Raw genomic sequence first — 71,577 nt, 5'->3', positions numbered from 1 at the left:
AACAAAGTACAGACAAACATTTTTAAAAACCATCTGTATTCCTACCACTGGGAAATATCATAACTAACATCTTAAAGTGTAACCTTCCAGATCTTTTCCTGATAGCATTAACTTTTCATGAGCATTTCCTAAGAAAGGAATCCAGGACCTAGTACCAATCACTAGAGATACTAATTTATTTAGGAGTCTGAATTTCCTGGACATGTCTTTCACTTACCCAGAAAGCCCTGACACAACTAGATTTAATTTGACCACTTTTAGAAAAGCATGGTACAATTAAAGGCAAATAAATGGAATTAAAATCAAATTGAATACAGCCTTTCAATGATATGACTTAGAATTTGATTTTAAGTACAGTAATGAATATAAAATTAAAGCTCGGCTTGTAAGCTAAAAAGGGCTTGAGCCTCTTGGGGCCCGGAGCGCCACCTACTGGTCATGGTCTGAAATGTCATTCCACCGCCTCATCGAAGAGCACGGCTTTCCTGCATAAGGCGCAAATATACTTCCTTTTATTATGAGTTTATATCTTTGTCTCAAGAACTTCCCAGGCATTTTTGCTTTGGGTGGGTAAATGGACAAAAGGATGGAAGGGCATTCTTATGTGTCATTGTGAAATGAAGGAATAATCTCTGCCCAATCCATCTCTTTTTTTCGTTTTGTTTTTAATAAAAAGGATGATTTGATACACATATAGTGAAATGATTACTGGTCAAGCTAACTAATATATCATCTCCTCACATAGTTAGTTACCCTTCTGTGATGAGAGCACCTGAATTCTACTCTTAGCATATTTCCAGTATTCAATACAGTGTTATTAACAATAACTGTCATGCTGTGCATTAGATCTCTAAACTACTCATCCTACATAATTGCAACTTTGTAACCTTTGACCAACATCTCCCCATTTCCCCCACCTCCCTGCCCCTGGCAACCACTTATGTATTCAACTTTTTTAGACTCCACATATGAGATCATGCAGTTTTTTCCTTCCTTCATAGGCTTTTTTTTTTTTTTTTTTTTGGAAAAGTGGATAAGATTACCATTGTGGGAGACCAGATGCATGTGAGGGATTTTTATGACAACCCAACGCCAGGGAGTAGAGGAGTCAAATGGTGACCAGGTTGAGCAGGGAGGCTGCAGAGACAGGCACTGTGTTAAGAAGAGGAAACTCAAATAAATGTGAAATGTCTTAAGCCAGACACTTAATAGGCACCTGACAGATGTTAGCTCTTTTCCCTTCCCTCTTCCCTCTTTACAGCTCACCTCACAAGTCCTTTCCATAGGATCTCAGGAGCTGAGCATGGAGATCTGTCCTTTCCTGGGCTCACTCAGAGGTGAGGTGATGTTTGATATATTTCTGTTGTCACTTTTGAAAGAGATCTGGGTCATTGTGCTTACGGGTGTGAGCTGGCCTGTCAAGCCCTCCTGAGTTAGGAAAAGTGGTTTCTGAGGCATCATGTCAGGCTGCCTGATGGTGAGGTGCCCATCTGAGCGTGTCCATGGTTGACAGCACCTGACAAGAGTCGTGCTGGCCTTGCTTTTAGATGCTGCACAGTGGGGGCCCTGGTCCACAAAAAGGCGACATGATGCGGCAGAAAAAATACAGGCAAGGGGTCAGAAGGCTGGGCTCTGCCTCTCGCCAGCTAGGTAACCTTAAGCAAGTCAGCTTGCCCTTGCCAGTATATAAACCATCTTATTAGGGCAGTGTAACAAGATAATGCCTGGGAAAACACTTTGTAAACTAAAGCACTGGGCCCAAGTGAAGGTGTGGCTATTAATAGAACCCCCAATGAACAGCATGCCCTAGTTACGACCTGAGCAAGCTCAAAAAACACAGGGAGCGTCACCTGAATTGATCTGGACCTGGCTTCTACTTGCGAAATCCAACTTCATTTTAGCAGCAGCATCACAGTCTTACTTCACACTGAGCTTATAGCCCACAGACACCTAACCCCTCCTGGCTCTTTTAAAAATATGGACTCTACCCCTTCAAGTATCACCCACTCTTTGGGCAATCGATTTTTTGAAACTAAATGTAGACTTTGTGTTGCATTTGCACTAGGTAAATTTAATCTTATTACTCTGGTCCATCTATACAGGCAATTAAAATATCTTAATACTACTTTGGCCATTCCATTTGCTCTCTCCCTGCTGACTTGATGACAGCCACACATTTCAACAGTGTACAATCCATCCATTCATTCACTTGATATACACGTACTGAGCACCTACTAGTCCCTAAACAGTGTCAGGAGCCAGGAGATACGGAGGGCGTATCTGACAGAGGGTGGCCAGTGCCATTGTAGAAGTCTGCCCTGGCTGCGACAGGCGGAGACAGCAGGGCACTCCTAACGCGGTCAGCAGCAGTGGGGTTTCCCAGCTCCGCAGAGGTGGCCAAGGCCAACAGCCATTCTCTTCTTTCTGAGCATTCCCCTGGCCTGTATTTTCCAGCCCCGATGATTCTTAGAGCTTCCACATTGATGACCAAGTGTTTCTTCCAGGGCAGATGAGATGAAGTCCACTGTGACAAGTCTCTCATGACTTCCTCTGTCTTCCAAGAAAAGAAACTGCAGGTGGCAATAGCTGGCCTGCTCTTACCTGTCTAATCTCATCTCCCCACCCTTATCCCCTTGCCACGCATGCATTCATTCTGCAAATGCCAGTGGAGTTCCTGCTGTGGGCCAGTACTGTGATAGGCCTCACTGCCTTCTCTTAAATCCTCTCTGAGTTCAAAATCTCCACAATGGGGATCAGGCACTTTCTTCATGTGGGTGGATCCCCTTCCCTGGCCCTTTCATTCCAGCCAAGATCCAGGTCTACATCCCTCCACCCCTGGTTTAGTGCTCTCGGGAGCTTGCCAAGGGAGGGAGGAATGCGAGGAGTCAACACACCTTGTCCTCTTGGTCTCTTCATTAGCAGAGCACTACAGTGAGAAGAACCTGGACTGCGAGTAATGACAGACTCAAGCCCCAGGATCTGCAACCTGACAGCTTCATGACCTTAGATATGGCCTCTGGGGCTTCATTCTAAAACCAGCTGAGTAGAGCAGATCTTTGAGTTCCCACTCAGCTCTTAATATTCTGATTTTTTCTCTGCTAATCCCTAAGTCTTGGATGAACCTTCCACGCTCTTCTAATCTCACTTTATAGAGGAATAAGGAATTTTACAAAAAAGAGGCAGAAGGGAAGAGTTTCGCCAGCCTGCCTTATAACAAAACATCTGCTGGTAATAAGCAGCCCGACAAAGCTGGTAAACAATTGCTAAGGGTTATAACTTCAGAACATTCTAAGATTCTTCCTTGCCTGGAACCTGATTTCTTTTAGGCCCAGCCTAATCTTGAGTCCAGACTCAAGCTCCGTACTAATTGTCAAGACTGGCTTTAATGTGTCATGGAATTCCTACACAGGAATGGCTTGGGACATACTCTTTCCAGGTGTATTCATCCTTTCACGCCTTCAGGAACTCTTAATAAGGAGCCACTGGGATAGCTTAGTCCCTTCACTTTCTCTGGCCTTCATTTCTTGACCTGATGATAAGGAAGGCAGTCCCTCCAGGTCTAGAATGTCTGGTTCTGTGACTACAGGTGCCTCTGCCTGGTATTCCACATGCAGCTCACAACCAGCAAATCACGCAGTGCCCCCCCAAAAAATGAAGGACGTTATCTGACGATTAAATGCAGGAGAATTACGCAATTAGCAAAGGATACTGATCATACAACATGTGAGTCTAATTGCTACACATGCAAATATTTGCTAAATTGGATAAATGTGGGTCTGCAGTCACTCTGGTACACAGATTGAGTTGCAAAGTTAAGGAAAATATAAAAGTTAATTATGAGATGGGTTTGTGCACTAGGCTGATTAGGATTATTAACCGAGTAATCATCTCATGCTTAAAGTGGAATGTTATAGGAATCCCAGGCCCATAGTCTGACTACTATGCAACGAAGTTACCACGTTTTACAGGACATGGAAAACATGCTTTATGTTCACATAGCACCCACCCTTCACCTGGGGAACGTCAGCGCTTGGGGCTGGCTATTTGGCTCGCCGATGTGCCCAATGCACATTGACAAAGTGGGCAAGGCTCTGTGTTCTGCCTTGAAGACACTGGGTCCTAACCATTCTCAGGCTCTCCTGAACCTGCCGCAAAAGACATATCTATAAGCCCATGAGGTCACCTATTAGCCTTCCATGAAAAGGTAAAAAGAGTCCTGGAGAGGTAGCCACAGTGAAACCTAGGCTCTGGAAGCAGACTGTTTGGATTTTAATCCTGGGCCACTGCTAATTCTTTGACAAGTTAGTTCAGCTCAAGGTGCCCTGGTTTCCTCATCTCTGTCATGGGGGCAATAATATCACCTACCTCTAGGAGTGGTGCAAGGATTAAAGAAATTATTACCTACGAAAGCACAAAGAACACTGTCCGGCACATAGCAAACACTCAATAAGACTTATTTATTGGTATCTGGTTTTCCCAGTTTACTAGTTCATTCATCCATCAAGTAGGAGTCCACAATGCGCATGGTACTAGGTAATAAGAATGACCATAGTGGGACACACACACACACACACACACACGTTCATCCTCATATTAGGATTAGGGGGGAAATACTGACACATGTGAGATGTTCAGTGCTACAAAATGCTACAGAGCAACTAGAGAAAGCTTCATTGAAGACAGGCCACCTCAGCTAGACCAGGATGGAATTTTAACAAAGGGGAGGCTGGGTGGAAAGATGTGTGACATTCTAGGCAGAGGATACCTCATGGGCAAAGATGCTAAAGTAAGAAAATCCAAGGCAATATCAAGTGATTGCGGGAAGTGATGGGTAAGGCTGGAAAGCAGCTTTGAGGTCAATCATGGCTACTGTGGGGAAGGGTGGGGAGTGGAGGGACATCTTGATGTCATGCCCTGGGTACTGATTTTATCCTGTGAGCCAGAGAGAGTCCATTTTAAATGAAACCTTTTAGGACAAAGCTAAAGGAAGATGAATCTGGCAGGGTAAGCAGAAAGGATCAAAAAGGAAAAAGACTGGTGACAATGTGAGCAGGAAGCTCCTGCAATGGTCCAAGCATTCAGTAACAAGGGTAAGAATGAAAAGAAATGCAAGGGACATTGGAGGGAAAAACTGACAGGACTCAGTGACCAAGAGGATGTGCAGAGGCTTGCTGGTCAACCAGAGATCCTGATTCCTAGTTACCCAGCACATTATCCGACAAAGCTCCACCACAGGCAGCACAGAAGAGAAGTTCTGAGCATGAGCTTGAGCATCAGACAGCAAGGGCTCCCAGCTATGCTATTTGCCAGTCACGTTACCCTCGGCCAATTTTAACCTTCCAGAGCTTTCCTCATTTGCAAAACAGGAATAAAAACACACTTCTCAGGAATGTGGTGAAGAGCAAACGAGAACAGTGACAATAATGTAAAGCACCTTGCATCTTGCAGAACCACCAGCATACAGTCACTGTGTTTAGCCCACTGAAGCACTGCTTGGCACCTATTTGGGTCCGATTAAAGACACACCAGCTCACTGTACTGATTTGAGCCAGAAGGAGAGAGAGCCATGAGGAGCAATCCCAGATCCTACTGATGGAACTAGACCATGAATTTGGGTACATTTCTCCCATATCTTCATCAAGGACTCCACCAGTTTCCTCCTCACCTCTCAGGCAATGCCAGCTTTCCACACCCCTTTCCTGGTTTCCTGTGACAAAGGTGGTGGAGAGGATCTCGGGGCTGCTGACCAGTCAGCTGGTGTGTGTGAACTTCAAAGGCCTGTTGACACAGCTGCACCGCCTAGGGCCGGGGCGGGGGCAGGGAGGCAGGCCTGTCTGAAATGCTTGAGCCACACTTGAAAGCAGCAGAACCACCATCCGGGACACCAATAAACCATCCCAGCTTTTGGAAGCACTGTTGTTTAGGCAACAGAAATGCTACCTGCAGAAGCAAATCAAATGGGCCACTGGAGTTTGGAAACTATAGCCCTGTGTCTTAGCCGGATCCATTTGCCATCACTGCAGAATTCTGCTCACCGCTAATGTCTTATTGCAGGAAAAGTAACCCTTCAGCCAAACTGCTGTTAATTTTCAAACATACCCAAACCCGCTGAGACAAATCTTTGCGGGTCCAGAAAGACAAAAAGACACTATGCTGGGAAGTGGGGGATTGACCGCAGTCTGTCTGACTTCAGAACCTGTGCTTTTTTCCAGTTTCCAAGGGAAGCTTAGCATCAGCATAAAATTACATAATGCTGGGAGATTCAAGTAATCAAGTCTGCTCCCCCATCACAGGGGAGAAAGCTGCAGCTCAGAGGAGTTGAATGACTTGTCTAAGATCACACAGCACATGACAGTTTCTACTGCGGAAATCAATAAGCTGGCAAGAGATTTGATCATATTCATAAAGCTATTTCCTTATAATCAAAAAGCAATTAATGTTTTCAAACACTGTTTTTGCATCCACTGCCTCAGCTGGTCCAGACATTAGCAGCCCCTCTCACAGAAGACAAAACTGAGGCTCAAAGAGGTAAGTGGCTTACCTTAGGTTGCAGAGCTAACAGGTGCTACAGCCAGGGCTAAAGCCGGAGTCCTCGGATTCTAAGCCAGTTGGCAAGTATTAACCGAATCCAATTCTACGCCCAGGCCTGTGCTTAGAGCAATTAAGATGTTTGTGTGCTGGGCGCAGAGACAGAAGAACAAAGAGCAGGAGAGGCAATGTGTCCTAACAGAGCCAATAAGCTAGACAGGGACACCTTAGAGTACGAGGCTGCTGCTAATTCTACCAAGGGATAAAAGTATGTTATCTTCAAGTGTTTTTCCTCTTCAATACATCTTTCTCCAGCATTTCTATAAATTAAGTCCTAAAAAACACAATAAAGCAGACCTCTAGTTGTAAGGTTTCCTAAAGCACTCGACATCGCTCACAGCTGAGCGCTGAGCCCAGCACACCTGGGGGCGGGGGGGCAGGTGAGAATGAAGGCTCAGCTGGTCGGAAGGAACGATTTCCCGGCCAAACAATCTGGCTACTGGGAATTGCTTTCTCCAGAGTGCTTAAAACCAGAAAAAAGAAAAAGAACAATGAACATTGATTCGTCTGGATTATAAAATATACAATAATTATTCCTGAGAACTTACCATAATGTGCTAACATTACACTAAGCACTTTATGTCTGTTTATCTCATCTCATCTTCACAACAACGCTTCAAGGTGGGTATTTTGATTGATTGCCATTTTAGTGAGGAAAAAGTGAAACTCAGAGAGGTTAAGTAATTTGCCCAAGATCACAGAGCTGTAATGATGAGGTGAGCTTTGGCCCAAGGTCTATTTCACTGCAAAGTCCTAACTTTTACCCACATCCTATCCTCTCTCAAGAAAGATAATTGACTAGAAGGTGCCTCTCCGTCTCTAGACCCCAAGTTTCTCTAAGAAGCAAACAGCTTGTGATATGACACAGACATGGCATCCTTCTCACAATGATGCCAAGATAACCAATATCTAAAAATTTTGGTTAACAAATATCTTTCCCTTTTTAACAAAAAAGTAGCATCATTTCATATTATTCAAGCTAACTTGAAAACAATTCTAGATTTTTACTTCAAAGATTGAATTTGTAACAAATCTTAGCACTTTTTAAAAAGCTGCCCATTTTGTGGGCAGATTCAAATGCAGTTACTCCAACCAATTTCCATACTGAAAAACACTGAGAGCCTTTAGAGAGCATTTGCAATAAAGCTGAGAGCTATCTACTTCTTTAGGAAGATTCTAATTATTTCATCAACAAAATTAATTATGTACACCCTATTCAAACTCTGTACTATATGGTGAAGCAGGACAGGGAGCAATTAAACTCGACCACAAAATATCTGGATATCAGGAGGTATATTAGGTGGAACCAGATCCTGGAAACCATGACTTTAAGGGGAATTCACAAGTGCCAAGGAGTTAGAAGAAACCTGTTTGAAGAAGTGGGTTGATAGAGGGCTTGGTAACTGTCTGCACCCTGTAGGGAGATGCCTGCCCCCCACCCCCGCCCCACCCCAGCCTGGCTTGGCTGATCAGGAGCCTGTTCTGTCTTCCTGGCTCCCGACTCCAACTGAGAGCTGGCTGAGGTTTAGCTAACCCACGTAAGCTGACTTCAGTGATGATTCCAGGAGAAACGGGCTGCCCCCAGTAACTCTGAGGCAGCAGTTTGAAAAACCCAGAAAAGTAGACAACTTGTCCAAATGAAGTCTATGTCCCTGGAAAAGAAACAGAGAGAAAGAAGGGTGGTAAGTGAAAGGTTGGCTTTGTCGCTGTGATCCGAGGGCAGCCACCGTGTCCTGTAGCTGGTGTCCAGCACAGTCCTAGGCTCAAGGCAAGTGACCCGTACACATGGGCTGAAAGAAAGGGCAAAAGTTGGGTTCCAGGGGAAGAAAAATATGTACAAAAAACTAGAAAAACAAACAAACAAACAACAATAGAGGTAGGGCACAGAAAAAATGCTTTTGCTAAAAGACTTTTGAGTGGTAAAGAAGTCTCACATTTATAGAAAAAAAAAAATGATAACAGTAATAAAAGCAATTAACACTTTGTGCCAGACACTGTTCTACGGCTTGACTGTAAATTCCAAAGGGCGAGGACCTTGCCTCTTTCACTCACCTGTATATACCAAGCATCTAATTCAGTGCTTGGGGGCATAGTGGGCATTCAGGCTACTATGTTACAGTGAGTGAACAGATAAACAGTCATGAGTAAAGGGGGTTGGAAATAGTACTTAGCTAAAGTAAAAACATTTTTATAGGGACAGTAATTATGAGATCATTTTTTCTGACATTATAGAGCACCAAGTATGTGACAGGCATTGAACTCGGTCCTGAAGAGAGAGGTTAAAAGACAAGGTATCTTCTGGGCTTGGTGATATTTAATCAAGTAACATTTATCAGGCCCCTGGTCTGGGCCAGGCACTCAGTTGAGCACTGGGGTGGGAGGTAGGTGTTGGGGGAAAGAAATAAGGAAGTTGCTCTCCCTGCCCTCCAGGAGCTCGCAGTGGTGTGGGAGGGTGTCTGTAACAGAGATGAGATGCACATACAGGGTTACAGGACAGGACCTGAGGAATCTGCCTGAAGGGGGTCAGCACAGCTTCAGCACCAGATTTCAACCGAAGAATAGCACTCACTGATCAGGAAGGTTATAGGACTCCAGCATTGACTGGGACTTTCTCGTGTAATAAATTCCTGCCCCCACTCCCTGTACTTATACTTTTTTAATGTTCTGGAACCTGGAAAACTAGGTTCTTCCAATCCACTGCTAAGTGCTAAGCCTACATGATCCTCAGCTCTATGACAATTTTAAGATCAGACGGTGCAGTAAGACAATGAGGACAGAACTCAGACTCCAGTTCTATAAAAAGGTCCTCAGTATTTCGTGTTCTATTATCTCCAGAGCATTTTCAAAATTTAGATACAGTAATAACTCAATAAACGGCAGCAACTGTTACTGCTGCAGCTGAGTTCAGGGCTGCAAATACCCATCCAGGGCTCATCAGCTGAGCGGAGCTCCCCACAGGACGTCGCAGGAGAGGTGGAGGGGACTTGACACACAGCCCAGCTGCAGCCACGGGCAGGCTCTGACCAAGCCAGCTCCCAGGCGCTTCCATCCCCAGCATCTCATGCCGTATTCGTGCAACTCTGCCAGGATTGGACCTGGCACACAATTCATTTTTGAGCAGAGTAACCAACTAGGTAAAAGGACTGTGGAGGGCTGAGACACGGCCGTGAGCAGCTGTGATCCAACCCAGCACATAGGGATTTGTGAAATTTAAAGCTCTAGACAGCTGTTTTGTGGTGACTGCGCCTCCATGTGCTGCAGAAACAGCACAACCCCGCATTGCCCCACTGGGTCAGGAAATAGAGCTGACGATAGAAGCACTTGGGGGGGGGGGTGGCAAGAGTGCGAGAAGTTAAGGTCCAGGAGCCCCCTAGCTAGAGTAACTTCCTCCTTAGGCTCTCGGCCACCCCGTCAGTGGGAGAAGGACCTGATCTTTTCACACAGTGTGGGAGGCTCTGGTGATGAGGAAAACAAGCGGGATTTCGAAATCCTGAAAGTTATTTAGAATCTAGACTCCTTGGGTGACGCCCCTTTACCTCTGATACCCTTTTGCACCGCTCAGTGCGGAGCGTGTTACGTAACGCCTCAGCCCTCCGAGGGCGAAAGCACAGTCGGAAAACTGGTCTAACTTCAGGGACACACGCATTACACAGCATGATGAACAAAAGACCAGAAACAAATGCATGACTGTTCCCTTGGATTATATAACTAATAACTGAAAAACACGCTTGATGGGGAAATAAGAAAGATTTCAACCTGTCCCCTCATCCTTTCTTGGTTGGGCAGTAAACATAAAAGTTTTTAACCGATTTATAGCTTTCTCTCACAATCATGCTGAATTTCAAGTCAACACACTATATAGTGTTGAGTGGAATTGTTTCAGCTTGCCTGCTGTTTTCATTACCTTTCCCTGAAAGAGTTAAGACTTCTAAACTACATCATTTCACTCTTTGTTTTTTGGGATTTTTATCAATCCTCACTTGAGGATATTTTTCCCATTGATTTTTTGGGGGGGCAGGGTGGCTGAGAGTGGAAGGGAGGGAGAGAGAGAGAAAAAAAACACACACCTGGATGTGCGAGACACACAGTTGCCTCCCACATGCGCCCCGCCGGGGTGGAAATCGAACCTGAAACTGAGGTATGTGCCCTTGACAGGGAATCGAACCTGCAACCCTTCCGTGCATGGGGCCCTCGCTCTAACCACTGGGCCATACTGGCCAGGGCCATTTCATTCTCAATAGAGCCACTTTTCATCACAGTGAGTTGGACTATAATTTCACATGCTTCAATAAGATATAACAATTGTCATTAAAACAAGAATTACATACTCCAGTTTTTCTATGTTTTGTTATGTTAGGGGGGAGGGGTTAAGTGGTTAAGGACTGGTCTAAGATGTTACCAACGCTGCTTTTATAGGAACTCTCAGAGGCTGTGGAACGGGATATGTGAACTGGAAGCAGGTAGACCTGGATTATAATGACCCTGACTCTATAGCTGACTTGCCCATCACTGAAATCTTTTTGTGTCTGTTTCCTTCTCCATAAAATGGGCACAACTATCCTGCAAAGGAAGTAAGGACCAGCACAGTGAAGAACATGGCTTTCAGTAAAAAGTGTTTAGGAATGAACACTTAGCTTCAAATCCCAGCCCTGCCACTTGCCCTGAGACCTTGGGGTTTGTTACTTAAAAATGCTCCGCTTCTCTTTCTGGATCCTAATCCATGGTTAACACCTGTGCCGCGTATTCAATGAGATGCCATCTGTGCAGTGTCACCAGAGATGGCTGCTCCCTGCATTATCTGCCCTGCAAGGATTTGGCACTCAGACACCTGGGGCACGAGTGGCTCAGCAGACCACAGATGTGAGCGCATTAGTCACCGCCTCTGAACAGATGGGCCGCTTCTGAAAAGAGACCCTTTAAAGAGGACTCCTGGGCTGTAAAAACTTAAGGTAGGGGGGCAGAGCTGAACAGGAGCGTTCCTCCTGTAGGTGCCGGGAGGGAGGAGGGGCAACACGACAACTTGTGAAACACAGTGGCTAAAGCAGGGGGCACCGACTGCCCACCTTTTGTTGATGCGTTTATAACTGCGCCTTGCGCCAGAAAAGGTGTGCGGGCGCTCCCTAAGAACCACTGCTCGGTGCTGTCGGCGGGGGGACCCTGCCCTGTGACCCTCCCTTTATTTTAAATCCGAGAGCTACGGGCATCCCACAGAGAGCCGGCTTTCAGGTCCAAGCGCTCTCCTGAGCAGCAACACTTGCCAGAAGCTAGGCCGGCCCGCGCCAGGCTGGCAGCCGGTCACCCTGCGCGCTCCGCGGTCGTTCCGCGGGGGAAGGACCGCTGCTTGTCACACGGACGCCTGGGCCTTCGGCCGGTGGCTGCAGCACGGCGACCGCAAGCCTCCGTATCACAGAATCCCGGCCCTTAGGTCGCATCCGGGAATATAAACAGGTCCCGCGCAGCAGGTCGGCGCTGGGCGCTGACACGTAAGTAGGAGACGAGACCCGGGACCTTAGCCCGGCTCGCTGCAGCTCAGAGACACGAGATTACAAAAGAGGAGGAAGCGCTCGAGCCAAACAGTCGGTAGATGGGCGCCCTGATCTAGGTGTGGTTGGGCAAGTCCTGCGGTCCCGGAACTCCCAACAGAGATCCCCAGAAAAGGGGAAGCGCTTTCAGCCGAATAAGAGCAAGGCTACGAGGGCGCAAACCATCCAGGCGGGGGCAGGCGGCGCGGCCGTGCGGGCTTCGGTTTCCCCGTCGGAAGAACGAAGCGCGTCGGGCTGCAGCGCCTCCCATCCTGCTGTCAATCTAGAAAACTATGTAATATTTCATGCTGACGCTGCCCGGGGCTGGGAAACGGGAAAAGAGGGAAAGCGGGGGAGGACGACGGGGAGGGGAACGGGAGGAGCGCGTGGGAAACCGGAGAGGGCACGGCGGGCGCCCAGACGGGCCGGCCGGGAGCTCAGCCTCAGCCCACCTCTTCGCACGCCCGATTCTCACGCCTCCGCCAAGACCGCGCGCCCGGCGAGTTTGGGCACCAGATGGCCAAGCCTCTCCCTCCACGCACCAGTTTCCTCTAGAAGCCATGGGGCAGATGGTGGGCAGCGCAAAAATGCATGCCAGGGATGGCAGGGCTGGGGTCCGGAGGACAGGTGAGTGGATCTGGGGCTGGGCGGGGGGTCGCAGAGCGCCCGTCCCAGTCCGATGGCCCCGGGAGAGCCATACTTCTCTCCTCAACTTTGAGCAAGGGGTGGGGGGGTGCTTGCAAATTAAAAAAAAAAAAAAGTTGCTGAACTTTTCCCCCAACACCGTCGTGGAGGCGGGACCGGAGGCGGCGCCTGCACGGTGATTCGCCGCGGGTTCGGGTCTGGAGGCTCGGATTGGCGCGCGACGCCCGGGCCGGGAAGAGTGGGCGTGGGGGAGGGGAGCGGCCAGCCCTGCCCGCGGGATCGGCTCGCGCGGGGAGCGGGTTAATTTCAAATCGGGGGCTTGACTGCTCCTGGACGGTCACGTTCTCTCTGCCCTCCCGCCGGCCCGCCAGTCCCGGTCCCGGCGTTTCCCTCTGGCACCCACCTCGGCGCGGCGTAAGGACCGACCGACGGCCCGATCGCGGGGCTCGGGAGCCTGAGCGGGGAAGCGGTGCCGAGGGGTCCCCGCTCAGATTCCGCCCGCTCCCACCGTGAGGTGAACTGACAGGTCAGCGGGACGCGGAGGGGAGCAGCGCCCGGCCCGCCCGGCACCGGGGAGAGCTCGGGAGGGCTGCGGCTGCGGCGGCCGTTTCCCGCCTCTCGCTCCGCCGGGGGCCGTGGAGGGAGGAGCTGAGCTCCCGCGCAGAGGGGAGGGGGCGAGCGAGGGGGAGGGGCGGGGACGCCGTGGTTCGGGGCGCGGGTTTGCCCGCGCTCCAGCCCCGCGCAGCGCAGGGGCGGCGCCGGCCACAGTCCAGCTTTCCGCGCCAAATTTTTAAATCGAAGGCGGAAGGTTCGGACCCGCCCCTGGCATCTCTAACCAATCGCAGGCCCGCGCCCCGCTCTCTGAGTGGCCGGGGAACCGTTGCCCTGGAAACCGCGAGGATGCTGTCCGGAAACTGCCGGGCGGGTAGCGCGCGAACGGGGCCCGGGGGGAGGGGCCATTGACTGGGCGGAGGGGAAAATGCGCCGCGCGAGGGACGTGTGGCGCCAGCGTGACTGTACCTGGTGGCCTGGCGGAGCTCAGGCGGTCTTCCAGGGTGGGGCCCGACATCGTGGCGCGAGCCGGCCGCCCGAAGCCGGGGCGCACAGCGCTTTGCATCTTTAGGAAAGTCTTTATTAACAGTCTGAATCGCAAGGCGTTCCTTAAATGACCAGAGCCCGTCTGGAGCTTAAGGACTGAATTTGGAAGTTGCCTGTCGAGCCGAGCCTGCGCGCGCGGGTGCCAGGGGCGAAATTCGGGCATCTAAGTGCAGGCTGCTCTCCAGATGCGCGGGGTCGTGTCGGTTCAGCCGGAACCTGGGCGCGCGGGCTCAGGCTCGAGCCCTGATCCGTGACTAGGTGGGTGCCTGCGCTTGCTCCCGTCCGTTCGGGGGGTCCCAGGAACGGCCTGACTTCTCCGAAGGTGAGAGAGGGCTGTCACTGGAAATTCGGTGGGTCGCTCGAAGTCTCGTAGCAGGGGATGCGTTTGCTGAAAGAATTCACCGGCGTTCGATGTGGTTCCCTGCCCGGTGCGGCTCTCTCTGGTCTGGGATCAAATGTAAATGCAGTTTGTCAGATTTCGTTCGTCTTTGTTTCCAGGTGGCCTGTGGTGGCCATGAAGGAATTTTTCAGCGGACCTCCTGCTTTTATGTTTCTTTAATTTTGCTATTTTCTTTTTTTTCTTTAAGGATATTAAATTTTTAATAGAGTTGTTTGGACTACGTGAACCATCAGGATATTGGGAAGAACTTCAGATTTTTTATTTTTTTAAGAAACTCTAAATGTATGAGAAATTTACAGGATGGAGAACGGAAAGGTACCTTTTTAACTCCAGTATTCATCCTTTGTTTTAAATGCAGTATCATCCTGGTTTAACTCAGAACTTTTCAATATGCAGTATCTCATTAATGCCACAGCCCCTTTTAGTTCGCCTCTGTAAAAACCCAGAAGGAAGGAAAATTTAATTTTTGAAGGAGAGAGTTGCCCAGAGTTAATCTTTCTAATTTTTAATGGTTTGATGGAATTCTCAAAGAAATAAGCAGAGAGAAAAGTTATTTTTAAGAATGTAACATTTGTTAGTCTCATTATGGTATTTCTGAGAATTCTTGAACAGTAGGAATTCAGAAAGGGCATTTGACATGATTTGAGATTGGATTTTTTTTTTGTAAGATAATTTTCTACCAGTTCACCAGCTTCTTTAACTATGCGGGCTGCAAACACTCTGCTTGAGAGAAAAACATTTTTGTAAAATTGATTGGTGCTTAACTGCTAGGTTAACAAAACAAAAAAACGAAACATGCAAATTTCCTAACAGTTTTATAGACCTGTCAAATAAGAAAATTGCTGTTACTCTGATAGTCTGAGGCAAATGACAGTAGCCTTTAGAAAAATCCCATTCCTGGGTGAGCACCTCTCGGGTACACATGCTCAGGAGGGGTTCCCATTGGACCCCTTACACTGACTTCATCCAAGAGTACCATGTTTGGATAGAGGATTCAAGCCCTGTGCGACCTCTCAGCCTGGCTGGCCTCTTCTGAAGAATAGGACTATAGGATTTGGTGAAAATACAAACAGAAAAGCACTTGATAAATCCTAAGGAGTCACAGGCATAGAAAATAGTCCCATTAATCTTTGTTTCTAAAGTCACAGGAATTAGTGAGTCTCTCTGTTCTTTCACTTATTGCCATCCCAAGCATTTTCTTTAAAAATAGATTGGAAGGATGTGTGGAGTCCCCAGTGTCCAAAAGTAGAAGAAACATGGTGTCCATTCGTCTTATTTCTGAACTGCTGTCAGTCTACCCTCTTACTCTCAGTAGCAGTTCCCCCTGCTGCCAGGAAGTAGCTTTGCGACTTTGAGTAACTAATTTTACTTCTCCGTCTGTAAAGTGAAAGGGTAGATATTCAAAGGGCAGCCTTTTCTGGTCAGAAATCCTAGTCTTTGGCACTCTGGATTTTCCCAACAAGCCTGACCACATGCTAGCCCTCACCCTTGTCTTCTTGGCTCTCTGACTCTATCAGTGGTATTTTATTGAGCACTTACTGCATGCAGCTATTGAGCTAGATGGACACACAGGTGAACGGGACATGGATTCTGCTATGGAGGCCTCTACTTATTACAGTTTCATGAGTGAAAGTCACTCCTAGGAGTTTGGGACCATTTAAAATGATCGCTTCTGTTAGGGGAAGCTGAGTGAAAGGTATATGGGAACTCTGTGCTCTCTCTGCAACTTTCCTCTAAAGCTAAAATTATTTCAACATAAAATGTTTAAAATATATAAGTTTTGAATTTTTTTAATCCTTGGAATAAAAGATGGAAAAAAAATTAAGTCCATGCTTTGTTGCAAAATTAAAAGTGGGAAATTTAGTTTTTAGAATGGACAAGTGTCGCCCAGCCGGGCGTGGCTCAGCGGTTGAGCATCGACCTAGGATCCAGGCGATCAGGGTTCGATTCCCAGTCAGGGCACATGCCCGGGTTGCAGGCTGCAGCCGATCGATGACTCTCTCATCATTGATGTTTCTATCTCTCTCTCTCCCTCTCCCTTCCTCTCTCTGAAATCAATTAAGATATATTAAAAAAAAAAAAAAGAATGGACAAGTGTCCACTTAGTCACTAATTTAATCAGCTCTACAGCCTCATTTGGCACTCTTTTCCTTAGCAATGTTCTACTTATTGTATAATTTCTAGAGTCAAAAGCTATCTGATAAATCCCATTTTACAGTGAATGTAATTATTGTTTTAAACCAGGAAAACCTCTTTTTTGAGCCACAGAAAAGGGGACAGATGAAAACACCTCTGAAAGAATCCACTGCAGCACATACAGTGTTGACAGAGATCCAGCCTGACTTGGGCCCTTTAACCACACCCACCAAGCCCAAGGAAATCTCCCAGGGAGAACCCTGGACGCCAACAGCCAACCTGAAAATGCTCATCAGTGCCGTGAGCCCTGAGATCCGCAACAGAGATCAGAAAAGGGGGCTGTTTGACAGCAGAAATGGATTACCCGAGCCCAGAGATTGTTTACACGTAGGTTTGCAGAGGACTGGAGGGATTGGGGGGAGGAGAGGAGTAGCCGTGGCAGAAATGCCAGCAATGTAAAGCATTACCATCCGCAGACTGTTAGCCTCCTTCAAAGCGCCAGAAAGGTTTGGACCCCTTCCGATATAGCACTGGGGATTCCGAACCTCTGGCTTATTCCCTTTGAGATCCGCCAAGCAGCTTATACTGGCTTCCCACGCTTCCCCCCCAAAATTTTGCAGCTATTGAAGGGAAGCACTCTTGCCGGTGTTAGTCGTAAAGTGCAGATGCCCCTAATAAATCTGTCAAATTTTATTTCAGAATAAGACATATTTACCTCTTCCTTTGTAGGAACACTTATCGGGAGACGAATATGAGAAATCCCAACCAAGTCGAAAAGAGAAAAGTTTAGGATTGTTGTGTCATAAATTCTTAGCACGCTATCCTAACTATCCCAACCCTGCCGTGAATAATGACATCTGTCTTGACGAAGTAGCTGAGGAACTTAGTAAGTATGCAAACAGCTTACTGAAATGTTAATCGTTAAAGTGACTTGGTGGACTTACCCCGCCAGACCCACACTCATCTAGCCAGTGTTTGTAGTGGCACAAAGAAGGCCACCGAGAATTTTCTCTAAAGCCCTGTTCATTTAGGAATAAAAGCATACAGTTTCCAATTTCACTGAGTCTTAAAACAAGCAAAAAAATCACAATGGAGATTGCTCCTGACTGCATTTCAAAAGCTCTGCAGCTTTAAAGGAAGGCAACATTGTTTTATGACTGGCTTCATAACAGCTACAACTTGGAACTTCTCTCTTGGCGCTGTGGTAGAAGAGCCAGGCTATGCAATGGGATCTTCATAGTTGGTGAACATCAGCTTGTTGGGCAGGAGCAGGGCTTTAGCGCTCCCTGCCGCTCAGTGCTATTCTCAGGATCAGTGCATTTTCTGAGGGTTTGGCAAAATTACTGTGTCCCCCGCCCTCTTTATAGACTCAAATCTAGTTGTAGCTAAAAAGAGGTCTATGGCAAATTTGAGGCACCTTTTCAGTCATGAAAATATAATCTGAAACTGTGGAGAGATTTGCAGGATATTTTAATATATAGCTATTATGCCATGAAGTTTCGCCCTTTTAATACATGTTTATAAATGTTAACTTTATTTCACGTTTTAAGAATATGCAATGGATAGTCATCTATCCACATACACTTCATTGTAACTATGTGGGATGTACTCTGTAATTCAGCAGTCATCTGTTGATTGCCTACTATGTGCTGGGCTGTGTTGTAGCAGCTTGTGATGCAGGAAAAATGCCTGCACCCGGGGAGTCTACATTCTAATGGGGGCAACAGATAATATTCAAAGGACATAATAAGTAATTATAATGTATATTAGAAGCAATGCATGCTATGGAGAAGAGAATGTAGATGAGGGTAAAGGAGGACCGATCAGGCATGCTCCGGGCATGTTTTGCAATTTTAAAATAAGTGGTCAGGGCAGGCCTGTTTGACAAGGTAACATCTGAGCTAGGACTTGAAAGAACAAAGGTAGGGAGCCATGTGGACATCTGGGAGAGGGATTCCAGGCAGAGGAATAGCCCAGCGCCAAGGCCTTCAGGCAAAGGCTTATCTGGCAGTTTCCAGGAACAGCAAGAAATCTCAGCACCTTGTGCCTATCATATGACAGGTGTGTGTGTGTGTGTGTGTGTGTGTGTGTGTGTGTGTGTGTGTGTGTGTGTGTGTGTGTGTGTGTCTTGGGGAGTAACATAAGAAATAGAGTGTAAAGTGTGGGATTTAGAGTATTCAAGACTTGGTTTTGCCATTTACTGGTTCTGCCCTGGGGTGAGCCACTTAGCCAGCCTGAGCCTCTATTTCCTCCTCACTAACGTGTGCAGGATAGTACCCATCCCACAAGCTTAGGCTAGAAATCTCTTAAAGCTGTATGGCACATAGTAGACCCTCCACCAACGGCACCTCTAATTCATGTTAATTCATTTGTACCCTTTGAGAGCAGGGACACGTCTTTCTTACCTTTACCTTTGCTGAGTAAATAAGTTGTACCATCCAGAACCTGCTGACAAATAACCATGGAAGGAAAAGTTACTCAGTTCTGTATACACTACAAAATCTGATCCTAGTAACACGCAGCTGCTCATTCCTTGTAGATGTTGAGCGCCGACGCATCTACGACATCGTGAATGTCCTAGAAAGTTTACACATGGTGAGCCGCCTCGCCAAAAACAGGTACACTTGGCACGGGCGACATAACCTCAGCAAAACCCTCGGGACTTTGAAAAGCGTCGGCGAGGAAAACAAATACGCGGAGCAGATCATGATGATCAAGAAGAAGGAATATGAGCAGGAGTTTGACTTCAGTAACAGCTGCAGGATGGAGGATCCTCTCACCAAAGCAAGCACGGACCAAAACGGACACCCGGACATGTGTTTTGTCGAACTCCCCGGGGTGGAATTTCGGGCAGGTGAGAGATGGTATTGAAAAGCTCGGGCCTGAAGGGAAGGCTCCACGGGAAACGCTGCTCTAAAGCTGCTGCCGCCTCTGACGTTAAAATGCCGCAGTTGTCGGCTGTGTGATCAGGTGGTGGTATTTTTAGCCTTGTTACTTTAGAAGTCACTTGTCCCTTCATGAATTTTAATTCTCTAATCCTCATCGTTCTTCAAAGCCTCTGTCAACAGCCGCAAAGACAAGTCTTTAAGAGTGATGAGCCAGAAGTTCGTGATGCTGTTTTTGGTGTCGACGCCTCAGATAGTAAGCCTAGAAACTGCAGCCAAGATTTTAATTGGGGAGGACCATGTGGAAGATTTGGATAAAAGCAAGTTTAAAAGTAAGTGTCATGACTCCATGGACTTTTAAACGATAAAATCTCAGTTACAAACTGAATTCCAAATCCATTTGCTATATAAACAGATCTTCTCTAATTATGCTTTTTGTATCTTCACTTATCCCCAGAAGCCATAATCATACTGCTTTAAATAATGTGTAGGACTCAACGATATGCATGTAACTACTCTTATTTGTCTGACACTTTGACTTATAAACAGTTCCTTAAGCGTTACCTCATTTGATACAGTAACATTGTCTGCATTTTACTAGTATACAATCTGCAGTTACCTGAAGTCTAAGTTTGCCAAGTGGGCCTGGAACCTAGGTCTCTGCCCTTTCTACTGTCTCCCATATGTGAGAGTACAAACACCTCTTCTAAAATTGTCTGCAGAATGACCTGCAGCACAGTTGGTTTGCCGGTTTGGAAGCATGGTTTTAGCCAGAATCTTTGCTCAAAGTTGGAATGGGATTCCTGTGCAGGGCTCTGCCCCCGCCTCTGTCACAGGCTGTGTAGGAACCTCCATGAAGGCACGGAGAGGGTGTGGGAAGAAGTGCTCCGCAGGTGGGGAGGGGGCTGCTGCTCGCCCATCTCTCCAGGACGCATTAGCAAACCTCCAAGCAGGGAACGAGGCTCGCCTGAACGTGGGGCACTTTGGGGACCCAACTGGAAGGTGAGGAAGAGCCACCTCAAGCAACAGCAGAGGCTGTGGGAACACTTCCCATCTCTGAAGAGCTATACTAGTCCCATGAAAGTATATTCAGACATCCGCGGGTTGATAGTGCCTCTATCAAGATAAAACTAGGTGGAGAGAAATACAATAATGCTGGCAATTGCCTTGGGAGATCTACAGTTTCAGAAAACACATCCTGATACTACGGATGAGCTGCCTGCTTTTCTGAGTCACCAGACAGTTTTCAGCTCTCCATTTCCTTGGTTAGTCACAGCCTTGGAAACTGTTCCAAGAACTGCAGATGTGTGATTTGCTGAATCCCCAGGGAACTCAGAACCTTCTGGCACCCTTAGGAAGGAGAGGCTCCATTTGTAACTTGTACTCAAGCTGGAGGTAAAAGTTCTCTAACAAAACTTGTTAAGATTTGTAAGATCTGTAGAATTAATAAATCTAGGCTTTGCATATTACCTAAGGACAGTATAACAATTTATAAATTTTGATGGCTATGGAACTGTCCAGGCTTATGATATTAAATTGGTCTTATTGTTATAAACTATCACAAGCAGGAAAGAAATACATTTGTCATCGATGCTTTATTAAACATAATAAAATTGTTCTGAATCCTCATTAGAAGATGCCCAGCAATGGTGACTTTTTGTCAAAAAAACCTGTAACATAGTTCCTGACAGGGTGATCCCATTAAGTCATTTTTCCTTTTTTCAGCATGTGCTTCTGTCATTTTTTAAAACTTTTTTTTTTTTTTTAATTGAAGCAAAAAAGGATAACTTTAAGAGAGTCACACTTTTCTCTGATACTGATGGGTAGGATGGCTCTTTGAATATATGAAATCCTCAGGAAGCAAAGTCTTTGATCCTTCATTACTCCACTAACTGGTGTACATATTTTCTTTTTCCCCAGCAAAAATTAGGAGGTTGTATGATATAGCTAATGTCCTGAGCAGCCTGGATCTTATCAAGAAAGTTCATGTTACTGAAGAAAGGGGCCGAAAACCAGCTTTTAAATGGACCGGCCCAGAAATCAGTCCTAATCCCAGTGGTATGTATCTGTTTCTTAAACTCTGCGCTCTGTTGTTTTGAATTAACACATCTTTACAGATAATCTTCCTTCTCTTTCCCTCCCACATGGAAAGAACATAAACTGGGTGTCCCAAAACAATGAATACACACAATGTCTGCAGATTCTATTACATTTTGAAAATGAAATGTATTTTAATAAACTGCCTTTATAATTATTCAAAGGGTGTACAAATTCTGGGGGACACCCTATATATGTGAAAAAACAAAGATGAGTGCCAATATGGAAGGTCTGGCTGCTGGCTCCATCAGCAACCCAAGGTCCATAACCAGCCCCTGTCCGGTGCCCAGGAGGTAGAATCTATGTGAAAGGACTTGAAAAAGTTGAAAGCATCACAAAACAAGATACTGTTTGCTCTTGTAATGCTTCTCAGTGACCATGGCAAAGCCTATGCACATTGAGGATAGGAAATGAATTCATTCCAGTATCAATACTCTAGTCTCCACCACAACTCTGGGATTCTGACACTTGCATTCCGCCAAAGCTCCTGCACAGAAGTGTTAGAAAATGGCAAGAACATGGGCCATGGAGGCAGAGGGAGACTTAGCTTCCAGTCTCAGCTCTGCCACTTACCAGCTCTGCCACTGATTAGCTGTGTGGCCTTGGGCTCCTCCAAGGCTAGGTTTCCTCACCTGCAAAATGGGAAGAACAGAGGCCTTTGTGAGGTCATTGTGATCTGGGATATAAACACAGGGATTTGGAGTGCAAGCTCTGGGCCCACACTGGTCAAGTTCATATCCTAGGCCCACATTCTTCTAGCTGAGAGACCATGACTCAGTTGATTAATGTCTCTGAAATGGGGATGCATTTCCTGAGAAGAACCTCCCTCGTGGAGTAGTTGAGAGTATCTTAGCGTGTTCAGGCTGCTACAACAATACCATAGACTAAACGGCTTATAGACAACAGAAACTTGTTTTGTTGGCTGGAAAGTCCAAGATCAAGGCACCTGCTTACTCTGTGTCTGGTGAACTTCTGCTTTCTAGACAGTCTTCATTGTTACCTCACATGGTGGAAGAGGAGCTCTGTGGGGTCTAATCCTGTTCAAGAAGGCTCTGCCCTCATGACCTTAGCACCTCCCAGTGGCCACACTTCCTAATATTATATTGAGCATTAGGTTTCAACATAGGAATTTGAGAGGGATACAAATATTCAGTCCATAGCAGTGAGGGGTGAGGGTCACCATATTTCACCAGATTAAGACTCTGCTGCTGCCCTGGCTGGTGTGCCACAGTGGCTTGGAGCATCCTCCAGTGCACCAAAGGGTTTTGGCTTCGATCCCCGGTCAGAGCTCATGTGGGAGGCAACTGATTGATGTTTCTCTCTCACATCGATGTTTCTCTCTCTCTCCCTCTCCCTTCCTCTCTCTCTAAAATCAATGAAAAACACATCTCAGATGAGGAATAAAAAAAAGACTCCTGATTATAAGATGTACAGTTTTTTATATATCAATAAGAAAAAAACCACTGACAACTACACTATAGCACACCCCTGGTTATAAGTTACAATAGGTTTTAGAAATGCTAAGTGTGAAATCTTGTCTCAGAATTCATTTAAAGGACAAATAAGGTTTTGTTTAGATAAAAGCCTTTATTGATGCGACTGCTGCCACTTGATTCCTAAAATCAGGTTAGAACTACACTTTGACTGTACATCCCAAAAGGAAGATGAATCCCCCATATTTTAAAACCCTGCCCTTTTCTTTTCCAGGTCTCAGCCCGGTCATTGCTTTCTCCCCCTCAGACTTGGAATTGAGGCAGTCTTCAAAAGAGAACTGTGCCAAAAACCTCTTTTCCACACATAGGAAGCCAAACTTTACTCGACACCCATCTCTTATCAAACTGGTAAAGAGCATAGAAAGTGACCGGAGAAAGATCAGTTCTGCTCCCAGCAGCCCTATCAAGACCAACAAAGGTGTGTTCCAATCACGTTAGGGTTCTGCTCGGAAGAATTTCTTGTTAGCTGATTTTGTATTTTTATTTTTTTTTAGCTTACTTGATCTCTATGAGACTTGTTAGGGAATTGTTTCCATATCCATATGCCTAACCCCACTTGACACCTAACTTAGGCATAAATCAAAGGATAAACAGTAGTTTGTGGGGGTTTTCATTTAACCGCTATGTGATTTAGGGGGAGGTTCACGTTTTCTGTTCCTTGGGCTTCAGTGACGTGTTATCCATGTGAGCGTTTATTCTTTTGCTTTGACCAACCCTCCCCCCATTTCTTTCTATTTTACCAGCTGAGAGTTCTCAGAATTCTGCACCTTTCCCAAATAAAATGGCCCAACTCGCAGCGATTTGCAAAATGCAGTTAGAAGAGCAATCAAGGTAGGTTGGCGATGCTCTTTAATAACAGGATGAATGACTTTTAGTTGCATCATTAGGATACTTACGTAAGAACAGGCACTAGCCTTGGAAACTGGTGAGATCATCTCTTCTGTAACTCACACGATTACTACAGAAACTGTCTGCTAGTTTCATAAAGACAGGGCTTCGATCTGGGCAGTCTCAAGTGGTAGCACATTTTAGAGAAAATGTGTTTTAGAACATTTTAGAAAGTATGCCATGTTTTAAATCTTGTCTTTTAGTGAACCCAGAAAGAAAGCAAAATTACACCTGGCAAGATCTGGGCACTACAAGCCAGTGGCCCCTCTGGAGTCCACAGTGAATGCTGAGCTGGAGCCGACTGCACCATCCCTCATCCAGCCCCTGGGGGTGATCCCTCTGATCTCCAGCCCATTGTCATCGGCAGTGCCCGTGATCCTACCTCAAGCCCCTTCGGGCGCATCCTATGCCATCTTCTTGCAGCCTGCCCAAGCCCAAACCATGACACCACCTCACAGCCTGAGCCCAACAGTCTGCCATACCGCCTCTTCTAAACCTACGAGATCAAAGGACTGTGCAGATGCCACCACCGAGAAAGTAGCCAGTGATGCCGCCAAGCCCAGTGCCTCCACCAGGCCCGTAAGCCTGTTGCCAGCTCCAGAGAGACACGGTGCACAGAACCGAGATGCAGAACCTGCTGGAGAGAGAGGCTCAAAGAGGGCAAGCGTGCCTGAGGACAGTGGTTCCAGAAAAAAATTTAAAGAGGACCTAAAAGGACTTGAAAACGTCTCCGCAGTAAGTATACCCTTGCGCTGTGCAAAGTTTTAGGAACTCCCCAGTTGATTAGAGGAGGATTTGGTGGCTTGTGAAATCTACCAAAGCAAAGAGCAGTCTCTCAGAAGACAAGAAACTGTTCCTTAGCATCCATAATCCAAACAAGGCCCCAGACAGCTAATCCCCTGGCTGGGATGACGGCAGGGACATTTTTAACCTTTGGAGGAAGGGATTATTTGCTCTCTTTTTAAAGCACCATGGGTGGTTGTCCTTAAGTCCATTTCTCTACCACACACTGGCATGCAAACACCTGTCGTGAACGTCTTAAATAATTTACAAGCAGATGTAACCCCAAATGAATGGGTGCATACGTAGGGTTCCGCTAACTCCTGCTTTCTGAGTCAGTACCTAATGTTTGTTTGATGACATGTAACTGGCATCTGTTGCCTAGAAGATAAATTGTTCCCCCTGTTTTTACTTTCTAAAATTTAAACCAAAGTTTCTGTTTCATGTAAATAGAGACATCTTACCTTGGCCAATTGTAGGTATATTTGACACATTGGTTTTTAGGGATTGTGTTGTTCCAGATCTTTTTTTTCCTAGGTGGAGTTTAGTTCAAGAAGGAATTAATATTTATTGGATGCCTACCCACACACCAGATGTCAGAGGATTAGGCACTTTCACATACATTATCTCATTTCCTCCCTTGGGACAATTAGATACGAAAGACACATTTGCTGAATGAGCACCGCTAAATGTGCAAGCAGAGGTTAATCTCTCATTTTGTCCCTGCTGTTAACTCAAGTTATTTATTTTACTTCTCTACATCTTGTTTTCCCACATCTATAACAAATTTGGTCCACCAGCTTTTCCTGATCATCTACTGGGTGTAAAGCACTGTGCCCTGGACCAAATCAAACCCAGCACCTGCCTTTGGTGGTAGTTGCTTTTGAGCACTTGCCCCAGGGCCATATTGCAGTTTTTTCAAGGCAAGGTGAATTTATTACATGATGATACATGTAAAAGGTCTGTGATTCTTTTAAGGCACCATGTAAGGTGAAGGATATTATCTGTAACTATTGTTATTAAGGAGATTTTAGAGTTTGTCAAGTCCTCCCTTAGGATGACCTCATGGTAGCCATTCAAAATCTCTTAGAGCCTAGTATCATTTTATATTTAATATCCATGCTAGGGGGGAAATTACCAGGCTTTAGCCTGATTGGATTTTCTTGGGAGGTCCATAATCTCTTCAGGCCAATGGGGTAACTTAACAATGGTCTCCTGTTGCTCACTTAGCTGTTCAGGATTAGGGTTTTCAGTGGATAGATTTTCCATGTCCCCCTGCTTTTTTTATCATCTCTGAGACTTCATTTTGACCATTTCTTTTTAGCATGAACTGAGCAGAACAAAGAAAATGTGTTAATTTGTGTGTTAATTCAGTCGGCAAACATTTACTAAAAGTCTGCACTTCTGAGGGTGGAGAGAAGACAGTATACAAATAACACAAACAGATCAGGCAGTGAATAGTAAGAACTACAGTGAAAATAAAATAGGGGATCAGAGGGCTAATATAGGCTGGAGGAGATAACACGCAAGTTGAAATATGTCAAATTCGTTCATCCTGCTAATTTAATAGTTCTCTTTAAAAGGGGGGGTTTGGTATTGTAGGTTTAAAGATGTTGTGATGAATGTAGTTTATAGAAAATTGAAAAATAACTATTAGTTGAGTGCTACAGGTTTTTCTGAAGATTTGAAAAATTAGATTAACAATAGCAAAGAGGATTTGTGAAATCCCTAAATTCACCCATTAAAAATGTCTGTTCCTGCAGCTTTCAAGGAACCTGCCAGTAAAGATAATGAACAGTGCCAAACAGCTAAGAAACAAAATGTAAAGTTTGTGGTACCCTTTTAGCATTGTGGATTCTGAATTTACTGGTTCCCAAGGAAAAGACAGGACCTAATAACGGCTAGATCAAAGTGTAGACTGTTGTTTTAACAATGTCCAGAAGAAAGATCTGGAGGAAGATCAGAGGAGGGCCCCCGGTTTACAAGAGCCGCTTTTAGCTTTGCCAGTCCTGCTCATGGTAAGGCCGAGGCAGACCTTCCAGGCTTTCTCCGTTTGGCAAAGTACAGTGATGTTGCAGGCACGGGGAGGGTATACACAGCTTAACATTCTGGCCGTTTCCATTTGTTCTGTAACTTTATTGCCTAAAGCTTTTGCTCTAATATGAAATAATCAGTCCTCTTCTTTTATCTGTAGTTTTTGAATTCTAGTGTCGTGCCCTTTAGTTGGTATAGTATAAGCATGTTTGCTTGGTATCATTAAGACCTAAAGTATTAGAAACAAAGCTATGGTTGTGTAATTCCTTTGTTCTAAGTCAGGGGGTCAGTAAACATCTTTCTGTAAAGGACCAGATAGTAAAAATTTTTGGCTTTGTGGAGCATATGGTCTCCATTGTACCTATTCATCTCTGCCATTATAAAAAGAAAATAGAAAAGCAGCGATAGACAGTACGTAAATGAATGGGCATGGCTGTGTTCTAGTGCAATTTTATTTACAAAAACAGGAGGCTGGATTTTGGCCCAGGGTTTGGCAACCGCTTCTCTAAATCAACATTTCTTAAGAGTTTTTCCTTGAATTCCGATACTACCAAAAATTTAGTTACCAGATAGCCTGGGAAATGCTACATGCTGGAGGCCCCCCTTGGAGATTTACAATGCATGCCATTACTAAAGACCCTCAGAAATTCTCTAATTAAAGCACCATTTTCCTTTGTTGAATTCAGCATTTCCCAAACATATTTGAGCATGATACAAGCAGTGCCTGCTTGCATCCCATGAAACTAGGGTCCCTCAGAATACTCTTTGGGAAATACTATTCTGTATAACCCAAGAACAATTGATAATAACATAGCAGTACCATTAACTTGGTTCTGACACTTAGTACCATATCACCAAGGATCTGATAGTAGGATTTAGGATGTCAGCGTGCAGGGGGTCTGCTGGGTGAATCCTGCTCTAAGCAGACTCAATGGTAGCGTTAGGACACTTCCTAACTCCACAGAGGGCAGTTAAGAAACACGTGGTTTGTATGACTCCGGACAAGTGTTGGAATGGGAGGGAGGGATTTGTCTTCGGGGAGCTGTGTAGCTGCCCTGCCCGTAGCCTGTTCTGTTTGGAGGCATTGGTCTCCTGAGACAACCGGCAGGTGTATTAGTCCTGGAAGAGGCACATGGCTGTTATCTTCCAGTATTTGTGTGTAAAATAAACCCTTCCTCCTTGTTTTCTAGGCGTTGTTCCCATCAGGATACCTAATCCCTCTCACCCAGTGCTCATCCCTGGGGGCAGAGTCCCTTTTGCCTAGCAAAGAAAACTCAGGTACACTTTCCCCAAACCACAGGATCTACAGCTCCCCGATCGCAGGTGAGTGTACGTGCACTATTCAGGCGTGGGCCAGCCTCAAGGTCACATAAGCCTTGTCAGCTTCTCGGACAAATGCCTGTGCTTTTAAGATATTTTTCCCTCCTTTTCTTTCCAGGTGTTATTCCAGTGACATCAGCGGAACTCACTGCTGTTAATTTTCCCTCTTTTCATGTAACACCTTTGAAGCTAATGGTCTCGCCAACTTCCGTGGCAGCCGTACCCGTGGGGAACGGCCCGGCTCTCGCTTCGAGCCACCCCGTGCCCGTCCAGAACCCAAGCTCAGCCATTGTGAACTTCACGCTGCAGCACTTGGGGCTCCTCTCCCCCAGTGTGCAGGTGGCTGCCAGCCCGGGGCCCGGAACTGTTCCCATGTCTCCAAGAATAGAGGCTGTTAGTGTCGCACCAGAAAATGCAGGCACTCAGCAAGGAAGGGCCACCAGGTATGACTCTCCAGTCCTGGGCCAGAACCAACCGAATGGACAATCCCTCACTGTGACGGGGGCACAACAGGTGAGAGTGTTTCTATTTAACGTATTTATTCCCTTGGGTTATTAAGTCCCAAATGTCTGTGTCCTGGGAGACTTACTTTTATATTTCTTCTTTGGGGAGGGAAAGGATGGGCGAGTGAGGAGGCTGAGGGCCTGCCTGCTTCCCAAATCTGGGAAGAGTGCACAGGAGTTCATATTATTGAGTTGCCGTGAGCTTTTTTTCTTGCCTTAACAAAAATAGCTGGGAATGTAAAATTATCCAGGCTTACCTAGCCGATTTCAAAGTATGCTTGGCTCCCTCGTGTGACGTTTCCTTCCGGTCCAGTCTTCTAAGGCTGCTGGAGCATGCCTGTCTGTGGGTTTAATTTCTTTTTTCCATTCCTCTCTTTCCAATCAGCCTGTTCCAGTAACACCCAAAGGGTCACAATTAGTGGCCGAAAGTTTCTTCCGTACCCCAGGTGGACCAGTGAAATCGATGGGCTCACCCTGCGTGGATTTTGATGGTGCTAATAAAACCTCCATAGGAATGCTCTTTGTCCCACAGCGAAAACTGGAAGTGTCAACGGAGGATGTCCATTAATTGACAAATGTGGCTTCTTTTAATTTTCTGAAGAGTTGTTTAATAGAGAAGATGTACTCAGACTGTTTGGAAAACACATTCTCAGAAAATACTGTAAATACATTGAGGGTTTACTTAATTTCAAAACAAACACTTGTTTTCATATTTCATATATATACACACACACACATACATATATTAAGCTAAATTTATCATCCTAAAAAATAAAAGTAAAATGTTGAACTAAGGTATATTAACTTCTAGGGGGAAAGAATGAATTATTTCACTTGTGTCTACACCGTTATGCAAAGTAGCTGCATTAAAGTTTACTTCCCTTTGTGTGAATATGTGACATGCCTAACACAGCATTCTCTTAAATTTTGCACAAAGAAAAAACTGTGATGTATAATGTATTTTTAAATAGGACTATAGGTATATTTTTTGTAACTTTAATCTGTTTTTGTTGCAGTATGTCTTTCTGTAAAGTTTGCAACAATCCTCAATCAAGTCTATGGAAAAATTATTTATAAAATGTATTTTTAATCATAAATTGTTGAAATTAAAATTTTTCTAAAGTGTATTTAACATTTCATTTGGCCAGTAAGGGCACTGTTGGGAGAAAATGAAAATTTATCTAACTAACCTCAAGGGCAAATTCTTGGTATGGAGCATCTGTCCTGGGTTCCCTTAGATATGCAGAGTTTACATAATGTTCCTACATCCTGCCTTTTGATCTTCCATTGGCTCCATTTATACAGAAGTGAAAATGGCTTTGGAGATGCTGCTGTTTGGCCAAGGTCACCCAGCTAAGTCCCACGTGCTTTCCTTCACATCCAGGGAGATTAGAAATGAAGAGAAGATGTGGGGTGCTCCCTACCCTGCCCTGGCCCCACCAGCACCCACCCCAGGCCTCCTGCTGTTTACAGAGGAGGAGCTGCAGATACAGTCCTCTTACCATACTTTCTGAATGGCCCAGCTCCAGTTTCTGATTTCCTCCACACGCAAGAAACTTACACTCACCCCATGAGCTCCAAGAGAAGACATGAGCTACCATGTGTTAAGTGTGCATCTCCTTGACCCTCCTTTGTTATGGGATGAATTGCACCTTGAGAATTGACATGTGCCCTCCCTGGTCAGGGTCTTAAAGGATCATCATCGTATCTATTTCCTACACGTTTACATGTTTCAGGCACTACGCTGTTCATTTTAAAGCTCTTTCCTCTATGAGCTAGGACTATGAGGTCACTGAGGCTCTCAGAAATTAGAGCAAAAAGTCCAGAGTCACACTGCCAGTGTGTGCAAGGACTCAACCCTGTCTACTGGCCCTGCTTATCCATTACCCACCTGCCCCAGATGCAAGCCTAGCAGCTATGGTAGAGCCAAGCACATGGTATCAGTAACCTGAGCATTTGTAAGTCTTCCCTTTCAGATACACATGCTTTGTGTGCATGACCAAGTACAGCTAAGAGGGCAGGTTTTCACGTCCTAGAGATGGCCTCTGCCTTCACACCACTACAAAACCAGTATGAGCCATTCCAGAGTACCTCTGCCTTTTACACTACTTGAAGGACATGTGAGTGGTTCCTGATAGAAGAAATGGCTCCTGCCTTTAGGTGCTATTTATAAAATATGAGAGGTGGGCAAAAGTAGGTGCGCAGTTGTAATACAATAATTAATAATAATGCAAGAATAAACTATTTTGTGTATTCACAACTATAAATCTACTTTTGCCTACCTCTGTATAGTTGAGGAAGACTACATGTGAGTAAACGAAGAATTTCCATGTAATAAAAACAAGAAATTACTAAGTGGTAAATACAGACAAAATATATAGTTCAGCCTGGCCCATGTGGCTTGGAGGTTGAATGTCAACTCATGAACCTGGAGATCATGGTGTGATTCCTGGTCCAGGCACATGCTTGGGTTGCAGGCTCAATCCACGGTGCAGGGCATACAGGAAGCAGTTGGTTGATGACTGTCTCTCATCATTGATGTTTCTATCTCTCCCTCTCTTTCCTCTCTCTAAAATCAATTAAAAAAAAAAAAAAAAGACATAGTTCAGTGGAGGCTACTAGATTCAACTGCATACAGACAACTTCAAGGTAAATACCAACTAGAAAGACAGTCACGGTAGCTCAGAGGAGGTGAAGCTCCTTACTTACATCACCTCCCCTCCCTTATAGCTGAGCTAGAGAGATTGGAGGCCTAGGTTTGGTTCTGTCCCCTCATCAGTTCACATGAGATACAGGTTTAGGGAAATCAGATACACAGAAAGAGATGTTAGACTTCGAGCCAGCTCTGGGATTGTCCCACTCAGTTCTGCTGCTCTGACAGATTCATGGTTTTCCCCCTAACCCCCACCTCTTGGTATTCATGCCCCTGTGTGACTCCCTACCTTTGAATATATGTGGGGCCTATGAATCTATTCTAACCAGTAGATACAGTAAAGTGATGGGATGTGTGATTATATGTACACAATTATGTGCTTACATAAGATTGTAGTGCCTGTCTTGCTGGAGTCTCTCCCTTACTGGCTTTGAGGAATCCAAGTGGCCACGTTGGGGAACCCAACACAGCAAGGGACTGTATGCAGCCTCTTGGAGCTGACGGTGGCCTGCAGCCAACAACCAGCAAGAAACTGAAATCCTCAGTCCTACCTAGAGCCACAAGGAACTGAATTCTGCCAACAGCCTGAGTGAGCTTGCAAGCAGTTCTTTCTCCAGTTGGGCCTCAGATGAGACCACAACCCTGACACCTTCATTGCAGCCTGATGAGATCCTAAGCAGAGAACCCAGCTAAGCTGTCCCTGGACTTCTGACCCGTAGGAACTGTGATTTAATAAAGTTGTGCTGCTTTAAGATGCTGAGTTTGTGGTAATGCTGTTAGGCAGCAACAGAGAACAAATACAACCACTATTATATAGTGATTTGGTTACCACCAGCGGGATAACTCATAACACACTAGTGCTCGTAACTGTCTTCTTCTAGTCTGTCTTATTACTTTTCATTGGTTTTACAGGCATTCATAGATGCAAATATCATGGGGATATGGTAACCCTAAAAGCTTTCATGGAAGAAGCACCGTCCATTTTTAAAGCTGAAAGCAACTTTAAAGAGGCCAGATATCACAGTAGTGGACAAAGTTATCTGCCCAGCATGCAATTTCTGTTTTCAAACTGCCTTCTGATTTCCTCTTAAGGAATTACTGGGTGGAACCCAGCAGGCTGTAACTGAAGCCCCCAACCCATATCTACAGCAAGGGTGGGATTGTCATCCAGGCTAGGCCAGCCTCCCTAGAATCTGACGTTTTATTTCATCCTAGCAGTGACCTCACCATTTTGGTCCCCCTGCAAGTTTGTTGCTGGGGTTCCTGCTCCCCAGCCTCAGGAAAGGCCTTGGTATCTGCCTATGTTCAAACCTGATTTTCAGCCCTCCACCCACTCTGTGGGCCTTTGCTATCCTTCCAATAAGTTTCCTTTGCTTGAAGTTGCGAATCATTCTGAGCCTAGTAACCAAAGGACTCTTACAAATCACAGAGGGAAACCCAGGGTCAAGCTTCCCAATCCCCACACCAGTTAGTTCTCTGTTCCCTGGTCCTGGTGAAATCCAGTCAAAGGACGAATAGAAAAAGCCTTCAGAAATGCTTATCTCACCAGAAAGTACAAGCAACTCACCTATGTTCAAATGAATGTAAAGTGTCCTTTAAAACACCTGAAAGGGAAATGGTTGAAATAAGAGACACAAGGAACCCAGGAAACGAGAGCAATAGAATTAGATGCAAAAAAAAAAATTTTTTTTAACCCAGCTTTAAAACAAGTTTCCTCAGCCTTGTCCTTTTCAAGTGATTAGTGTTCCTGCAGATACAGGATAAAGAGATTTCCAAAACTTAAGCAGATAAGCTGCCTGAGCAATCCTGTAATAATATTGGAGACTATGGGTGGATATAGATCTTTTACAGTATTTATCATCACCTGGTCATTTTCAAATCTTCAGGGCCAAAAATAAGAGATAAGCTGGGAGGAAAAGTGTCATTATTATACATTTTAAAAAGTATAACTTTTTATTTAACTTGTAAAGAAGTGGTTTTACATCTAATTTCCTATGCATTCAGGTCAATTATTTGCTCAGTCAGAGAAGTAACTAAATGCGGACTTGTCATAATCGTCTACATTTTGTAGAAAAATATAGGTGGGGGATATATTTTCAGTGTCCTCCAACAGTCAAGTAATTAATTGCATTTTTAAAAGGGAAACGTCCATATTCCATGAGTTAGACTCAGAGTCTAATTTGCCTGTATATACTGAATTCTATTTTTAAAATATTTATTCAAGTATTACCATATGCTCAGCACTGTGTCATGCAAAACACTGCCTATTATCCTACTTTGGATAATAAAAGACCCTCTGTGTACGAATCTTCTAGAAGTTCATCCCGAGTGAAAACATTTTATTTTAATTACTGTTGATTAAAACCTTTCTAAAAATGATAACATAGCTCCCTAGATTCCTAAACAGAATATAACTTAACTTTTTCTTCATGTTTGAGAAACTCATGAGCACTACTGTTTTGTCAAATTCAAATTCAACATACAACTTAGGCCATCTGTGGTACAGGCGTGCCCTTGCAGGCTATCAAATGTGGAGGTCTACATCTTCCTAAAATGAACGGCTCCAGAATATGCTTTTCAAGTTTTGATTTTATGGTTCTCTGTCTCCAACTTTTGATTCAGCTTCAACTTTCCTCTTGCCCCTGCTCTCATGATTAACCTGTTTCCTGAAAACTGTCGGGCTCCAAGGGAGCTGCTGCCCCCTTGCTTCTGTGCGCCATTTCAAGGCAATAGATGTGTAACTCCCTCGGGGTGCTGTTTCTCTCCTGTGGGGCAAAAGCAGGAGCTTCTTCTCAGGTGTCTTCCTTGCCGATCAGTGTTCTTTCTCCACACTTGTTGATCCCGGGAACCTGGGACCTGATGAAATGCCAGGAGTGCAGAATATAAGTTATACACCTGTATTCCTTATCAAAAACTAACACTCAGACAGTAAGAGCATTTTCACTACTCTGAGAAACAGGACATGTCCTAGCTATATTAGGGGAAAGGGTGAGGCTTGAGATACAAAAAGAATAATTTTTATTGAGCATCTGCCATCAGACCTACTTCAATACAATACTATGAGTTGGTTCCTATTGGCCCCATTTTACAAGGGGCGTAAGGAGCGTGTCCCAAACACACGGTATGTGTGCAAAGCCAGCATGCGCTTGTAGGTATGTCTGGGGACAAAGCCCGTGCTGATTCCAGAACGCCACAGTCCAGAGCTTCATCACACTGCAGCGGTCACAGGTTTTCCGACTGGAGTGAACCAGGATGATTCCAGACTGCTCATGACAAATGAGAACAGAGCCCCGGGAGTATTACTCCCCACCGTCACAGCTATTTCTATTTCAGGCTCGCTACCTATAGTGATTTACACTGTCAACTTGTTTAAGCCAGAACGACCTTTCACAGAAAACCCCTTCCTGTGTGGTTGTGCTTTTGAGTTAGCCGAAAGAGGAAAGCTTGGCCTTTCGGATTGACTGGTTGGTGACAGCTCTGATTCTCCAACTTACCCTTTCAAACTTTCACTTCACCAGCCCCTCCTACAATTGCACAAGGTCTAATTCCTATAAGAAATCCCTTATTTGTAGCTCTTTGTGGTCTGCTTCCCTGATTAAACCCTGACTATACAACACCATGGGGCACTGTGGAGAAGAAATGGGGTGGGAAGAGTTCCAGAGGTGGCCAGGGGCTATCTACTGCCCAGTGCCCAGAGATTAGTACGTGCCAGCAAGTTGGCACTTTATAAACTGTAGGCCATTTTGGTTGCCGATATTTTGATAGCCGCAAATCCAAGGGTTAAAACATTGTTAAATCAAAGTGCCCTTTACAAATGCACTGCATGGAACTCAGCCACTTTCCACCACAGCTCTCTCACCCAGCTCAGTTACTGGGCCAGGAGACCCTGCACCCCACCTCCCACCTGGCTCAGCTCAGATGGAAACTGCATGGCCCAGGAGTCGAAGTCTGGCCGCTCGTCCTTGCTCTGACCCCCTAAATAAGGCATAACCTTTCAGGGCTGGTTTCTTCTTCTACCATTATAGAAGTGAATTCAAATAATTTCTGAGGTTCCTTAGAAATAAATTTTTATGAAAAGTAAATTTAAACTCACTAGTAATTCCTAGCACATAAGCAGAAACTGCAGTCAACCAAACGAATTTTGTCAAATATATGGATTACTACGGAGGAAAGAAGGCTGTTAATGAAACCACTAATCCTCAGACTTGAGCTTCCGCGGCATTCCTCCTGGCGAACACCGCAGAAAGCAGATTTAGAACCTGCTGCTCTTACTGCAAGAAGGTGAATTGAATTTCCCCAGAACTAACCCTACAGGTTGTGAGTCCACTCCTTCTCCCATTGCTTTTAATATCTTGGCTTTACCAGTTCTATTTTTTTTTTGGGGGGGGGGGGGTTGTCTGCTCTGTTGCACTATTTGAGATGACCCCTGTGATCTGGAGCTTCAGGCAGAAATGTGAAGGAAGCAAATAGACTGTCGCCTCAAGAACAAGCACCTTTACTAGTGGGGTATCTGGATAGCAGAAAGCCTGAGGAGTTCAGGGTTGGAGAGCACCTTGGAGATCATCTCAACCAGGGGTTCCCAAGCTTCCAGTTTGGATCCTAACTTTGGGCCCCCAAGCCAGTGCCACGTTGGCTACATCCAAAACCCAGAAGCATCTTCTACAGATTCTTGGGCTCCCATCCCCGGGGTGGGGCCCTGGAATCTATATTTTTAAGTTTCCCACCTGTTGCTAGGTTTGAGAAAAGTGATCGGAAAGAATCATCGCCCAGGATTTATATTGTCATTACAGAACTTCCAGTGCTAATCAAGGTAGAGTAAGCCCATCATAGCCCCTCTCCCCCATCAATTCTAATACAACCTCTGGACAGAACACAAAAGCAACCAGTTGAGGGCTCTGAAAAGTAAACAGGAGCAAATGGATTGAGCAGGGAAGTCCCAGCTTGAACAACTGGCATGGCAGTGAGCGCGCTTTTTCTTTTTTGGCTTTAATCTGAAGGTGGGCTGAGTCTTGGAACTGCGCTACAGGTTCACACAGCAAAGTACTGAAAGAAACCTCCTTTTCTAGCTTGAGGATCAAGAAAATAGGCCCCTGAAGCTGAAGAGTATAGGGGAATGCCTTGAAATTTTCTATTTCTGGTTTTTCTTTTTCTCTTTAATGCCAGCCCTAGTCCTGAAGCTTCACTCTCATGGTGGCAGCAGCAGTGGGACCTGAAACCCTGAGACAAACCATCAGTTTACAGGAATTCATTAAAGGAGCCTCAATGGTTTGAAGAGTATGGGAATGATTCCTATTATTTTCTCTCTCTCTTTTGTCTTTTGAGTTGCCCTAAAGGCATCCTAGGTGCTTAGAGTTGTGTGAAAGCACATGGGCTAAATTCTGAAAGAAACACTGGCTCTCTAGCCAGAGGGCTGGGAAAGAAGATCCCTGGGAGCCAGAAAGTGTCGGGGTAATTCCAAGGATGAGAAAGCTGCAGAAGGAAATCCCTTCATTCTGTGTGAACAGTCTCAGACTCACCCAAGTTACACACGCACAAAACAGGCCCAAAGAAGAACAGAAGTGCCTTTGAGAACTAAACTATCGTATAATTCACTGCCCAAGTAACAGATTAACACCTGAATGGGGCATGTGTTGGGCAGACACATGGCACAGCAAAAGCTCTGAAAACTGATATTGGAACTACCACTCTCAGAAGGCAAGACACAACTTGAGGTATGAGCCTAACCAGGTACATTGCTTGTTAAAATAAACAAACAAATAAAAGTTAATGCTCTCCAGGGGATTTTAAAAAGACCCAGAATCTCACAACATCATATTCAAATTCCAGAATACAATTCAAAATTACTTGATTCACAAAAAAGCAAAACACAAAGAAATAAGAAAATCTACCCAGTTCTCAAAGGAAAAGACCACCAACAGATGCCAAATCCAGGATTATTCAGGTGTTGGAATTATAATGATTTTAAAGGGACTGTTATAACCATGCTCCATGAAGTAAAGATGAGCGCTCTTGAAATACATGGAAATATAGATGTTCTCACCAGAAAATAGACACTATTAAAAAGAACAAAGTGGAAATGTTAGGCCTTAAAAATACAGTTTCTGAAATAAAAAGAAATTCACTGGGTGGACTCAATAGCACAAACAAAAATTAACATTCTTCAGAGATTTTAGTAGGACCCAGGATCGATACAGAATCCAGAAATAAATCCATGCAAATTTAGTCAATTAACTTTTTTCACAGAAGCGCAAAAGGATTTCAATGGAGAAAGAATAGGCATTTCAGCAAGCAGGGTTAGGACAGTTGAACATCCATACACACAAAAAAGTGAACCTCGATGTACACCTCTCATATCATATAAAAATAAACTCAACATGAATAATATGCCTAAATATAAAATGTAAACCTATCAAGCATTTAAAAGAAAACGTAGGCAAAAAATCTGTTACTTTGGCAAAAAGTTCTTGAACACAACCTCAAAAGCATGATTCATAAAAGACAAAAATTATTACACTGGCTTCCTTCAAAATAAAAAATGTACTCGTAACATTTTTTAAAAATGTTTTTAAAATTAGAAGACCAGTCATTGACTGGGCAAAAACATTTGTAAATCACACATCTGGCAAAGTACTTGTAAGAATATATAAACAACTCTCAAAACTCAACAGTAAGAAAATCTAATTTTTTTAAATCAACAAAAGATCTGAGCAGTCAGTTTACTAAAGAAGATATGTGGATGGATGGCACACACAAAAATTCTCAACATTATTGTTCATTGAGGAAATGCAAATTTAAACCACATTAAAATACCACTATTAGAATAACTAAAAATTTAAAAACAAAAAATTGACATACCAAATGCTGGTGAGGATGCAGAGCAGCTGGAACTCTCATTCATTGCTGAATACAAAATGGTACATGTGCTTTGGAAAACAATTTGACAGTTTCTTATAGTTAGGCATGGCTTACCTTATGACCCAGAAATCCCACTCCGAGGTATTTACTTCAAAGAATGAAGAGTTATGTTCACACAAAACCCTGTATATGAATGTTTATAGCATACTTCTATTCACTCCAAAGTGAAAACAACCTGAGTATTCTTAGCATTCGTCCTACATGGTGTTCTCCGAGCTTCCTAGATCTGTGGTTTGACGTCTGACATGAATGTGGGGAAATTCTCAGTCAATATTGCTTCAAATATTTCTTCTGTTCCTTTTATCTTCTCCTTCTAGAGTTCCCATTATGCATATGCTACACCTTTTGTAGTTGTCCCACAGTTCTTGGATATTCTGTTTCATTTTTTTTTCAATCTTTTTTCTCTTTGCTTTTCAATTTTTGAAATTTTCATTAACATATCCTCATGCTCACTAATTCTTTCCTCAGTTATGTCCAGTCTACTAGGGAACCCATTGAAGTCATCCTTTATTTCTATTACCATGTCTTTGATTTCTAGCATTTCTTCTTTTTTAGAATTTCCATTTCTCTGATTACATTGCCTCTCTGTTACTGCATATTGTCTATTTTTTCCATTAAAGCTCTCAGCATATTAACCACAGTTGTTTTAAATTCCTGGATTTATAACTCTAACATCCTTGCTAACCTAAATCTGACTGTAGCTGGACATGATATGTTGAGTAAAAAAAACACAGTACTGGTTCCCATGGAAGTTTATACCTGTGGGTTTCTGCTCCTAAATTGTGATTCTCTGTATCCACCTCTTTGTCTCCCCAATGGGGGGGGGGGGGGGGGGGCAGCAGTTTGTCCTGTTATCTCAATTTTCTAATGGATCAAAGAAAAGTTGTTGATTTTCAGTTTGTTCAGCTTTGTACTTGTTAGAATGGAGTGATGACCTCCAAGCTCCTTACATGCCAGAATGGAAATAAAAGTCCCTCCAATATTCTTCAAGTGGTGAATAGATGGACGCTGTGGTAGACCTATACAATGGAACATAACTCAGCAATAAAAAGGAACAAATCATGGATGAGTCAACCACATGGATGAACCTCAAATACATTATGCTAAGTGGACGAAACTTGGTTCAAAAGGCTGGGCACTGTGATTCCATTTATATAACATTCTGGAAAAGGTAAAACTATAGAGTTAAAGTACAGATCAGTGGTTAACAGTGGTTAGGGATTGGGGTGAATTTGACTAGAAGAAGTACATAAAAAATAATTTGGAGACGATGGTGGAATTATTCTGTATCTTGATTGTGGTGGTGGTTATGTGAGTCCATGCCTTTCTCAGAATTCATAAAACTGTACATAAAGAGTACATAAATTTTTAAAAATTAATTGCCATTATAATACCCCATTCTAGGTTGTTTCCAAACTCTGCTTGAGGACTTCCTATGATGGGGAATTAATCTTTTCAGAGACCACTGATCCTATTAATACAATACCGTGAATGGGTTACAGGTTACCAAGATATTAAACATCTCAGCCCTCAGGCAGTCAGGAGTCATTGGACTACTCTTTTCCACAGTGAGCTCTAAAAATGCTCTCATTTTCTATTACTGCCACAAAGTGAAAAATAATTCACTATATTATTCAATAGCTCAAAGATTTTCTTCTATACTGAAACAATATCAGCCTACCTGCAGCACCTATCCTCATTGGTCCTAAGTTTTCCCTTTCTTGGAACCAATTTTCTCCCTCCTTATATATATGACAGTTCATCAGATATTTGGAGATTTGCTACATGTTTTCATATTCCCACCATCACCAATTTTTCTCTGAGTACACGTGTCTGGTTCCTTGGGCTATTCCTCATATGGCGTGTTTTTAAGATTCATTATTTCCCAGAACATAATCTTCATTGTCAATATTTCTACCCAATCTCCCAAATAAAACATGACATTTAAATTTTAATTAGCATAGGATCTATAAGGAAAAATTTTTGTTTATTAAAATCAGCCCCATGGTATCTGCCTTCACACATATAGCAGAGAATGCATAATGCAATCTTCCTTTGCAGACTGAAAATATTACAGGGTCTCATGGTTATCAAGCCTTGTGGTCTAACTGTACTGGTTCTATAGCCTCTGAGAGTTTTTGCAACACTTTCAAATCCTAGTATTGGGGGAGAACTCACTAGAAGAAAGTTGAAACATCACCAAACAAATCAACAATAACTATAACACAAACACATCTATATAAAAGATCCACATCTATAAAAATATCCACAGTTGTCATACCACATACTTGGCCACCCTCCAGCACTATGGCATTCTGTTACTAGAGCTCCTTACTACACCGACCACTTAAATAATCATGAGGCAAGGTCCCCCCATCTTCCAGTAAACAGGAGACCTTTCTTAGGTTTTAGCTAATCCTCTCAGGAAGTTTTTTTTCAATTACAAAGCATCTTGCCATGTACTTGGTTCGCATTCCAGTGGACAGACATTGCCATCACAGAATATATATTCAGTAAGAAATAAGTTTTATCTCCTGTGGATTTATGGAACATTAGTTGGAATCCCTTGGTCTCTGACTTCAGCTGTAGCAAAAGTAGCTTTAAGAAATTGGGTTCGCCCTGCTGGGCATGGCTCCGCAGTTGAGCGTCGACCTAGGATCCCGGCGATCGGGGTTCGATTCCCGGTCAGGGCACATGCCCAGGTTGCAGGCTCGATCCCCAGTCAGGGGCATGCAGGAGGCAGCCGATCAATGACTCTCTCATCATTGATGCTTCTATCTCTCTCTCCCTCTCCCTTCCTCTCTCTGAAATCAATAAAGATATATTTAAAAAAAAAAAAAAAGAAATTGGGTTGAAGTCAGCCAACCCTAGACATTCCTTCAATGGAACACACATTGCAAGTTACAACTTAGATCTGACCACAGATGATTTTTCTAACTTCTATTTCTATTAATTCCTAGGTTAGGTCAAGGAAATACAAATAGAACAAAGCCTGTTTCTACAGGCTAGGAAGAAATTTCTGGATAAGGGGAATTTTTGCTAAAGCAATTCAAAAGTAGAATTTTGCTTGAATGGATCTTTAAAAATGAAAAGAACAGCTCTGCAAAAAGACAATGACCAAAGAAGAGAAGGCAAACCACAGACTGGGAGAAGTTATTTGTAAAAGGCATCTGATAAAGGACTGTTACCCAAAATATACAGAGAACTCCTAAACTCAACAATAAGAAAATTAATAATTCAATTTTAAAAATGGGCAAAATCCCTGAACAGATACCTCACCAAAGAAGATATACAGATGGCAAATAACACATGAAAACATGTTCAATATATATGCCATTAGGGAGCTGAAAATTAAAACGAGATACCACTACACACCTTTTGCTGTCAAGAATGTAGAGCGACAGGAACTCTCCCTCACTGCTGATGGGAACGCAAAATGGTGCAGCCACTTTGAAAGACACTTTGGTGGTTTCTTACAAAACTAAACATACTGCCCTGGCCAGGTGGCTTGGGTGGTTGGAGTGTCGTCCCACACACCAAAAGGTTGTGGGTTCAATTCCCGGTCAGGGCACTTACCTAGGCTTCAGGTTCTATCCTCGATCAGGGGTACATGGAGGCAATCGGCATTTCTCTCTCACATCGATTTTTCTTTCTCTTCCTCTCTCTCCCTTCCTCTCTCTTTAAAATTACACACATACACACATATCTATATATATATATATATATATATATAGATATATATATATATAGAGAGAGAGAGAGAGAGAGTCAGGTGAGGATTAAAAAAAAAGACAACATCCTGTTCCCATACAATCCAGCAATCACACTCCTTGGTATCTACCCAAAGGAGCTGAAAACTTATATTCACAGGTGTTTATCAAAGTTTTATTCATAATTTGCAAAGCTTGGAAGCAACCAAGATGTCCTTCGTGGCTAACTTAGTTAGATGGCTGATGAACTTTGGTACATCCAGACAATAGAATATTATTCAGCACCAAAAAGAAATGAACTATCAAGCTATGAAAAGAAACGGAGGAACTTCAGATGTGTATTACTCAGCGAAGGGAGCCAATCAGAAAGGCTACGTACTATGTGATTCCAACCATGACATTCTGGAAAAAGCAAAACTAGGGGCACAAGATAAAGGTCCACTTTCCGAGGTTACGGGGGAAAGCGGGTGAAACAGAGAGCACAGAGGATTCTTAGGGCACTGAAACTACCCTATGACACTATCACTGTGGATACATATCAATATACATTTGTCAACTCACCAAATACATGCACGGCCCACGGACACAGACAATAGTGTGGGGAAGGCGAGTGGGGGCGGGAGGGGGACTGGGTGGAGGTGGGCAAAGGAGGGGTAGGGAAATGGGGGGCATTTGTAATAGTCAACAATTTTTTTTTTTAATATATCTTTATTGATTTCAGAGAGAGGAAAGGAGAGGGAGAGAGAGAGAGAAACATCAATGATGAGAGAGCATGTGCATGGGCCTGTGCCCTGACCGGGAATCGAACCCAGATCGCCTGGATCCTAGGTCGACGCTCAACCGCTGAGCCACGCCCGGCCGGGCTATAATAGTCAACAATTTTTTAAAAAACACCAAGAGTGAGCCCTACTGTAAACTGGGATTTGGATGATAACGCCGTGTCGGCAGAGGCCTGCTGACTGCATGGGCCACTCTGGGGCAGGGTATCACACCGGGGGGCTGGGGGGGCAGAGGGCATATGAAAACTCTCTGCCTTCCACTCAATTTTTCTCTGAATTTAAAATTGCTCTAAAAAATAAAGCCAATATATGTATTTTTAAATGGGTAGAACAACATTTCAGCATATTGGAGTGGGGGTGGCGCTTTCAGGTTTCTTGTTATACAAAAGGAAACTGTCACAGCACCCAGCAGGGGCCAGTGGCAGGCTCCTTCACCATCTTGAGGATTTCCAATTTTCTTTGTACCTGTGACATATTGTAAGAACGCCTTCCCTAAAGACCTGAGCTTAAAACTCCGCAGCCAAGCATCTCTCCTTCCTCTCGAAACTGTCTTCATTATGACCTGACTACTTTGTCCCCTCCGTCATCTTTACAAACCCAGCAGAGCAACTGTTTTTTCTGAGGTCTTTTTCTTGCCTAATGTGTAGCCTTTCAACTTTAAAGGGACAGGCCCTGATGTTTTGTTAGTTTTGGTTGGTTGGTTGGTTGGTTGGTTAGTTGGTTTGTTTGTTTTTCTCCTGTATCATGAACTCTCACTTCACAGAATATTTTGTAGTCTTTCTAACACCTAAATTTTATGTAATGGGGCCTCAAGTAAGACAAGATAGAACATCTGCTCCTGTTACTAAGGGATCATCACACTCAAAGGGAAATAAAGACTTAGTTTTTCTAACTAGAAAAGAAGAATCATCACATTTTAGAATTAGAAGACACCTTAAAAGTCATTTTACCCAGCACGAATATTTATAAATAATCAGAAAGGGGAGCTGACTTGTCAAAGGGCACACGGCTAAGCTAATCACAGAGCTAAGCCTAGAAACCCGCATCTGTCCACTCCTACCCGGTGCTCTTTCCACTTTAGCCACAGCACAGACTATTTGGGAAAGCCAATAAAAGTCTTCCAGCTATTCTAAAAATGCACCCAATTCTTACTTGAACAGTTCAGGAGCAGTGACTATGTGCTTAACTAATTCCTTCTTGCTAAATTTGTGCTCTCTCTCTTGCTGCTTATCTCAGATCTGGTAGGAATTTAGTCCTTTCATAACCTCTCAAATCCACTCAGTTACATGAATAAATTCAACCCCAAATTTCAAATGCCTACCAGTTGCCAGCTCCAAGGACAAATATCAACAAGGTGCTCTCTGTTCCCTAAGAGTCCACCATCTCATGAGCCAAAATAACACGTGAACAACCAGCCACAGTTCCTTGTGATGAGAAGTGTGACGGGAGTGTTAGAGGCTTGGCAGGGAGAGTGGCACATCCTACCTGGCAGGGGTGGAAGTGGGCACTGAGGAGGCGGCATCTGAGCTGCTCGTGGAAGGATGAAGATTCCACCAGAGGGGGCTAGTTAAGGAGGCAAAGGACATTCCAGGCAGAGGATGGATCATGAGCAAAGCAGAGAGGCATGAAACTGCTCGCTATTTTTAGACAACAGCGATTAGACTGGAGAGGCTGGAAGATAGGATAAGGGAAAGTGGGGTGGTGGGAGAAAAAGTTGGAAAGTTAATTTGGGGCAAGATGAAGAAACAAATGTCATGTCAAAGATTTTTTTTTTTTTTTAATTCTCACCTGAGGAGATGTTTTTATTGATTTTAGAGAGAGAAGAAGAGAAAGGGGGAGTGAGAGAAACATCGATATGAGAAAGGGGTGCCTCTTGTACGCACCCCGACCAGGAATCAAACCCGCAACCGGGATATGTGCCCTGATCGGGAATCAAACCTGCAACCTTTTAGTGTACAGGACGCTGCTCCAACTAACAGAGCCACACCAGCCAGGGCCCATGTCAAAGATTTTAAACATGATCTTATAGTAACAGGGTGTCAACAGTGCTCCTCAAGCTGAAGGGTGACATCATCAGAACCTGTGTTTCAAATAAGGACTCCGGGAGCAGCGTGAGACATGGAGAGAGGTGGGGGAAACTCCCTGGGAGACTTCGGGAAACGTCTAGGCAGATACTTGAACCAGAGCAATGAGGAGCAGGGCTAAAGAGAAGAGCTGGGATCAAAGGATTGTTGAAGTATCTGTTGCTGACACACGTGAACAGTCATGGACTCTACTCAACTCGTGGAAAAACCTTCTAAGAAAACCATCCCATTGATCCACTTCTGAACCTCTGTGAGTTGATTGCATTTGTCAATTTGCTGGCCTTGCTCAGGTCAGGAGCTTGGACAGCTTTGGGCTTCTCCTAGAGGCTTTGTACTGGCTTAATAACAAATGTAGGAACAGCCTCTACTGAACCCCCGGGACAACCGATGTAAAGCTCTGCTAATCTCTCAGCACAAGATGATGTTGAGCTGGTTCGCTGGCTGTGGAGGTGTTCGGACCTGCAGTGGTTCTGGGATCGGCAGTGTCCTCTCTCCCAACTGAAGGACGCCCACCAGATCCGTTAGAATTTTCGCAGGGCATTGGCTCTGGAGCAGAGAACCTGGTTCAGCTCCTGACTTAACCATTTAGTGGCTGTGTGACCTAACCTCTCAAGTCAGGTTCTTTACCTGCAAAAAGGAAATAATAACACCTATATCTTCCCACTGCTTGAGAGAAAGACAAACAGACATAGAGGGACAGAGAAAGAGAGGAAAGAGATCATAACTGAGAGAGAAATGCATGGCAGAGCTTTTAAGCTGAATGCAATATGTAAAGAACACTGTTATCACTAAAATCAGCAAGTGATGAATGGCCATAAAAACAAGAACAATTTTAAAGATGTGGATGATGCAAGTAAATCAGCTATTTGTTTCATCAACTCTCACTTTCATTTCAGTGAGGATGACAATATTTATGTTTATCTCTTGGGGGGAAAATAACCATCTTGATACATTTAAGTGTTGCTTTGCCCATTTCTCTGCCTTTCATGGATGGGACACATGGCCAGGAGCAACCTTTGAATGATAGTTTTAAATTTTCTGTCTTTGAAATAAGAACCAAAGACAAATGTCAGACTCCTGGTGCACAGAAATACTGAAAAGCCCTGGTAACTCCCAGAATGTAGCTGATATTGAATACATTAGGATCCAATCATGTTTCTTTTCAGAGTGATTTGGATGAGCAGATGGAAGCTGAGATTCCAGGCCTCTAAGTTCAACCGCAGATTCTTTCTTTGTCTGGCACGGTTTACAGCAGTGGCTTCCGAAGTTGAAGTGGAGCAGCACCTGAGGGAGCATGTGTAACAATACTGGAGTATGAGAAAATGGATTGGAACTTTCATTACATTTAGTTTTATATTTTTAGTATATAGTATAAATATAGGTACACACATATGTACATATGTGTGTATGTGTATGTATTGCTCAAACATGTTTACTGAGGGGACCACAATCAAACAATTTGGGAACCACTGTTGTAAAAGGGGTTTGGAGTTCGATCTGGGTTTAAAGTTCTCTGTCTCCTTAGTGATCTGTTTCCAAATAACTTACCAGATTTCAGTTATTTTAGGGGAATGAAGAGAAAGCAGTCGACTCGAGGCCTGACATTACCACTGACTCACTGCTGACTCACTGTGTGGCCCTGGAGAAGTTACTTAGCCTTCCTGAGCTACATTTATTTCACTTCTCACTCAGACAATGGGTATAATAATACCTTCCTTACGAAGTTTTTATGAGGATTAAATAGAATAATGCTTGTTCTGATTTGGGGTTTGGAAGCACTGCTCTAAGGCACGTGTTTAAGATTGCCCTCTTTGTCCCACCTCCTGCTTGCCGAATCTTCTTTGTGTCCTCTATTTCTCAATGGCTTACTCATTTATGGTTATTCTGAAGGAAAATGGGACAGGAAGAGTGGGTTCTAGTCCTAATATTACCATTTACTTACTGCTGAGTCAACATTCAGCTAGTATTGACTGAGCACCCTGCTGTGTCTCTGACACATGCTTTAAATTATCTACTCTTCATAGAATTCAAAAGGGATTTGCTCCATTTTCAGATGAAGAAGCCCAGCGGTACTGTCCAAGGGGACTTCTGCAATGATGGAGACATGCTCTATCCAGGCTGTTCAATGTGTAGGTGCTAGCCAAGTGTGGGCATTAAGCACTGGAATATGGCTGCTGTGACTGAGGAACTGAATTTTTAATTTTCTTTACTTTTAAATAATTTCAGTGTAGATAGCTACATGTGACTACTGGCTGCTGTACTGCACAGAACAACTCTAGAGACTGTTGAACTAGCATCCACGTGTAAGGCAAAATTAAGACTGTCAAAGGTTGAATTGTGTCCCCCCAAATTCATATGTTGAAGTCCTAACCCCTAGTCCCAGAGAACGTGATTGTATTTGAAGACAGTTCCTTTAAAAGTAAAATGAGGTCAGATGAATGGGCCACAATCCAACATGACTGGTGTCTTTATAAGAAGAGATGATTAGGACACAGACACACACAGGGGAAGACCTTCTGAAGACATGGAGAATGTGGCCATCTACATACAAGCCAAGGAGACAGGCCTCAGAAGAAACCAACCTTTCTGACACGTGATCTTGGACTTCTAGCCTCCAGAACTGTGAGAAAATAAACTTTTGTTGTTTAAGCCACCTAGTGTAGGGTGTTTGTTACAGCAGTTCTAGCAAACTAAAAGAAAACCTTTTCAATTATATGACAATTTAGTTCACTTACAGCAAACTCTTTCAATGAATTCATCAAGAATGCATTCCAATGTCATCTCAATAAATTTAATAAAAAAGAATGCATTCTCTCTCTCTCTCCCTGTGTGTGTGTGTCTCTCTCTCACACACACAAACAGAATTTAAAATGTAAGATACAAAAAAATATACAAGGAATAGTAGTTGAATGAAGAAAGCAGTAAAATTTATAATTAGGTTCAGATAACCACTGATGCATAAGGAACAAAACTAATTACAACCTGGAACTAAAATCCCAGATAATCTACGTGTGGGAGGTGGTGGGCAGGAAGTTTCGCATCCCATGGAAGAAACAGAATATAGCTACCAATTAAATCTAGATGTCAATAACAAATATATATTTATTGTAGCATTAGTTTTTAAATTAGAGAGAATCATTTCTAATCATAAGAGAAAAACATGACACAATGAAAACTATTAAAAGTCCAGAAAAGAGCCCTAGCCAATTTGGATCAGTGGTTAGAGTGTCAGCCCATGGACTGAAGTAAAGGGTCCCGGATTAGACTCTAGCCAAGGGCACCTACCTTGGTTGCAGGCTCGATTCCCAGCCAGGTCAGGGTGTCTCTCACCTCAATGTTTCTCTCTCTCTCCCCCCTTCCACTCTCTCTGAAAAGCAATGGAAAAAATATCCTCCTTTGAAGATTAAAAAGAAAAAAGGCCAGAAAAGAAAAAAAGAAACACTATGAAAATATAACAAAATGAGATGAAAGGAGTAATTCCATATGTATCCAAAATCACTGTAAATGTGAATGAGCTAAAATCCCCTTTTAAAGGTGACTCAAGTTAGTAAAACCCAAAATATTGTCAGTTATTAACTCTGGGAAGGAGAGTAGGATTATGGGTGGAAACTTTTATATTTTGCCCTAAACATATTTTTGTTTGTTTAGTCTTTCCCAATAAAAATGCATTCCTGTGCTGTATAATTAGAATACCTTTTTTAAGAGCCAGAGACATTATAGTCAATCCCAGATTCCTGGCTCCGTAAATAATTCTACTATATACATTGCATCTCCCCTTAAGCAATCAAATCCCTTCTTTAGACCTTAATATCTGTATCTATAAAATGAAAGTGGTGGAACACATTTATGACTTTTAAATTTTGTCCCAAAGAAGTATTTTAGAAGCTTTGGGGCCTCAGGGAAAGGCTATGTGAGTGGGACTATTCGACCACCTATTTATTTCAAACAAGAAAGTTCCTCTTTTATCTGCTATATATATTGATGTTCCATTTAATATTTATCTATGGAAAAAAGTATTCTCATTCTAAGAAAAACCACAAAAACCCAGAAAATTTGAAATCTGCTATTCTAGGAGACTTCTAAAGTCCCTTACAACTTTAACATTCTAGAGTACTCACCATTTCACCATTTCCACGAAGAGTAGACTTGCATGAAAACATAGACCAAGGATATTTCATAAGTTGTGTTGTGTTCATATTTGTGACATTAACACAACCCTTTTTACAGTGAAATATTCTCTCAACCAATTTTTTTTGTCGGCATGTAACTAAAGGGCTAATATGGCTGATCTGAAAGGCTGGATTATATATACCCCTCAATTAGTTACTGCCTACATCTAATCTCAACATCCAAGTCAACACTAGTGGAAAGTGCCTTCACCTGAGAGACAAATGACCTGAATTTCCATCTGGAATCTGCCAATGGCACATTATCTGGCCTTGAGCAAGTTAGGTGCCTCAGTTACCTCAGCCATAAATGATGGAATTAGTCTATTAAATTTCTGAACTTCTTGCCAGCTATCGAATTCTACAATTCATGTGAGTCCTTGATGCTTGATCAAAGCCAAAATATGTGCATACCAGGCAAAAAGAAATCAGACCTCCAATGAAAATGTGGGTTTACAGAGACTTATGAAGACTGGTCATAACTTCGATGCCCTGACATGTTAAATTCTTAATAGAAAAAGATGGCCAGCAAAGTTTCTCACAACTTTTTAGAGAAAACTTTTTTTTCATAGAATGGTGGGCCGTGGCATGACAGGTCCCTGATGATTACTGAGCTTTTTTCCTGAAGCTTCTTTGAAGAGCTTATCTGAGTATCGCTTCAGACACCCATCACTCTTATTTTTAGCTCTGAGTTCTCTGCACGAGTGTACTGACCCGTGCCTTGGAGTTCAAGTGGGCTCCCAGATATGGCTCATGATTCATGTGCAGGTACCTCGCATTGATTTCCAGAAAGGTCAGAGGAGTAGGAGCCTGGAAAAATGATTTTAGACTTAAAATCCTTCTTTGCCCTCGTTCCTGTTCCAACCACTCGATCAGAAATTTACACTCCTCAGATTGATCCCTTGGTGCCCTAGGCGACTGGCAGTAAAAACAGAACCCAAGCTATATTGTTCACCAAAGGCCCCACAGCTGGTGTGGGGGGAACAAACTCAGGGCTTTGGTCACAGGCTATTTTCAGCCTCTGATAGCAGTTGTGTTACTCATGTCTCCCCTCGGCCTCCCTCCTGCCTTCCCTCTGCAGGCCAAGGCTGGTGACAGCCTCCATATATTTAAAAAGGACGTTGGCCCCTCCTTACTCAGTTGAGCTGACAGAGACCCAACAGGCAGGTAAGTGGAGCAAGACGAGTGGTCGGGCTGGGGGGGGGCTGCTGGCTTGGCGGCTGGGGGGACGTGAAAGGGCCCACAGAGTGCGGATGTGTTTCACTCCCAAGTACGAGCACCCACTCTGGTTCTGTGTGAGGAGACTCAAGCTATGCTCGACTCTGGTGTGGACCTACCAGTTGTTTAGGAAATTCCTAAAAAGGCGATTAATATTTGGGGGCTTAAGGGAACCTCACAGACAGAGAAATGAGTAATGTATTATTTTTGGTCTAAAACTATTTTCATGGTGGAATAATGTTTCCTATTGTCTTAGTCAAAAGACCCAAATTCTAGTCCTAGAACCACATAATGAATGGATGTGTGACTTTTAAGAAGTTCCTTCCCTCAGGGTCTTGGTCTCCTCTGTAAGGATCAACATGGATGTGGTGACATTTTTCTAGACTGTAAAGTGCTGCGCAGTTCTAAAGCGGTGTAATGGATACAATACAGCAAAAGCCAGCTCTCCAGTGCTCAAAAAACAAGGAATTGTGCTCTTCCAAATGTGTAGGTGAATGGCTGAGATTTTAGTCTTCACCTCACCCTGCCTTGTATATGGGAAATACTCAGTGACGTTTGTTGCTTTAAAACAGATTTTATATCCCAAGGATGTTTAGCAACAGACTTGCTTTTAATAATTTTAAATTAACCAAAACTATCTGAAAGAGACATTACTATGTTGAAAATCCATTAAGAGCTCTATTTAGTAGGAGGATAATTGCCAGCCGGGAGTGAGGGGTGATCCCCCGTGTTTCCTCTCTGCTTCAGTCAAGGATTTTTTATTTCTTTTCTTCCTTCCTTCCTTTTTTTGTACATCCCAGTGAGTGACAGGGAGGAGTGTGACTGAAAATGAGGAGTGGTTTTGAGCGATGGTCTGAGTGGAGATGCCACTCAAAGAACAAAGCCACCGCCTCTAATTTCTGTTCCCATCCCTGAGCTGGCGCGATGACTCCCCCAAGGAGGAGGAGTCGGTGACCTAGTCAGGAGAAGCCCCGTCTCCCTGCAGTACAGTTCAGTGCACTTTAATGAGCTTGGGTTGACCATGTCCTGAGTTGGGACTGGGGGGATAGAGGCAGCACTCATGGGGGGAAGGGTGGGCCGGAACCGCAGGAAGGGCGCGGGAGGAGGGAGAGCCTGCGCTCTCAGTTAGCTCTGGGGACTGAATCTCCAGGTTGGGTATATCCGCCTCATCACAGCGTATGTAAAACTGCTTTATGACCCAGCAAATGTAAGGGATTCTTCTGGCTTGGCTTTGGTTCCAATTAGATCAACTCAGTCATGAAAATGAGCCCTGGCTGTTGGCAGGGAGTAGAGCTGACCCGTGGGGCTTGGTGGCCTCTCCAGCCCAGGCAGACAGGTGCTCTGCCACCCACATGCACAAGCCATTCATTAAAGGGAGGCAGGCCTGAACATCACTTCCCTGACTTTCCATTTTCTGAGCAGGAAAGTTAACGTAAGGCCACCTACCCTAAAGGGATTTGTTAGAATCTAATGAGACAAAGTATAGGAAAGTACTTTGCAAAGCTTTAAAAAGCTGCACAAATACATGGGGTCTTTGAGAAAAGCCACAGTGCCAACCCCGATGGGCTGCAGGAGGATTTCCTGCTAAGTTCAAATGTGATGATAAAAGTGCAGGGGTCAGAGTGAATGATTGTTTTCCAAGAGAAAGGACCCAAACTAGGAACATAATAAACAGGAACTAAAACTCCTGAGCAGGTAGATTTCCAATGCCAAGCGTGCTGCTCAGATGTCTGGGATTACTGTACCCAGGGTGGGGCTTCATGGCCAAAGAGAAATGTGAAAAAAGGCAGGAAGACAGTGATTGTTTTAAGGGCCATGGAGGATGGAAGACGTTTCTGAGCCTCATCAGGGGAAAGGGCTGGTCATGATTTGCTGGTTGTTTACTGGCCTACTTCGGGTGTGGAACAACATTAGCTTATTTAACTGGCACAGAGAATCCTGCAAGAAGTCATTCACTTCCTTAAACAAAAGAAGAGAAGTAATTACTCAGGGTCACATGGCTAGAAATTGGCAGAGCCAGTATAATGTGGTCCTTAAAAACAAATGACAGAGGTCAAAATAGAACAAAGTGAGCTTCTGAGAGTGAATGTTGGCCCTACTTCGGAGACGACTTCAGAAAAGATGTAATATGACCCAAGTGTCACAGCCTAAGTGCAGTGGGCAGGTATGTCTATCATGTCTAAGTTTTAAAGAGATGACGGCCAACACCTGGGTTTATTTCTGGGAGGGGAATAAGTGACTTGTGCTTCCCAGGCTTTGTGAAAGGGCCTCTCCACGGGAGACTTCACATGCCTGTTCAGGAGCTTCAGAGGAAGCTATTGACCTTGAGTGTCCTACACGCGGGAGCTGAAGGTCACTGTCTCCCTGGGCCACGGGGAGGGACTCTGCTTGGGTTTACTGCTTCCCTTCAAGTGCAGGTCACCAGAGAGGTCAGCTGGTGTTAGGTCACCAGAGCTGCCAAAGAGAGGAGGCGGCTGTCCCGGGGCACAGGCTTAGGACCTTGCCTGACATGCCGTCCCTGGGACCGGCACCCTGATCCCCTCAAGGGGGCTGTCTCCCTGCCTGGCTGGGTCTGTTCCTGGGTGCAGTGCGCTCTGAAGGCTGAGAAACAGAATTGGTTCACAGTCTGAACCAGAAGGGCCATTGAGCAGAAGTGAGGAGAAATTTGCATGTTTCAAGGAAATGGATTTAGGCCCTGGCTGGGTAGTTCAGTTGATTAGAGCATCCTCCCGACATAAAAACGTTTCGAGTTCAGTCCCCAGTCAGGGCACATACAAGAAACAACCAATGAATGGATAAATACGTGAAACAATAAATCAATGTTTCTCTCTCTCTCTCCCTTCCTCTCTCTTTCTAAAATCAATAAATAAAAATTTAAAAAGAAAATGGACTTAAAAACTAGAGATAAAATTATAATAATGAAAGCAACATAAATTATTAAACACCTGCTATGTATTAAGAATTTATAAATAGTAGCTTTGCTATTATTATTATCTTATTTAACCTGAAAACAACCTTCTAAGACAAGCCTTCTCACCATCTCTTTACATGAAAAAGGACCCTGGGCTCAGAGGTTTTGAGCCATTTGCCCAAGGTCCAACAGATAGTGTTTTTTGAACTCTGGCCATTTTTCCAAAGCCTTTCCACAGTGTGTTTCCACTATGCTATGTCATTTCCCTTACCTGGATTAAGAGGATAGAGAAAAGGCAGTGTTTGAGAGGGGATGCAATAGGGCAGCATTTCTGCAGGGTGAGGCTCCATTTGCCGTTCAGCTCCCTAAATCTGTCTCAGGGTCTGAAGGACCCTTGAAAGGGCTTCACGACATTACAGCACTTGGACATTCATCCCCAGTCTAGGTGAAATCAATAGTGAGAGAGACCTCTTCATCCCCAAAGGAGCCCTTCCCACATTTGAATAGCACTGACTCCTAAAAAGTGCTTTATTTTACTGAATAGAATTCAGTCTCCCTGTTATTCCTACCCATGAGTACTGTCCCATGGAGAGACGTGGGTTTATCAGATCCCAATTCCCATCATCTGGGACATTTGGTTAACAGAGGTGCTGAGCCTTGTCCCTTCCCCAGTATGTTGTGAGCAGGGACATGGGATACAGAACCAGCCTAACTGGGGTTTGAATAGCAGCTCTGCCACTTACTAGCTGTGCGACCTCAGACAGGTCACTTAAACTCTGAGTCTCAGTTTTATTTACCTGCAAAATGGAGATAACAAAATTAGCTCTGCAGTGCTGTTGTACTAAAGATAGTTTATACAAAGCAACTGATGTATTTATGGTTAACAATAAGTAGTAGTTAATGATAATATAAGAACACAGCTTTGGGGTCAGAGACACAAGTTGCAACTAGCCATGTGACCTTGACCAATGTAATTTCCCTCAGACTCCACTTCCCCATCTCTAAAGTAAATTTTATAATGTTACCTACCTTGAAAGGTTGCTGTGAAGATTAAGAGAGATATGACACAGGGTCTGGCCCAAGGGTTGATCTCCTGACACACATTAGTTTCAACAATAATATTATATTAGCAATAATGACAATTATCAGTTAAATTCCAGATAAAAGTTTCTATGACCCAAAATCTGTCTCAGCCAGTGTAGAAAATTTAACTCACTGTAGGATGATCAGGCATCTAACAGGATGACTAAATATACCAACACTGAGCTAAAAATGGCATGTTTGCTTGAGGTCTCTGCTCGATCAGGGCCTAAGGTTTCTTCCCAGGTACTTCAATGGACAAAGAAGAAACTGAATCACTCAGTGCCCATTGTATCCACCCCATCCACTTTTGCCCTGAGGTATCACCTTTCAGCCCCATAATTGGTCGTTTAAAAACAAACAAAAAACAAAAACAAAAGTGTTGGGTTAAGAAGAATATACTTAAGATACACAGCTGGTTTTTCTTTTAAAAATCCACAATGATGCATAACCACTTAGAGTTAGTGCAGAACTAATGAGCCCTTACATTTTGTAATGCTCTCCAGTTTACGCAGTGATCTGACACACTTGCAGTGCTACTGTCCTGCCAGCATAGTGAAACAGACGGGGCTATGGCGCCTGTTTTAGAGGGGATGCTGAGGCTCAGAGAGCTTGCAGGGTTTTCCCAGAGCATACAGCTTCGAAGAAGTAAGACAGAACAGGGACTCTGATCTCCTGCATTTCAGCCAGGGCTTTCCCAGCCCCTGCTACAGCACCTTCCCAGTATCATCTCTTCCACAGCGTTACTCATTAAGAAGCCTATACAAGTCATCTCTCACCGGACCTGGGGACCCGAAAGTCTGGTGCCCTCTTCTCCCTTGCTGACGTAGCAGGGCCCTGCGTTCTGTCCCGTCTTAGTTAATCTCAGACTGCGCTCCACTTCTATCCTGAGCAACTTCCTCTGTGACAACAGCCATCTCCCCAACTGGCCCAGGAGATGGATGAAGATTGGGACCCAGGGGACAAATGGGGCTGAGTGACAGGCAAGCCTATATTTGGTGTCCCACCTTCAATGACCCTCGCCTGTGCCAGGCAACACGGATAAACAAATGGCCCATCCCTTGGGATCTTGCCAGCGTAAACGCACATTACAGGCCTGGCTAGGGGAGTGTTGAGACACAGGAATTCCACAGCAATGCAGGAGGCTAAGAAGGTTATGTGTGCAAGCCAGAGCCTAAGTGTGCTTTCAAATCCTGGCAACTTACTGAGCAAACTGGTGCTATTTGAACACCCTGATATAATGGGTGCAACCATGCCTTGCCTTTGAATAGCTTCTCAGTAAAGTCCCGTTTACCCCTGGTTCTGATTTTCTATGATTCCGGTTACCGGCAGTCAACCTTGGTCCAAAAATATTAAATGGAAAATTCCAGAAGTAAACAATTCATAAGTTTTAAACTGCGCATGTTCTGAGTAGTGTGATAAAATCTCATGACGTGCCACCCAGGACGTGAATCTCATATTCACGCTGTATACACTCCCCGCCCCCATCAGTCACTTAGTAGCCGTGTTGGTTTTCAGATCAGCTGTTGAGGTATCCCAGTGCTTGTGTTCAAGTCACCTTTGTTTTACTTAATGACAGCCCCAAAGTGCAAGAGGAGCAATGCTGGCGATTCAGATATGCCAGGGAAGCCATAAAGTGCTTCCTTTAAGGGAAACTGTATAAATAGGGTTCACTACTCTACGTGGCTTCAGATATCCTCTGGGGGTCTAAGAACATGTCCCCAGCAGATGAGTGGGGGGCTACTGTGCTGCTTTAAATTCCATCATATTTCCATGACCTCCACAATGGACTTGTGAGGAAAGCTCAGGAGATAGTATTATCGCCATTTTCCACCCAAGTTCAAGGTCACAAGGTGGAGATTAGAACCCGTGTCTTCCAATTCAGAATGCTTTACAACACCCTCTGCCTTTTGGCCTTTAAGCATTGGAAGGAAAAAAGCAGAGATGTCTTCTGTGTTTGGCCTCCACAGCTACAATTCCATCTTTAGAAATGGAACTGAGCACCTGTTTAATAGAATGCTTATGGATTTCTATTTTGGGTTTCAAGTCCTGACATATGTATGTCAGATATTTATGATCACTTTTAAAACACCTGTGCTAGGATACGTTACTTTGTAAAGAAGTTATTATCTATAATCGTATTCTCACTTTGAAAAGCATCACATGTAAGCAATTGCTTAATAAACACATGCACACACATCCAAGAGGCATCTCTCTCCCTCATTAACTTACAGGACATGCCAATGAAATCTCCACTGGAGATCTGAAATGAGAAATTTGACCTAGGGTGGTTTTCATTGAAAATTTCCACATCATTAATTTCACAAGTGTCACTGTCACATTCCTGGATATATATTACATTTCTCCTCTATTTTATGTTAAATTGAAACTCTGGATCAAAATGAACATGAGGAAAATTATGTGACTCTATTCTCTTTCAGAGAATACATCATCTTTAATCAGAAAAAGAAGTTAGCTAAGAAAATACTCCCAAGTGTTTACTTATGCCTCGCCGTTTTGTAAATGAAGGGTTTGGTCAACCTTGAAAATCTATTCCAATCTTAAAAGTTCTAAAAATTTTAATGGAGCCCGGCCGGGTGTGGCTCAGCAGTTGAGCGTCAACCTAGGATCCAGGCGATCGGGGTTCGAGTCCCGGTCAGGGCTCATGCCCGGGTTGCGGGCTCAATCCCCTGTCGGGGGCGTGCAGGAGGCAGCCGATCAATGACTCTCTCATCATTGATATTTCTCTCTCTCTCTCTTCCTCTCCTTTCCTCTCTCTGAAATCAATAAAGATATATTTAAAAAATAAATAAAAATAAAAATTTTAATGGAGTAGAAAAATAAATAATTTGGGCTCTCTGATTAGTGGATATTAAAGCCTCTATGCCTTTCTGTGTGTTCTCTTCTCTGCCTGGAGTGTTCTTCCCCTTTTCTCTGGTGAACTCTGAATCATCCTTCAAAACCCCATTTGGGTGTGCTGTCTTCTGTGGTCCTCCAACTCACTGCTTTCTTCTCCAATCTAAACGTGGGCAGCCATTCCCTCCCTCGAGTTTTCATGGCACTTCTCACCAGACTCTCCTCTGGTGCACAGCGTTCTGGTCCCTGCCTGTCTTCCTTGGTAGAACTTGGGCTTCTCAATTCTAGGGGACACAGATCGCTCATGTTTTACATCTTCTTCCCCCTGATCCCTCACCGGTACCTGGTGCAGTGCTTGACACATGAGAGTTTGGTAGTAAATGCATGCTGAATGAATGAATGAATGAATGAATGAATGAATGAATGAATGAATGAATGAATACAGACTTGATCTCAAGCCTTTCAACTCAAAATCTATTACTCTTTCCACTATGCTAAACAATTTGAACTATAGAAATAGAAGCATTAAATGTTTCCTTTAAAAAAAAGTTATTTTCTAAAATTGTACTGAATTAAAAGAGCTGCTTCTATGAGAGGAAGGATAGGATGTTCCTGGCTACCCTCACACTGTTTTTGTAAATAGGAAAAGCTCCTTGCAGGGACATTCAGGTAGGGATGTTCCCTTTGGTCCAAGTATCGGGTTCAGTGGTCTGTTTGCTATTTACCTCCTGTTTCTTAGCAAAACCTCTCTTTGTTATGAGGCTGGGAGACACATTCCTGACCAGTGACCAGGAAGGCTTAGTGGCAATCGCCAACTATTACAAGAAGGTGAATAGTTTCCCAGAAGGGAAAGAAAAAGTCAGCAGCAGCCACTTGGAATGACCTGATAGTGTTTGGTGTCAATGACAAAATGACACACTAGGCTTCTTAGAAACCAAAGGGTCCCAGCGAAAATTCAGCCCCCCTGAGGTTGGCAGGATTTCAGAAATTTTCACTGAGTATTGATGACATGGTTTTGCTCTGGGGAAACTGAAAACTGGATTCATACTTACACACAGACACAGAAAGGAAAACAGTTTTTTGATGTTCCTCCTTGCCTAATATCTCTTAAACTTAGCTCTCTAGTGAGGAGGCAGCGACGGCCCAGGGCTGTGAGTATCAGCAGCCCCTTGCAGCAGAATGTGCTCAAAGGGTGCGGAAAGACACAGCAGCATCACCCGGCTCCTGGGATCACACCTGGCACCTCGAGCTCTGTCAAGCCCCTTCCTACGCATCATGTCACTTGATCCTCTAAACTGCCCTGTGAAGCAGCAAGGAAAAAATGACTCTCTTTATAGTATAGCTGGGAAGACAGATGTAAGAGAAGCTACGAGGCTCCTCTCGATGCGCACAGTGAATTGTGGGTAGCCTCGGAAGCAGAAGGGAGGTTTCCAGACCACTGATCTAGAGTAGTGCTTATTGCCTGGGATATTTCTTTAAAAAGGAATTAATGAATAGGAAGAATACATCTGAACAGGATATTTTATATAGTATATATTTTTATCAGCAAGATTAGCTAAGGCTTTGCCACCCAAAGGGTTATCCACTGCTAGCAGCATCAGCACTGCCTGAAGACTGTTAGAAATGCAGAATTTCCTGCCTCTCCCCAGATCTATCAAACCAGAACCTGCATGTTATTAGCAAGATCCCAAATGAATCGAGAAGTGCTAAGCTAGATAAGAAGATAATACCACTTGATATGTATAATACCATTTTAGTAGGGTATTGCCACTTCTGATGGAGTATTTTTTAAAACACTAGATGGAAAAAATAATAACAGTTAATATTTGTATATAATTTTATATACACAAATTTAGCTCATCTGTTCCTTCCAGGAACTCTGCCAGGCACAGGTGCTTTTGAAATTTAACAGGAGAGGAAACTGAGTCCCAAAGTAGTAAAGTGACTTCCTCAGAGCCTTATGCAATGACTTGCACACAGTAACTATTTGCTGAACGAACAAACGAATGAATGAACAAATGAATGGATGAACTACCAAACAAACTGGGGCAGAGTCCTAGTCTTCAGACCACTAAACTACCAATGATTGGTTCACTCCCAAGGCCGCCTAAATTTAGGGTGTTTGCTTTATATCCTGTTAGACTTGACCTTGGTCAGAAAGTCTTCAAGATGCCGAACTGGGGTGGAGGAGCAAAATGCGGAGCCTGCGAAAAGACAGTCTACCATGCGGAAGAAATCCAGTGCAACGGAAGGAGTTTCCACAAGACCTGCTTCCTCTGCAGTGAGTTGGGTGAACACCGCGAGGGCCCCTCAGTGTCCAGGGGGTGCTTCAAAGTTCACATTCAGCCACAGATACTTACATATCAGTGGTTCTCAGAGTATGGTCCCTGGACCAGCATCTTCAGCATCACCTGGGAATTTATGGGTCCCACCTTAGAAGGGGATTGTGCTTTCCTGAGCACCCTCTCTCCAACCACTTGCTCAGCTCTGAAGCCATTTCCCTGCAGCTCAAAGTCATAACAAGCTGGCCTGCTATTGCTCTCATTGGTGAAAACTTGAACCTGGTGGCGACATTTACCAAGTGTGACTTGGCAGAGAAAGACAACCATTAGTTATCTGGACAGGACGGATTTGGCTCTAGGTGTCTTTGCCACTGGCCAGCTGTCACTGGAGTCAGCTGCAAATGGCTTTTCCTAAGAAAGAACACGTGTCAGACAGGGAAACACGTGCCAATTCTGTTTAAGAGTCAAAAAAGGGAGAAGTTCAGGGCCTGGGCACCAGTCACTTGACAAAGGAAATTTTTACCATCACCTGCCAGACATAAATTCACAAATGTTCAAGATCGGGCAATTTTAAGACCCCATGGCTCACCTGGGAGTCTGGCTCTGCCTGACTCACATGACTTTGGACAAGTCATTTCTCACCTTTGAGCCTGGGTCTGGAGCATCAGTAGCAGAGCCAGGAATAGAATCTGTGTCTTCAGACTCCCTCTAGTTTCTTTGACATGAATGCATTGTGGAGTTTCTTAGTAGCCAGCCCTCTTTTGGGAGAATAGTCTGTGTTGGCAATTTACCTTCTTTGCTTCCCTCCAGCAGATCTGGCTTGAGGGTCAGCTTTACTGGACATTTGGCAGATCCCCAACCCCATAGTCCCTCACCCCACCTCCCTGCCTCAGCCCAGTGACCACAAGGCATCACACTGTTTCAAACAGAACTTCAAGGGTTGGGCTCCATCTGTTAGGGCAGGAGATACTCCATCCTTAAGCTGCCAGAAACAGTAATGTTTTATCTGCTGCAGGTGTTTCCACTATCCCTCACCTCCCACAGCAAACATAAATATAATCGAAGAAAGGGAAAATACCACTCTGAGTGACTGGGTTGGCAGATTTACTAATGCTTTGGGTTTTAATAATGGGTAATTCTTTTTAAGTCACTGGACACATCCATCAGGTTCATTATTATTATTACACTTATCCAGACATCATTGCTCAAGAGAGTTTATCCCATAACCCTCTGGCTTTTGTCCAAAAATAGTCTGTGTTCTTTATAAGTGGAGAAATATTGGAAAGAACACTAGAATTGGCTAAAAATGGCTAGTCTGGGTTCTGCCATATACTCTGAGACCTTGGGCAAGTCATTTCTCCATCAAGCCTCAATTTCCCCATCTATAAGATGGAGATGGTTATACCTACTGTACAAGTTGTTACAAGAAGAAAGCTGGAGTTCTTGATATGGAAATCCAGCCTTCTAGGCCTTTAATCTCCTTTGATCAACTTTGATACCTGAGTGGGAACAGATATGATAGTGAAGCTCTCCGTGGTAGGGGTGTCTTGTCTTTCCCAGTCAGCAGGAGGATGCCCCTGTTCAATGGAGCCATGGTAGAAGGAATATGAGCTTTTGGTGGTGCATTCCTTTCCACCCTTTGATGTTTTCCTTAGAACTCGCAGGTGGGATGGGGATCTGAGCAGTATCTGTTTCTAAAGTGGTAGAAAGAAAGATCCTAGAGAGAAGCAGCACTCTTCTTTATATTATCATTGCAAAACTTGCCTGTCCACAGGCAACCCTATAATTGCCAGAAATGGAGTTCAGAGAGGCAAAATCTACCTAAGCCCATCCCACCAATGTTTGCCTAACTTCTAGACAAATCTTAATCCTCCCTACCAGCGCTGTCCAAAAGAAATGTAATGCAAGTCACATATGCAAATTCAAATTTTCTAGTAACTATATTTTTAAAAGGTACAAAGAAACATGTGAAACTAATCTTAGAACACTTTAGTTAAAATTAAATTTATAATTTAAAAAATTATAACTTCAATATGCAATCAATCAATACACAAATTATTAACAAAATATTTTATATTCTTATTTTGTTTGTCTTGAGTGTTTGAAATCCAGTGAGTGTTTTGCATTTGCAGCATTTCATGTGGAGGCGAGTGTCTACAGTATTGGACAGCACAGCTCTACTGTGCCTGTGTATAAGAGCTGGTCAGAAGCCAGGAGTGGCTATCGAATTGGCCAGGGCATGATAGGGCATGAGCAGTCCTGGAGTGATGGGAATGAGCACTGGCGTAGGAGTCAAAGGCTCTGAGGCCAGTCATGGTTCTGCAGCTTACTGTTGCATAATCGTGGACAATAACTGGTCTTCATTCACACATGCACGTGTGCATTCACCCACTTATACATCCATCCATCCATCCATTTGCTCGCTCAACAAATGTTTACAGAAGACTAATTCTGAGCCAGACTCCATGCTATGTTCTGGGGATATTAAGAAAAAAGTCATGCCCTTAAGGAACTCAGAATCCAGAACATCTATAAATATTTGAGAAATTGTTCTGAAGACTGGTAACTGAGAGCAACAAGAAGGGCAGAGGCAGGTGTATACCTTATGTGCCCAAATATAAAGCCTTTCCCCCCAAAATGGTTCCTCATAAAAAGGGGTTCCCTTGTTTTCAAAGCCTTATAATGTCTCTCATGCTATAAGACAGTCTCTTAATTACTTTATTATTTTTTTTTAATTTCAACAGAATTTTTAATACCCATAACATTGACATAATTGTCTCATGAATTTCCATACGTGTGTTCCCCAGCCACAGGGCCCCCAACTTCTGGCCAGTCCTTCCTCACCTACATCCTCACCTGCCACTCCCACTCTCATATTCAGTCACTTTATTTTTTAAAATAAAATACCACTGAACCTCACTCAGTGCTGAATTGCTTATAGAGGTCACTTGATAGACCTGGTTAAAAAAAGGGGGGGGGGGCCGGGCTGGGCGTGGCTCAGCGGTTGAGCATCGACCTAGGATCCAGGCGATCGGGATTCGATTCCCGGTCAGGGCACATGCCCAGGTTGCAAGCTCAGTCCCCAGTTGGGGGCACACAGGAGGCAGCCGATCAATGACTCTCTCATCATCAATGTTTCTCTCTCTCTCCCCCTCTCCCTTGCTCTCTCTGAAATCACTAAAAAAGATATATTAAAATAAATTTTTAAAAAAGGAGGCAAGTACATTGAATGCACATGTATTCTTATTCCTGGGGCTATGACCTCACTCTAACAAGCACTGAGCATCGCCATGAATAACCTTGAAGGATCATTGTTACAAAGCAATTCAGCATGTTATTAAGTTGTAGAAATCCTCCATATTTTTTAAAAGCTGCCCTAATGTTATGTTAATGGGAACTTCTGGTTGAGATACAACCAGCAGGGACGGCTGTCTCAGGGACTCTGTGATGCTGAAGATGCGGAGAAAGAGTCTGGATACAATTGTTTCCCAAATTTGTGTGAGATTAGAAAAAAAATAACATCTCCAAATCAATATGTGATTGATTTATATTATTAAATTAAATACTGTAAGTAGGGATTTAACACTTTCATTTATATCCTTAAAAGTTCTTCTTTCAAATTGGTATAATAAATCTTTCCATAAATCTCTTTGGAAAAATGGGGGCTTGCCATGGGGGACACTTTACATTAGGTAACATACGGTGACCAGGGTGCCTGAGCCAAGAAAAGTCTAAGGGTCTCTGGAGAAGGTCTACCCCCCTCATCACCTCCTGGCTTCCAGAACTGGATCAAAAGTAGCTTCAGTGGGACCTAGCTGGTTTGGTTCAGTGGTTAGAGCATCAGCCTATGGAATAAAGGGTCCTGGGTTAGATTTTGGCCAAGGGCACGTACCTCTGGTCAGGGTGGGTGCAGGAGGCAACCAGTTGATATGTCTCTCACATCGATGTTCCTCTCTCTCTCTCTGTCTCTCTCTCTCCCTCCCTCCAACTCTCTCTGAGAAGCAATGGAAAAAAATGTCCTCGGGTGAGGATTAAAAAAATAAATAAAAAAATAAAGTAGCTTCAGTGGTAACTGTGTCCTTGAATATCGTGGTGTCCTTCAAAGGCCATGATTAAGTAGAGAAACTGCTCAATCCTGATTCTGATACAATTTTAAAAAATAATTTCATCTCCTGCCTCAGCCCCTTACCCTCTACTCACACATACACACACATACTTCTCTGATGTCATTGAGGAGTCACTCCGGAATTCAGGTTCTTCCGATTCAGGGACAATATTCTTAGCTAGTTTTGCAAGACCGCACACCTGGTTCTAACTCCACCTCTTTCTAGCTGGGTACCACCGAACACACCACCTCCCTCTCTGTTCCCCAATTTCCTCATCTGTGAAATGAGGAGTGCCCTGAAATCTACAACCCAGGACAGATGTCCTGGTCAGGAATCAAAGTTGTGTTCTTGGCCAAGGGCCCCTCTGCTTGGTCTCTTGGCCCCGACCATGACATTGGAGGTGCAGGGAAGTGGGGAGGAATCTAATCCCAACCTCCTGACCTTCCTTTCTTTGGCAGTGGCCTGCAGGAAGGCTCTGGACAGCACCACGGTCGCAGCTCATGAGTCGGAGATCTACTGTAAGGTCTGCTATGGGCGCAAGTACGGCCCCAAGGGGATCGGGTTTGGACAAGGCGCCGGCTGCCTCAGCACAGACACGGGCGAACACCTGGGCCTCCAATTCCAACAGTGAGTTACTGTCCCGCATCTCCCAGCCCCATACAGCCCCAGTTACCAGGACAGTTCATTCTGTTCCCATAGCATAGTTTTCTGGAAGTGGGAGAATGAACTCTACTGTCGACTTGCCAACAACAGGAATCCTCAGTCTGACCAAGTTTTAACAATGTGCCATCTCCCCAAAGGCTCTCTTTAAATTATCTGCCTTTTAAAGGGCAATTACTTTTACACCATGGTGCTTGGTTTGCATGTCAAGAGAAAACCCAGAAAGTACAGATGTCCCATTGTGTGACCTTTGCAAAATGCATGAAGTCTCTCTTTTCCTCCCTTTGAACTTTTCTGTGTAAATCACATGAATATGGCAGGGAAGCCATGGCCATTTGCTGTGTGCTTGTCACTAAAAGATTTTTTTTCCGTTGAGTTGTAAGATGACTCATGTCCACAGAAGGAATGGTTCTGTGGGGCTGGGCTGAGTGCCTCAGGAGTAAACAATCCATTATAACTGTCCTGTGTCTCTCCCCCGCTGCCTGTTGCCAACACAGTGCTGAGGTCTCCCCCAACATTATCCCAGGAGGAGCTGGGACATCACGCTCTGCCTCCTCTGCCTCCCAGTCTGTTCTGCCCATCTTGATGATCACACTGACTTCCAGCCCAGAACTGAGTAGAGACTGACAGCTACTCACCTGCAGCTGCTGTCTGGCCAGCTGGTGGCCAGGCTCCGCTCTGGGATGGGACTGGGCAGAGAGGCCCAGCCCAACTGAGGCAGTGTCCCCAGGGGGGAGCCTGCCCCACAGGGCAGTTAGGTCATCTGAAGAGTCACCTGGTCCCTTCCAAAGAGCCCATGGTAGAGCCTGGAAAAGTGCAAGGATGTGTATTAGTCATTTTAATTTTTCTCCTTACTCGGTCCCAAATGGATAGTATGTTTAAAGAAGGTGATACCAACTGCATTCTCTGCCATGCATTACTGACTCACTCCTCTATATTAGGGCTTTTTTATGCAGCACAAAGAGGGACGAAAGTCTGGAGACCTCTGTTTCATCCCAGTTCCACTGCTTATGAGCTGTTTGACCTTGGGCAGTTGCCCCTCCAACCCTCACTTTCCTCCATCTAATCCTGACTACTTTAGAGGTTATGGTGAGACTCAAGAGATAAACAGACAAGAAAACACCACAAGATATGGAAACACAGAGGTTGCTATTGTGCCTCTATCTTGGACATTGCTCACATGGGGACAAGGAATGCCTCAGCTTATCGGACTATGGCTTGTTTAATATCAACTGTTAAGACCCCTTCTTTGCCCTATGTTTTTACAACTCATTTCAGAAAACAGACCAGTGGGCTTCAAGATGGTACAGAAAAACCTAAATAGTTTAACAATAACAACAACACAATGACGACAATGACAATAATGCAGGCTAACACACATGGGACACTTCCTAAGCGCTTTACCATAGAAAGGAAAGGTTTAAATGAATCATAGCTAGCATTTTTCAGCCTTCACTACATGCCAGGCAGTCACTGTTCTAAAGGCTTTGCTCATGCCACCTCATTTAACCCTCTCAACAACTCTGTGAGGAAGGCACCATAATTATCCCCAATTTCCAGATGAGGAGTCTGAGGCACAGAGAAGTTAAGTAACTTGCGCAAGGTCACATAGCAAGTACTGTCTGTCAAGGGAGGCCTATGGGTTTCATTCATTTGTCTATTTCCATCAGATCCCCAAAGCAAGCACGTTCAGCCACCAGCAGCAACCCTTCCAAATTCACTGCGAAGTTCGGAGAGTCAGAGAAATGCCCTCGATGTGGAAAGTCGGTCTATGCTGCTGAGAAGGTGATGGGAGGTGGCAAGGTAAGACCTTCTAAATGAGCCACATGGATCAGCTGGGAGGAATGAGAGAAAGTAGGAACTGTGGGTGGGAGCCAGACCCTTCCTTCTCCTTAGCTTCTAGAGAGACCATTTTAGGAGCCATCCATCCTCACACACTTTCCCAGGCTGTGACTATCACCTTCAGTGCCCTTGGAAACTGGAACTGGTGAATTTGATGCAACAAGCATTAGCCTACTAGCTATAAGGCTCCCAGAAGCCCTGGAGATAAAGATGCACAAGCCTCTCTGCCCTTCAGTGTCCACAGTCCTTCCAGAAAGGTGTCAGCCCTGGGAGCCTTCCAGAAACGTGTCACCACTACATAACTCAGTCCACTGCTGGCCCCACCACTGATGGGCAGAGCAAACTCCTTACAGCAGCAAGAAGCGCCCTCACTCAAATGCCCTGGCAATCGGGAAAGTCATCAAATGTCTGAGACAGTAACGCACACTTGCTCTGCGAGCTCCTGTTTCAGGCCGGACACAAAAGGATTTGGGCCTGACGGAAGAAAAACATCCTGCTTACACTAAATGAGGGGCGGGAGGCCACGGAGAGTGGTGACTGACTTCAAATATCAGGGCAGTGTCTTCCACCCATTTGAAGGCATATGAGGACTCCTGGGCAGTGCCTGGTAGACACCCAGATGTGCAGAAGGCAGGCGATCTTCTAGATGACCCAAGCTGTGCACTCTTCCTAACAGAAATATAGTTAAAATGAGGTTGAGTTACCTGGATAATTGCCTTACTCACTTTTCTTCTTTAGCTTTATATTCCATGTAAATGTTACCCACTGTCCCAAGTCCAAATTCCCCTCTCCAGTTTATTGCTTGGTCTTCTAGTCTGTTCTGAAGGGATACATATGGAAATCACATTGATAAGTTTATTTTAGGGGTTCTGAGAATTGCTGGCCAAGTCCATAGCATCTCATTTTCTTCAAACCCCTGGAAAAAATATTCTGGGGCCTGATTAGGTATAGCAATGGTTAAGACAGGGGTACTCCTTCCTATGCGGTGGGTCAGGGGCATGAACCTGGAAGTGGAAAGCAGCCCACTACATTAAATATGTAACCCACCTGCTCTCCTGTGCCCCTCAGCCTTGGCACAAGACCTGCTTTCGCTGCGCCATCTGTGGGAAGAGTCTAGAGTCCACGAACGTCACTGACAAAGATGGGGAGCTCTACTGTAAAGGTGAGTGGTTCCGGAGACTCTCAAGATGTTTTCCTGAGGAGGGTCCTTAGGAGCTGTGTCCATGCCGAGGCTCATGTCAGGGGGAGGCACAGCTGCTCTGCCTGAGCAGGGCTTGGGATCTCAGGCTGGGGATCCTAAGCAGAAGAAATCTTCTGCCTGAGCCAGCTCCGGTCCTCTCCATCGGAGCATGTGGGCGATGATGCTTGGAAATGCTCGGAGGCGCAGGGCAGCTGGGTACCCGGGGGAAGGAGGGGGAGGAGGAAGCAATGTTTTGCTTCTGCTTCTGGAAGAGACCACAGGCCTAGACAGACAGCATCACATTCTCTTCTGAAAGCCCAAAAGCCCTCTGTCCCCTTGAGTGGCAGACAGGCGTGACTAGGGGGATGAGCTCTTTGGCCCCTCTTTAGTTCAAGACATGTCTATCTATCCTCCCTCCTCTCTCCCTCCCTCCCTCCCTCCTTCCTTCCCTCCATTGCTCTTTCTCCTTCCTTCCTGACGTCACAGCTGCTGATGTTGCACATCACTTTACTAACAGACAGAACCGACAGCCGGGTTTTCCTTGTGGTCCTCACAGCTCTGCCCCTAGCTGCCTCTACGATCCCTTGGTCTCGTGGAGAGGTAGTAGAGGCTTCACTCTATCCTGATGCTGCCAAAGGGAAGGGATGCATTAGGGCCAAGGCAACGCATCCTCCACCTCAGAGCCTCTCCTAGGCCCACCCACCCTTTCATTTAATGATGGTGTCTCAAGATCTCTAAGTGTGTGTGTTGGAGTTGTGTGAGGGGAACACCGAGACGGGGGCCAGAGGGAGGACATTACTAATCAAAACTGTAGGTTGCCAGTGCTTTTCCCATGATGAGACACAATGATTGCCTTCTCCTGGCAGCAGAGGACACAAAAGTGTCCTCAGCATTCATAGGACATAAAACCAGAAAATGTTGCTTTAAGCAGCAGGGAGATCAACAGGGAGACAACTAACTGCATTAGCAAGTGTAAAAAAGCTCTAGTAGCAGACTGCACACAATGTGGTAACATACAAAGAGGCCAGTGATCAGCATGGGGTGTTAGAAAAGGCTTCTTAGCGGACAAGCATCCTCTGGGTCTTAAAGGATGAATGTGGGTTTGGGAGGGGGCATTCCAGGAACAGGAAGCAGTGAGTACAAAGGCCCCAAAGTTGGGGCATCGATCTACGTGCCTGGAGAGGCAGGAGGCAACGGGGGACAGGGCTGGGCAGGCAGACTGTGTCGACTCAAATGAGAAAATGTCTATGAATACAGTGAAGTGCAAAGAAGTATAAGCAATTTTTATTAGATCTAATATAAAGTGTTCAATTAACTTACAAATTATCTTATAAATACATATACCAAAAGGATGCTTCTCACAGGTGAAAGGACTGTATCCAGACAAGTAACTGAAACAATGGTGCTAACCAACCCATTCTCTCCCCCATTTTCGTTCACAGTTTGCTATGCCAAAAATTTTGGCCCAACAGGTATTGGGTTTGGAGGCCTCACACAACAAGTGGAAAAGAAAGAGTGAAAAGTGTACCAGTTCTCGGGTCTTTCATCAGCCTAAAACATTTCCCAAGTGATCCTGTCCAGATGGATGCCCTTCCCCAAACATCCTTTGGTTGGTAGCTGGACAATATTTCTCTTCAGAAGTAACCATAGTCTTTACGCAAAGTTAGAAGAGACCTTTGGAAGAAAATTATTATGAGTTTAATCTGTAACAAGTATTTTATTATTTACGCTACCTCGGATGGGAGAGGCAATAAATGCTTTATCAGTACCTTCAATGTCTCAGGGTCTTTTCTTTCAAATAGAGGGAAGTTTTAAAAATAGAGAGATAGCTCACAAAACTAGCTGCAAAGAATAGAATAAATTTTGGTGCCAACTGGGGAAGGAGTGAGGAGGAGGAAGCACAGGCCAAAGAAAAGTAGTCTTCCAGAGTCTGTCAGCTGCACTCCCCTGTAGTCACAGCTAACGGAGAAGAAAACGGGGGTCCCGGAGGAAACAGGCAACTCGACAGCAGATTTGAAAAGGAAAATCAAAACTAATAAAACTGCTGAAGAGGAGATCCTTTTGTCCCATCACAGGCTTTGCAATGTTACACATTTTGTGAAAACTCAGAAAAGGAATGAAATGCAGCGTTGGCATCTGTGTCATAAATGATATGAGGATGATTTTCTTTTATTCTGGCACAATTCCTGAGGGTTTAGCAATTTTCTTAAAACTTCCCTTACATCAAATTGCCAGCCTCATGAATGAAATGCAGCCAATTAAAAATGTCTCTCTGCCTCCTCAGCAAGTTCCCTGTAGCTCAAGTGTGTCTTTTCTCCAGCATCCCCTTTTAATGACCAAAGCTTTTCTCCCACCACCATGCAATTCTGAATTATTTAGAGTAAATGAAAACAAATAAATATTTATTGATAAAAGTCATGAAGAATGCAACTAAACCATGGGTTTTCTGTGCTCAAGTCCTAAGAATGCTTTCTTTAAAATGAGCAGTTATTCAGGCTGCTTACATGTTGTCATGGGCAAGGCCCCTGACAGGCTTTTTTACTTACTTACCTATTTATTTTTTGATACTTAAAATGCAATTACACCTGGTTATTTTCTGCATTTGATTGGCATTAATAGAATGGGTCAGAAAGAAAAAACAGTTAGCAGAGGTTGTGTCCCATTTCACTTTCAAAGAGAAACTACAGCCCTGGCTGGTGTGGCTCAGTTGGTTGGAATGTCATCCCGTAAATCAAAAGGTTGTGGGGTCAATTCCCGATCAGGGAACATACCTAGGTTGCAGGTTCAATCCATGGTAGGGGTATGTAATATCAACATTTCTCTCTCACAATGTTTCTCTCTCACACTGATGTATGCTTTACTTGTCCAGACACTCACTGAAGTAATTCAGCCACTGAGTTCCACCAACACAGCCTGAAAATGTACATTTCACATTTTCTGCAGGAGGAAGCACATAGGATCATGTATTTTTAATTTAACTTTTTTGCCAGAGCTTTAGAAGAGATTCCATCATTGTCAACAGAATAACACCAGTGATCCATCAACTGAACTAACCAAACCAAGCCCCTTTAACCTGCACTGACTTTGAAAGCAACACATTCCCCTGGCCCTTCGGAAGGAAGTCCCCCACATGAGACTTCCAGGCTGAAGCCAAAAACTTCAGTCACCCTCAGCTTTGCCCTCTCCCTCATCCTTCCTTGCCTCACTCTCCAAGCCTCCTGGATTCTTACTCCAAAATGTCCCTAGAACACACCCCTCCATTTCTGTTCTTCGGTATGTGTTTTAGTATGCTAGGCTTCCATAAAAAACACCATGGATTGGGTGACTTATACAACAGAAATGATGTTTTCACAGTTCTAGTGGCTTGAAGTCTGAGATCAAGGTGTTGGCAGAGTTGACTTCTTCTGAGGCCTCGCTCCTTAGCTTGTAGAGGACCACCTTCTCCCTGCATCTTCCCGTAGCCTTCTGTGTGTGTGTGTGTGTGCACACCTGAATGATCTCATTTTAATGTAATTACCTCTTAAAGACCCTATCTCCAATAGTCTCATTCTGAGGTCCTAGAAGTTAGGACTTCAACATATAAAATTGGGGGAAGAGTTACAGTTTGGTCCATAACAGCATGTCATATAAGGACTTTCATGCATTGGCCTCACACTTACCCCTTCAACTTAGCCTTAGACAATCTCTCCCATATAAGCTCCACCTCCACTCAGAGACCTGAAGCTTTCCAAATCTGCCAAGTACCCTCACACCATCATATTTTGCCAACGCTGTTCTTTTTGCCTGAAATGTCTGGAAGATAGAACCCCCTCCATCTCTACTGTCTCACACAATTCCTGGTGAACTCAAGTCACAGGTCAAATGCCATCTCCTCTGCAAAATCTTTGCTAAACCACCTGAGAATCAATCCACCTCCATGTTTCCACAGCTAGTATATAATAACATGGCGCTTGTCTCACTGCACTGAAATTTTGAATCCCCACCTGCCTCCTCGTTGGAATGTGGCATGCTTGCCTTCACAGCGCTGGACAAATAGCAGGCACTTAACAGACATTTGCTGAGTGAAGCGGCAGAGAGTGCAGGCGGGACTAAACGCAAATTCTTGAATTCCATGACACTACTCTCTCGACTATCCTCTTACCCGACCTCCTCCCAGGCCTCTCCTGCTCCTCCAGTTCTCCAAATCCACACTCTGCAAGGTCGAGTCCCTGCCCTTCTCTCTCTTACTTTGTGTGCACTGTCACCTTCGGTCTCTTTTTGGAATTCGTGTTCTCATTTCAGGAGAGCAACTCCCTTTTCCATTCTCTTCTCACTTTCCTGCCTCTCCTGTGTGATAACCTCATCCATCTATGCACATGACTCTGGCCTCTTTCCAGCTGCCTTCTAGACTTTTCCACTGAATAACCTGCAAATATCTCAAATAATAGGCCTCCACCACCAAACTCATCGTCTGGTCTCTCCCCCTTTCCCTTACCTCTCAGAATAGCGCCGCCATCCTCACTCACTGCGTTCAACACCTCAAAGCCACCTCTGATTCCTCCTTGTCGTCCCCTCCCTTCGCTCAGTGACCGGGGCCTGCCGGGCCGCTCTGTGCCTTCATTACTTCTTGCCTAGACCATTATTAATAACTTCTCTTAATATTCTCTATCTGTCAGGGTCGTCAGAAAAACAGAAACCACACTAGTTTTTTTTAACAGAAAGAACAGAGGAAATTGGCTGAACAGTTGCTAATGTTTTTGAAAATGT

The 71,577-nt window shown here is 44.2% G+C and overlaps 2 protein-coding genes across 7 annotated transcripts; both read left to right on the top strand.

The window, feature by feature from the left end:
- The first annotated feature begins 13,225 nt into the window (after positions 1-13,225).
- On the top strand, positions 13,226-29,516 carry E2F8 (E2F transcription factor 8). Of its 6 annotated transcripts, none has more exons than XM_016201657.2 (13): positions 13,226-13,281; positions 14,441-14,568; positions 16,498-16,776; positions 17,119-17,275; positions 18,929-19,243; positions 19,445-19,606; positions 21,195-21,332; positions 23,079-23,282; positions 23,608-23,695; positions 23,956-24,487; positions 27,757-27,889; positions 28,005-28,399; positions 28,775-29,516. In XM_016201657.2, the coding sequence occupies exons 2-13, from the start codon at positions 14,554-14,556 to the stop codon at positions 28,955-28,957; spliced, it is 2,601 nt and encodes an 866-aa protein (XP_016057143.2). In that variant the 5' UTR covers positions 13,226-13,281; positions 14,441-14,553; the 3' UTR covers positions 28,958-29,516. The 6 variants fall into 6 exon arrangements, with proteins under 6 accessions (XP_016057143.2, XP_016057146.2, XP_016057142.2 ...); XM_016201660.2 differs by having other exon boundaries at positions 13,242-13,269; XM_016201656.2 differs by lacking the exon at positions 13,226-13,281 and adding an exon at positions 13,758-14,111.
- Positions 29,517-49,774: 20,258 nt separating this feature from the next.
- CSRP3 (cysteine and glycine rich protein 3) lies at positions 49,775-68,581 on the top strand. Its single transcript, XM_016201655.2, has 6 exons — positions 49,775-49,863; positions 58,903-59,042; positions 63,608-63,776; positions 65,480-65,612; positions 66,720-66,813; positions 68,274-68,581. Exons 2-6 carry the CDS (start codon positions 58,931-58,933, stop codon positions 68,348-68,350), a joined length of 585 nt encoding a protein of 194 aa, XP_016057141.1. The 5' UTR covers positions 49,775-49,863; positions 58,903-58,930; the 3' UTR covers positions 68,351-68,581.
- The last annotated feature ends 2,996 nt before the right edge of the window (positions 68,582-71,577 follow it).

Source organism: Miniopterus natalensis, chromosome 11 (assembly GCF_054644295.1).
Source record: "Miniopterus natalensis isolate mMinNat1 chromosome 11, mMinNat1.hap1, whole genome shotgun sequence".
In the NCBI taxonomy this organism is placed as follows: Eukaryota; Metazoa; Chordata; class Mammalia; order Chiroptera; family Miniopteridae; genus Miniopterus; species Miniopterus natalensis.
This window is presented reverse-complemented; position numbering and strand designations above follow the sequence as displayed.

What these genes read in the sequence shown, in the direction of transcription:
- E2F8 (XM_016201657.2), top strand. An exon ending in CAGTTAGAAGAGCAATCAAG is followed by an intron (nt 23,696 to 23,955) that starts GTAGGTTGGCGA and finishes CTTGTCTTTTAG; the next exon opens with TGAACCCAGAAAGAAAGCAA. An exon ending in GACTTGAAAACGTCTCCGCA is followed by an intron (nt 24,488 to 27,756) that starts GTAAGTATACCC and finishes CTTGTTTTCTAG; the next exon opens with GCGTTGTTCCCATCAGGATA.
- CSRP3 (XM_016201655.2), top strand. Translation starts at nt 58,931, where the DNA reads ATGCCGAACTGGGGTGGAGGAGCAAAATGCGGAGCCTGCGAAAAGACA. An exon ending in CAAGACCTGCTTCCTCTGCA is followed by an intron (nt 59,043 to 63,607) that starts GTGAGTTGGGTG and finishes TTTCTTTGGCAG; the next exon opens with TGGCCTGCAGGAAGGCTCTG. An exon ending in AGGTGATGGGAGGTGGCAAG is followed by an intron (nt 65,613 to 66,719) that starts GTAAGACCTTCT and finishes TGTGCCCCTCAG; the next exon opens with CCTTGGCACAAGACCTGCTT.